The following is a 71,656-nucleotide window of genomic DNA, read 5'->3' as shown; positions in this document are numbered from 1 at the left end:
TGAATAGATCTAGGGGTAGAGAAGGAACAGAGAAAAGAATTGTTTGGAAGCCTGTTTAAGAAACAGACCATTGGATCCCCTCCCAAATGGGTTGTTTAGCAACTGTCCCTCTCACACCTGGGAGGAAGTGGTGTAGTCAATATAAAGATACAATAAAGAGTATCTAGATGAGAATGGGGCTGGGCATTTGGCAGAGTTGAGGGCATGGATATTGTCCTGAAAAATGGGATGGAATGAAATGTCCAAAATGAGCACTGAAACCATGGGCCTAGCTTTCTTCCTGCATTTGGCAACCAAAATGGTGGCAGCCAGAGATACTCTCCAGGTGAGAGACTGGAGAAGCTTCTCTAGGGAATATGAGAAATCCAAGAGAGAAGGGAAAAAAAACCAGCCCAGGACACTGATATCAGGTATTCACTGAAACAGTCCAGTCAGAGCAAAATAGCGACAAGCCCCACCAATTTGCAGTTCTTTAATTTCCCATTCAAATATGAGCAAATAGCTAAGGACCAACAGACTTTAGAAGAAAACATTAACTATGAAAGGTAAAGACCAAAATGATCTGAGAGAATAAAGCCACCTGAAGGAAGCATGAAATGCAAATGGGAAAACATACATAAAACATTCTCAATATCTTCACAGAGATAAGAGAAACACTACATGCGTGAAACAAAAAGAGGATACTATTGAAAAAGGGACAATCAGAGAACAAAAAAGAGCTCTTGGAAATTATAATAGCAAAAATGAAAACTCAGTGGATGGGCTAAGGCAAAGAAATGGAATGCAGAAAAGAAAACCATAGAAATGTAACTTCCAAATACTTGAAATTCTAGAAAGAGGGCACACAAATAGTGATGTATACAATTTTCAAGGAAAAATTTAGTAGGATTTCTGGAAATAAAGGACATGAATTTCCAGATTGATGGGGAGCACCAAGCCCAGTGGGTGAAAGCAGACCCTGACTCTGGCACTGGGGCATATTAGAGTGAGAGTCAGGAGCAATCAAGATAGGAGAAGATCCTATAGACTCCCAGAGAGGGAAACATGATTGCTGTAAAGGGTCAGGAGTCAGAGTGGCATCAGGTTCATTTATAGTAATGATGCAAGCTATAAGAGAAGGGAGTTATGCCTCAAAATTTCCATTCTGGGGTTCTATATCCAGCCAGTATTAATTAAAGATGAACATGAAGTAAAGGTATTTTCAGATATGGAAATTCTCAAAAGTGTTATCTCCCATAGACCCTTTGTTAGAAAGATACTCTAAAATGAGAGAATTAATCAAAAAAGAGGAAGGCATAAAGATCCAGGCAACAGTGGGTCCAACATTGGAAAAAGGCAAAGTAAGTCCTAGGATGTCAGTGAAGAGAAATCCCAAGCTGTGCAGTCATCCCAGATTGGAGCAAGCCCAGAGCTCTAGAAGATGAAATTAGAGAATATCTAAGATATTTGAATGTACTGAGAAGTGGTTTATAAAATGATGGGCTAGGGAGGATGAAGGGAAGAAGGTCAATTTAGTGGTAAAACATCAAAAACTAAGCCAATAAAGATAATTATTAATTCTAGAGAAAATAAAATGTTGTTCACAGAATCAAAAATATTTACCATGTTAGCATAACGCCAACACTGAACATCAATCTAGCCAAATTTCTGCAAGGATGGGGGTGATTGGAATGTACCTGGCAATGGGGTAAGAGTGATGAAACAGGTTAGCCTCATCATCCCACAGAGAAACCAATGGGAGATTCAAAAATGAAAAACAACATAAGCATGTTGTTTAGACATGTAGAAGTAAATTCCACAATAACTGACTAAAAGAATCTAGAGAGTGTCTTTATTTGCTCTTCGTAGAACTATTTGACTATCTGTGTCCATAAAATTTTTGTGAAATTACCAATTTTGTAAAAATAAACCCCACATAATAGAAACGAATGAGATAAGGAGAAGGGAACTCTTTCCTATAAGCAGTCATCTGTTGTAGTTTACAGCAGTGGTTTTGGAAAATAGCAAAAAGATAAGGAAGGAAATAAAAAAGCACAAGAACCTCACTACTCAAAGATAATTGCTGTCAGAATTTCAGCTAAGATTCAGAGTATTTCCTATGAGCAGAGCATTTAACCTAGCACATTTATGTTTTACTCCAAGATTCAGTTGAATGGAACAAGCATGTGCATGCCAGGTATTGTGTTAGGTGCTAAGAAGATTGAGACAAAGATACGTCGTCCCTGTCCTTTAACTCTGTTACAGGTTAGACTTACTCTAACAGAGATAAAAGGAGTATGGAGTTTTCATTACCTGGAGAAGTCCTCTGCTTCCATTTCTTATTAACAAACCAACACTGAATTTTACTAAACTTAATCTCTGTAGCTGCAAAAGTTATAAAAGGAGAAGAAACTCTGCCAAGGCCAGTAATAAAATGAAACACACTACAGGCTAATCAGGAATTAACCAAATTTAATTCCTGTATACTCACTGCATGCTCAGTTGCATCTGACTCTTTGTGACCCCCTATACTGTAGCGCATCAGGCTTTTCTGTCCGTGGGTTTCCCAGGCAAGGATACTGGAGTGGGTTGCCATTTCCTCCTCCAAGGGATCCTTCCAACCCAGGAATCGAACCTGCATCTCCTGCATTGGTAGGGCGATTCTTACCACTGAGTTACCATGGAAACCCTATATACTCACTATCAGCACAAAATGTCAAGTATAGTAAGTGCTTACAGCCCTTACTTTGGCTGATGTAACTGAGAGTAAACACTTATCTTCACTGTTTTGTCACTGGTAAAGCCTATTAACAATTCCTGCAAAAGTAAGAAAGAATCTGGGTAATAAAATCTAACCTTTTCTTTTTTCTTTTCCTTTGAGTCTGTCTTGTTTCACCTGCTCATATGGTGTCAATTGCAGAAGTCTTGCAGCAGGCACTTCAGACCCAAGTTATTCATGTGGAATGGCTGTGACTGACACCTCAGCTCTGTGGACCATGTGGAGAAGAGCTGCACATGACCCTGCAAATCAAGACGGCAGCTGTGTGCAGAGATGCTGCCCCCAGCACTGTGATCTAGAGCCTCAGCCCAGCTGCACTGCTCTATGGAAACTCCGCCCACTCCCTGCTGCTGTTGTTCTTGTTCAGTTGCTAAATCATGTCTCTCTTTGCGACCCCATGGACTGCAATGCACCGGGCTTCCCTGTCCTTCACTATCTTCTGTAGTTTGCTCAAACTTATGTCCATGGATTCGGTGATGCCACCCAACCATCACATCCTCTGTCGCTCCCTTCTCCTGCCCTCAATCTTTCCCAGCATCAGGGTCTTTTCCAGTGAGTTGGCTCTTCGCTTCAGGTGACCATATTATTGGAGCTTCAGTTTAAGCATCAGTCCTTCCAATGAATATTCAGGGTTGATTTCTTTTAGCATTGATTGGTTTGATCTCCTTGCTGTCCAAGGGACTGTCAAGAGTCTTCTCCAGCACCATAGTTTGAAGTGCTCAGCCTTCTTTATGGTCCAACTCTCACATCCGTACATGACTACTGACTGCTGAGAACCCTATAAAGCAGTTTTGCTCTTGGCCTATAGAGGAGAATTCACTCTACAGTAAGGGCCTATACCTCTCTGTTCTCGATCAAAGAATTAAACTTTTCTTTGCTTCTGAACTGCACTGCCTCATTATATTGGCTCTAAAGACACTGAGCAGAAGGGCCTTTGTTGTGCCAACTGAGGGTCACTTAACAGCTTTGCTACAAAGCTGGGCAGGGCAGTGGCCTGGTGACCAGGCCTGGTGTTTATTTCTCCCAGCTTTATACTTTTAATAAGAAAATTAAATTCTGCACCCTTTAAGCCCAATTCATGTCAAAGCCATAACTTCTCTTATCCCAACTTGATGAAGGAAAAAAAAAAAACCAAGGCAAACAGGTAAGAAAATGTTTTGCACCAGAACTATTTGTTGGTGCTGGGCTCCAGCCTCTTTAGTCTGCTTTCTCTGCAGTTGCAATACTATCTGAAGACAGGGATGGGCAGCATCCCACATGTCTCTAGAGTCTGATTGAAACCCTGTTCTCCTCCCACTTGGCTCCTCATCTATAGAATGGGCCTGTTCATAATGTCAACTTTTGTTATTGTTCAGTCCCTAAGTCATGTTCAACTCTTTGTGACCCCATGGACTGCAGCATGCCAGGCTTCTCTGTTCTCCTCTGTCTCCCAGAGTTGCTCAAATTCATGTTCACTGAGTTGGTGTTGCTATCTAACCATCTCATCCTCTACCACCCTCTTCCCTGATCTTTCTCAGCATCAGGTTTGTTTTTTTTTTCCCAGTGTGTCAACTCTTTTCATCAGGTGGCCAAAATATTGGAGCTTCAACTTTAGCATCAGTCCTTCCAATGAATACTCAGGGTTAATTTCCTTTGGTACTGACTGGTTTGATCTCCTTGTAGTCCAAGGGACTCTCAAGAGTCTTCTTCACCACCACAATTTAAAAGCATCAATTCTTTGTATTTGTAAGGCACATAGACCAGTGTCTGGCACCTAATAGGTACTATGTAAGCATTTCCTGTTTAATGGAAATAAATCCTGTGTCATTGGGGTCAAAAGTCTGTGCCCCAGTGGGGGAAGAAGAGGGTGTGATGAATTGAGACAGTAGCCTTGAAACATACGCGTTACCATATGTAAAACAGATGGTGGGAAGTTGCTGTATAACATAGAGAGCTCTACCAGTCCTCTATGACAACCTAGAAGGGTGGCTGGGAGGGAGGTTCAACAGGGTATTCATGAGAAATAAGCTACTCCACAATTATTAAATTATAAAAATATCTTACTATATGTCAGATGTAATTTTAATCATTTTGTGTACACCATCTCATTTAATCTTTACAACAATTCATTTTAGAGATAAGGAAACCAAGGGACAGAGAAATGAAGTTGCTTGCCCAAGGTTACACAGTTGGCAAATGTTGGAGCCAAGATTCAGTCCTAAACAAGCTGGCTGCAGGGACCATGTGTTTCACATGACAATAAGCTACACCTCAAAGAGCATGCTCTGTTAGGAATAACATACAACTTTAAATGCTACTGATCTTTGTTTTGTCTCCACTGTGAATAGAAGCCAGTTATTCCCAAAGCCTCAACAAAACTCATCAGTTCCCCATTTTCATTTGCCACAAAGCACCAACTTCTTCCCTATCTGAACTTTTCTTTCCACTTTCATAAAAATTAGTCTTATTCCACTGAAAGATCAGAACCTACTGATTTTGAATTCTACATTCACCAGATTCATAGCCAAAGTAAAGCTAAAGAAAAGTCAGCAGGAGGTTACTTGGCCATTTGCCTCAGGCTGAACTCTACTAGTGGGCTCTGATGGTAAATGGTCCCTCAGCTAATTCTGTATTTTAGCTTTGTTGGTCCTTACGTCTAATTCCAACCATTACTCAAGAAGATCAAACTTTGGTGGGAAAATGATCTACAAACCAAGAACCCCATTTACAGCAGAGACTGCTTCTGGGTATAAAAGCTATCTAGGGTATTTTCACAGGACTTAATTATTCTGGGTGAGACAAAGAACATCTGGAGTCCCTACTATTGATCAGAGAGTTGTTTATAGAGAGGACAGGTTTAGCACCAAACCAACAAATTAGTGAACTTCTCTCTCCACACTAGGACTTTGGGGTCCTGAGGATCAGCAGTAGCCCTTAGGGCCAGAACAGCCTCTCTCCTGGGTTAGGGCAGCAGACCATCTGGCATGGCCCTCCTCGTTGGCTCCCTTCTCCTGGGCTCCATGTTACCTATCACCCTCTGTCATAATCCTCCCATACCACACTTGTTGCAGTGTGAGCGCATGCATGTAATGTACACACATCACAGGTCCGTCTTGCCTTCTTGGGGAACTGTCTTGCCCAAATAAAACCGAGGAGTTTCTCATGACACTTCAGGGTGACACTAGCAAACCATTTCTTGGGTAGGGTTACTTCTAAAATGACTCACCCCACATTTAAAGAGGGACATTATTTCTAACTTTAATTCCAAATTCTGAGATCAGCTCCCTACACAGAGCTGACCTCTCACCAATTAAACATTTAAGGATTCAACATTTATAAGTGTTTATATGGATGCGTGCATTTACATATATATCTGTGTGTATATTTATATGATCATGTATTAAAGAGACAAGGAAAACTTCTGGGAAATTACCCAAAGTTCTATATTTGAGATGAAAAGTTGCCAGAAAGCTGAAATAACAAGAAGTTCCCATGCAATTAATTTTAGGCATATTTCTTATTTCTTACTCACAATGCACTTTGCTTCAAACTCAGAAAAAATTAATTTCATCATAAGGACTAGAAATAGTTTTAGCAGAGAATATCACTGTATTATAGGTATGCATATTAAAATCACAGATATCTTTGTACTAGTCCAAGAATTTAATTTACAAACTGTTGAATTAAGCATGATTGCTTACTTTTGAATTTATGTACTAATATTTACTAAAATTCACTTGCTACTTGTTCATTTATTTTTGTCTTGAATGTAGACACACACTAAGTAGCAAATATCAAAAGTTTTAGAAGGTTCCAAGTTAGACCATTCAGCAGAAGTAGAGTGATTTTGTGGGATTCAGATAATTTTGTAGCAAGTGTTATCCCCCCTTTCTGCAATGATCGCTCTTCAACTTGCTCTAGTGGCTATAGTGTGATGAGGGGGAAAAAATCAGCATTTTCAAAATAGCACTTGTTAAGGCCTCTGTGAAGTGATTGTATTGTTAAATGACAATTTATGAAAATTGTCATATTATATCTGGGGCACGTAAGTTAAACATTAGCCCACTATGGAAAAGTTTTACTATAAAACTGTCTTATGCTAGAAGCAATAAAGCCACGCATTGGTCATTCAAAAATTTATAAGTGAAGTGATAATACATGATTGTGGTGATTTGCAGAAGATGGGAGGAAGGAAGAAGGAAAGGAGGACTCTATGGTTGAACTTGTTGTTTAGTTGCTCGGTTGTGTCTGACTCTCTGTGACCCTATGTACTGTAGCTTTCCAGGCCCCTCGGTCCGTGACATTTCCCAGGCAAGAATACTGGAGTGGGTTGCCATTTCCTTCTCCAGGTGATCTTCCTGACCCAGGGATCGAACTCATGTCTTCTGCGTTGGCAGGCGGATTCTTTACCTGAGCCATCAGGGCAGCTCATATGGTTGAACTAAACCTGGTTAATTGCCAGTGATTATTTATTGCAGTAACTTTTAAACTTTGTACTTATCCTGTTTTATTTGCCTTTAAAAAAGTGTTATCTATTATCACAAGAATGATGGTAGAATTCTGACCTTTGAATCAGACAGATATAGATTTTACAGAATCCAAACAGATGTCATTTAAATACTGTAAGACTTGTAGCACGACAGATAGGAAGAATTTAAAAATCATTCAGCCTAGAATATAACTAGGTATGACTCATTGGATCCAAACAATTAGTGAAGCAATGTGGATGAGGATTGTAGGGTTAAATCATATGTGAAAATTAGGGCTCATACACTCTACTGCAAGGTCAGTGGTTTGTGTGAGATCCCCTTATCTGGCATAGGAACATTAAAGAGACTTCTAGTAAGACTAGTGCCCCATCATTGTGAGAAAACTCATCCTAGACGTTGTTGAAATAAACTTCTAGACTCAAGATGGAGCCACTCCTGTCCGGAGTGTTACATCAGCAAACTTTCGTGTTTCTGTAAATGTTTCATGTGACCAGAAACACGGTGTATCCAATCAGACTATTCCATATACTGGGCCAGCTGTGCACTCTGAACTCATTTCCTTGTTCCTTGATCTTTCTAGATAAGGTCAGATATACAATCCTAATCAACCATGCCTTCTTTCCACGTTGGAACTTATAAAGCTTTGCAAAACTCGTTACCCAAAATACCTCAGGAAAGGTGTTCTGCTGTTTGTGAGGTACTGTATGCCCCCAATCCATGGCTTGCTTTTCCCTGAATAAAGGGAATTAAACTCATCACTAAATTGTTTAATTTGTCATTTGACAATGTCTACCGTGATAAATATTCTTATCCCACCCAAAGTGTCAAGTCTACATACAACCTCAGCTATCAAACAGGGCAATGGAAAATTACTTGGGAGAAAATAATTTCCTCCTTCACGGGTAAATGTCTGAGGGGATTTAGAGTTAAGTATAGAGGTGGTAAAATTAACCTGACTCTGAGTTTTTACTATTTTGAGTTAAATTTGGAAATAGTCTATAGCTATCTAGTATTTTAAGTGCAGGCACAGCTCAGAGATACTTCAGCTTCGGTTCCAGACCACCACAACAAAGCGGATATTGCAGTAAAGCAAACATATGAATTTTTGGGTTTCCTAGTGCATAATGGCAGCCCACTCCAGTACTCTTGCCTGGAAAATCCATGGAGGGAGGAGCCTGGTAGGCTGCAGTCCATGGGGTTGCTAAGAGTCGGACACGACTGAGTGACTTAACTTTCAATTCTCACTTTCCTGCACTGGAGAAAGAAGTGGTAACCCACTCCAGTGTTCTTGCCTGGAGAATCCCAGGGACGGGGGAGCCTGGTGGGCTGCCGTCTATGGGGTCGCACAGAGTGGGACACGACTGAAGCGCCTTAGCAGCAGCAGCAGCAGTGCATATAAAAGTTACGTTTACACTATGCTGTAGTCTGTTAACTGTGCAATAGCATGAAGTCTATAAAACAATGTACATACCTTAATTTTAAAATAATTTATTGCTAAAAATTTATTGCTAACGATCATGTGAACCTTCAATAAGTGGTAGTAGTAACATCAAAGATCACTGCTCACAGATCACCATAACAAATACAATAGTAATAAAACTAAATAAATAATGTGACACATTACTTACGTGTCACATTAAGTGAGCAAATGCTGTTGGAAAATGGCGTTGATAGACTTGCTTGACACATGATGCCACAATCTCTTTTTTCCCCCAGCAAAGAGCTCAGCTTTTTGTTAAACGTGTTACTAGAAAGGTTTAATCAAATAGACCAAAGTCCTAGTGGGAAGCTGGTGTATACCACAGGGAGCTCAGCCCAGTGCTCTGTGATGATCTAGAGGGCTTGGATGGAGGCATGGGGGGTGGGAAGGAGGCTCAAGAGGAAGGCAATGTATATATACATATAGCTGATTCACGTTGTCGTACAGCAGAAAGCAACAACATTATGAAGCAATTATATTCCAATTAAAAATAAAAGACCAAGGCCCATGTCATCATCAGACTCTTCAGATTCTTCTCTCTTGGCTTCTACTTTTTTTTTTTAATTTTTCAAATTTAATTTTTAATTTTCTTAGTTATCAAATAGAGCACACTTACTAGAGCATGCACATAGCATGAATGTGCTGCTAAACAGTCTATCATCAAACATCCATGTAACCACCAGCCAGTCTGAGAAGTGGAATATTGCTTGGACCCTAGAAGTCACCCTCATTTTTCCTATGACTATCTTTCCCCCAAAGAATAACCATTACCCTGACTCCTATGATAACTATTCTTTGTATTTCATTATAGCTTTTCAGCTTATCCATGAATCCTTAAATACTGTAGATAGTTATGAAGACTCTTCAGTTATATTTCAGTGGAATTATACAGCATAGATTGTTTCATGCTCTGTATTCTGTCTGCGAGAGTCATCCATGTGGCAGTGTATAGCTGTGGTTTATTTATTTATTTTCAAGGAGTTGAATTGCCAGCTTATAGGGAAGGCCAGGCTGTTTCCCATAGTGCTTGTGGTCTAACTGTCCCCAGCAGTATATAAGAATTCCAGCTTTTGCACATCCTCATCTTCTCTGTGGAGAAGGCAATGGCGTCCCACTCCTGTACTCTTGCCTGGAGAATCCCAGGGACGGCGGAGCCAGGTGGGCTGCCGTCTATGGAGTCTCACAGAATCGGACACGACTGAAGCGACTTAGCAGCAGCAGTAGCAGCATCTTCTCTGAGTGTTTTCCATCTTTTTCACTTTACCTTTTCTGATGGGTGACTAGAATATCATATTGTGTCCACGTTGTATTTCCCTGATTAATGAGGCTTAAATTCTCTTATATGTTTATAAAAAACGGGGGCAACAGTGGTGGAGGGGGCAGGATCTCTGCTGGCATAGCATCAGCTGCTGGGGCAGGTCCACCAACCCTACATTGCAGGTGAGGCTCCCAACGCTGACACTGGCCCAGTGCTTTAATGAAGACAGTGATCTTATCATCATGGAGAGACAGATACCAAAGTGCAGGCAAGTGCTAGGTGGGGGCTGCCAGGTTCAGGGCTAGTTTGCTGGAGAGAGTGAGGGCCAATCCCAACATGTCCTTAGCTTCCTTGGAAGAAAGGACGGAGCACCTTAGCAGTATCTAAGGAAAGCACCACAGATCTTCAATGTGTAAAAAAACTTAGTGTCTGCAAGCTTCACTTTAAAGTGAAGCACAATAAAACAAGGTTTTCCTGTACTTAAAACAAGGAAGAGAATTTGGTATATTAAAGGACAAACAGACTAACAGATTTGCCTTATAATTACATTTTTTCCTCTCTCTATATATATTTTGATGTGGGCCATTTTTAAAGTCTTTGTTGAATTTGTTACAATATTGTTTCTGTTGTTTATGTCCTGGTCTTTTGGCTGAGAGGCATGGGGATCTTAGGTCCCCAACAAAGGTTTGAAACCACACCCCTGCATTGGAAGGTGAAGTCTTAACCACTGGACCATCAGGAAGGTACCTCAATTTTAAAATGCAAAATGAGTATTAGCTTTGTGATTTTAGATAAGAGAAAATTGTGCTAAATTCATAAACCATATTAGAAAGTTTAAGATAACTTGATTTTGCCATATTTGTATGTTGTTATTTGATTTATAAAGCTTATTATTTGAGGTTTATTTATCACACAATTGATGTATTTTCAAAGAAAATTAAATAGATTAAACTTACAAATGTACTTCAAATTTTTGAAGGGAGTTTAATTAGCAAACCAACTATTAACCCAGCCCCCTCTTGAAAACTGAAAACACTTGCTAAATTTTATCGATGCAAAAGATCTGTAAAATGAACCAGTTGGTAAAGAAAAAACCATGAACTATACAATCCATGGAATTCTCCAGACCAGAATACTGGAGTGGGTAGCCATTCCCTTCTCCAGGGAATCTTCCCAACCCAGGGATTGAACCCAGGTCTCCCCCATTGCAGGCAGATTCTTTGTCAGCTGAGCCACAAGGGAAGCCCAAGGACACTGGAGTGGGCAGACTATCCCTTCTCCAGGGGGTCCTTCTGACCCACGAATTGAACCAGGGTCTCCTGCATTGTAGGTGGATTCTTTATCAACTGTTCTATCAAGGAAGCCTATTCTTAGTTCCAACTTTAGTAAATTAAACATTAATTTTAATAATCAAAGTAGCCTCAGAAAATCTTTCCTCTCAGTAATGTCTTGCTCAAGGATACACACTTACTCACATGCACACACACAAAACCTAGTTTAATACTTATCATTACACAAAGGGCTTTGAGTCCCAGGAATCCTGCGTACTGACCTAATTCTCAAATGAAACAAGGCATTCAAATTGCTCTGGAAAAATAAGCAATAGATGAGAACCCTCACTTTAAAAAGGAGAAAGCATCAGTATACATATGAAAAGAAACTTAATCTCAGTGGTTAAAGACATGCCAAGTAAAACAAGAATGACTTTGCAATAATCTAGTGTTTTGTTTGTGCTTTCCAGGTGGCACTGAGGTAAATTCACCCATTCCAGTCCATTTTAGTTTGCTGATTCCTAAAATGTCAGTGTTCACTCTTGCCATCTCCTGTTTGACCACTTCCAATTTGCTTGATTCATGGACCTAACATTCCAGGTTCCTATGCAATATTGCTCTTTACAGCATCGGACTTTACTTCCATCACCAGTCACATCCACAACTGGGTGTTGTTTTTGCTTTGGCTCCATCTCTTCATTCTTTCTGGAGTTATTTCTCCACTGATCTCCAGTAGCATATTGGGCACCTACCGACCTGGGGAGTTCATCTTTCAGTGTCCTATCTTTTGCCTTTTCATACTGTTCATAGGGTTCTCAAGGCAAGAATACTGAAGTGGTTTGCCATTCCCTTCTCCAGTGGACCATATTTTGTCAGAACTCTCCACCATGACCCATCCATCTTGGGTGGCTCTACCCAACCTTGGGCATGGCTCATAGTTTCATTGACTTAGACAAGGCTGTGGTCCATGTGATCACATTGGTTAGTTTTCTGTGATTGTGGTTTTCAGTCTGTCTGCCCTCTGATGGAGAAGGATAAGAGCTTAAGGAAGCTTCCTGATGGGGGAGACTGACTGAGGGGGAAACTGGGTCCTGTTCTGGTGGGCAGGGCCATGCTCAATAAATCTTTAATCCAATTTTCTGTTGCTGGGTGGAGCTGTGTTCCCTTCCTGTTATTTCAGTTCACTTCAGTTCAGTCACTCAGTCGTGTCCGACTGTTTGCGACCCCATGAATTGCAGCACGCCAGGACTCCTTGTCCATCACCAACTCCCGGAGTTCACTCAGACTCACGTCATCGAGTCAGTGATGCCATCCTGCCATCTCATCCTCTGTCGGCCCCTTCTCCTCCTGCCCTCAATCCCTCCCATCATCAGAGTCTTTTCCAATGAGTCAAAACTTCGCACGAGGTGGCCAAAGTACTGGAGTTTCAGCTTTAGCATCATTCCCTCCAAAGAAATCCCAGGGCTGATCTCCTTCAGAATGGACTGGTTGGATCTCTTTGTAGACCAAGGAACTCTCAAGAGTCTTCTCCAACACCACAGATCAAAAGTATCAATTCTTCAGCACTCAGCATTCTTCCCAGTCCAACTCTCACATCCATACATGACCTCTGGAAAAACCATAGCCTTGACTAGACAGACCTTAGTCGGCAAAGTAGTGTCTCTGCCTTTTAATATGCTATCTAGGTTGTTCATAACTTTTCTTCCAAGGAGTAAACGTCTTTTAATTTCATGGCTGCAGTCACCATCTGCAGTGATTTTGGAGCCCAAAAATATAAAATCTGACACTGTTTCCACTGTTTCCCCGTCTATTTGCCATGAAGTGATGGGACTAGATGCCATGATCTTCATTTTCTGAATGTTGAGTTTTAAGCCAATTTTTTCACCCTCCTCTTTCACTTTCACCAAGAGGCTTTTTAGTTCCTCTTCACTTTCTGCCATAAGGGCGGTGTCATCTGTATATATGAGGTTATTGATATTTTTCCCGGCAATCTTGATTCCAGCTTGTGCTTCTTCCAGCCCAGCATTTCTCATGATGTCCTCTGCATAGACGTTAAATAAGCAGGGTGACAATATACAGCCTTGATGTGCTCTTTTTCCTATTTGGAACCAGTCTGTTGTTTCATGTCCAGTTCTAACTGTTGCTTCCTGACCTGCATACAGGTTTCTCAAGAGGCAGGTCAGGTGGTCTGGTATTCCCATCTCTTTCCGAATTTTCCACAGTTTATTGTGATCCACACAGTCAAAGGCTTTGGCATAGTCAATAAAGCAGAAATAGGTGTTTTTCTGGAATTCTCTTGCTTTTTCCATGATCCAGCGGATGTTGGCAATTTGATCTCTGGTTCCACTGCCTTTTCTAAAACGAGCTTGCACATCTGGAAGTTCATGGTTCACATATTGCTGAAGCCTGGCTTGAATAATTTTGAGTATTACTTTACTAGCATGTGAGATGAGTGCAACTGTGCAGTAGTTTGAGCATTCTTTGGCATTGGCTTTCTTTGGGATTGGAATGAAAACTGACCTTTTCCAGTTCTGAGGCCACTGCTGAGTTTCCCAAATTTGCTGGCATATTGAGTGCAACACTTTCACAGCATCATCTTTCAGGATTTGAAATAGCTCAACTGGAATTCCATCACCTCCACTAGCTTTGTTCGTAGTGATGCTTTCTAAGGCCCACTTGACTTCACATTCCAAGATGTCTGGCTCTAGGTGAGTGATCACACCATCGTTATTATCTGGGTCTTGAATATCCTTTTTGTACAGTTCTTCTGTGTATTCTTGCCACCTCTTCTTAATATCTTCTGCTTCTGTTAGGTCCAGACCATTTCTGTCCTTTATCGAGCCCATCTTTGCATGAAATGTTCCCTTGGTATCTCTAATTTTCTGAAGAGATCTCTAGTTTTGCCCATTCTATTGTTTTCTTCTATTTTTTTGATTTGATCACTGAAGAAGGCTTTCTTGTCTCTTCTTGCTATTCTTTGGGACTGTGCATTCAGATGCTTATGTCTTTCCATTTCTCCTTTGCTTTTCACTTCCTTTCTTTTCACAGCTATTTGTAAGGCCTCCCCAGACAGCCATTTGGCTTTTTTACATTTCTTTTCCATGGGGATGGTCTTGATACCTGTCTCCTGTACAATATCATGAACCTCATTCTATAGTTCATCAGGCACTCTATCGATCAGATCTAGTCCCTTAAATCTATTTCTCATTTTCACTGTATAATCATAAGGGATTTGATTTAGGTCATACCTGAATGGTCTAGTGGTTTTCCCTACTCTCTTTAATTTCAGTCTGAATTTGGCAATAAGGAGTTCATGATCTGAGCCACAGTCAGCTCCTGGTCTTGTTTTTGTTGACTGTATAGGGCTTCTCCATCTTTGGCTGCATAGAATATAATCAATCTGATTTCGGTGTTGACCATCTGGTGATGTCCATGTGTAGAGTCTTCTCTTGTGTTGTTGGAAGAGGGTGTTTGCTATGACCAGTGCATTTTCTTGGCAAAACTCTATTAGTCTTTGCCCTGCTTCATTCCGCATTCCAAGACCAAATATGCTTGTTACTCCAGTATTTCTTGACTTCCTACTTTTGCATTCCAGTCCCCTATAATGAAAAGGACATCTTTTTTGGGTGTTAATTCTAAAAGGTCTTGAAGGTCTTGATAGAACCGTTCAACTTCAGCTTCTTCAGCATTATTGGTTGGAGCATACTGTTGGATTACTGTGATATTGAATAGTTCGCCTTGGAAACGAACAGAGATCATTCTGTCATTTTTGAGATTGCATCCAAGTAGTGCATTTCGGACTCATTTGTTGACCATGATGGCTACTCCATTTCTTCTGAGGGATTCCTGCCCGCAGTAGAAGACATAATGGTAATCTGAGTTAAATTCACCCATTCCAGTCCATTTTAGTTCACTGATTCCTAGAATGTCGACGTTCACTCTTGCCATCCCTGAGACATTACTTTGCTGACTAAGGTCCGTCTAGTCAAGGCTATGGTTTTTCCTGTGGTCATGTATGGATGTGAGAGTTAGACTGTGAAGAAGGCTGAGTGCCAAGGAATTGATGCTTTTGAACTGTGGTGTTGGAGAAAACTCTTGAGAGTCCCTTGGACTGCAAGGAGATCCCACCAGTCCATTCTGAAGGAGATCAGCCCTAGGATTTCTTTGGAAGGAATGATTCTAAAGCTGAAACTCCAGTACTTTGGCCACCTCATGTGAAGAGTTGACTCATTGGAAAAGACCCTGATGCTGGGACAGATTGGGGGCAGGAGAAGGGGCTGACAGAGGATGAGATGGCTGGATGGCATCACTGACTCAATGGACGTGAGTCTGAGTGAACTCCAGGAGTTGGTGATGGACAGGGAGGCCTGGTGTGCTGCGATTCCTAGGGTCGCAAACAGTCGGACACGACTGAGTGACTGAACTGAACTGAACTGAACTGAACTGAATATGCCTTGATTCATGGACCTGACATTCCAGGTTCCTATAACTCAGCAGTGGCCACAGGACTGGAAAAGGTCAGTTTTCTTTCCAATTCCAAAAAAAGGCATTGCCAAAGAATGCTCAAACTACCGCACAATTGCACTCATCTCACATGCTAGTAAAGTAATGCTCAAAATTATCCAAGCCAGGCTTCAGCAATATGTGAACCGTGAACTCCCTGATGTTCAAGCTGGTTTTAGAAAAGGCAGAAGAACCAAAGATCAAATTGCCAACATCTGCTGGATCATGGAAAAAGCAAGAGAGTTCCAGAAAAAGATCTATTTCTGCTTTATTGACTATGCCAAAGCCTTTGACTGTGTGGATCACAATAAACTGTGGAAAATTCGGAAAGAGATGGGAATACCAGACCACCTGACCTGCCTCTTGAGAAACCTGTATGCAGGTCAGGAAGCAACAGTTAGAATTGGACATGGAAAACAGACTGGTTCCAAATAAGAAAAGGAGTACGTCTCTGCTGTATATTGTCACCCTGCTTATTTAACTTATATGCAGAGTACATCATGAGAAACGCTAACTGGAATCAAGATTGCCGGGAAAAATATCAATAACCTCAGATATGCAGATGACACCACCCTTAAGGCAGAAAGTGAAGAGGAGCTAAAAAGCCTCTTGATGAAAGTGAAAGAGGAGCGTGAAAAAGTTGGCTTAAAGCTCAACATTCAGAAAATGAAGATCATTGCACCTGGTCCCATCACTTCATGGAAAATAGATTGGGAAACAGTAGAAACAGTGTCAGACTTTATATTTTTGGGCTCCAAAATCACTGCAGATGGTGACTGCAGCCATGAAATTAAAAGACGCTTACTCCTGGAAGACAAATTATGATCAACCTAGATAGTATATTCAAAAGCAGAGACATTACTTTGCCAACTAAGGTCCATCTAGTCAAGGCTATGGTTTTTCCCGTAGTCATGTATGGATGTGAGAGTTGGACTGGGAAGAATGTTGAGCGCCAAAGAATTGATGCTTTTGAACTGTGGTGTTGGAGAAGACTCTTGAGAGTCCCTTGGACTGCAAGGAGATCCAACCAGTCCATTCTGAAGGAGATCAATCCTGGGATTTCTTTGGAGGGAATGATGCTGAAGCTGAAGCTCCAGTATGTTGGCCACCTCATGTGAAGTGTTGACTCATTGGAAAAGATTCTGATGCTGGGAGGTATTGGGGGCAGGAGGAGAAGGGGCCGACAGAGGATGAGATGGCTGGATGGCATCACGGACTTGATGGATGTGAGTCTGAGTGAACTCCGGGAGTTGGTGATGGACAGGGAGGCCTGGCATGCTGGGATTCATGGGGTCGCAGAGTCGGACACGACTGAGCGACTGAACTGAACTGATGCAATGTTGCTCTTTACAGCATCAGACCTCTCTTCTATTACCACTCACGTCCACCACTGGGCATTATTTTTGCTTGGCTCCATCTCTTTATTCTTTCTTGAGTTATTACTCCACTGATCTCCAGTAGCATCTTGGGCACCTAGCGACCTGGGGAGTTCCTCTTTCAGTATCCTATCATTTTGCCTTTTCATACTGTTCATGGGGCTCTCATGGCAAGAATACTGAAGTGGTTTGGCATTTCCTTCTCCAGTGGACCACATTCTATCAGACCTCTCCACCATGACCTGCCAGTCTTGGGTGGCCTCACGGGCATGGCTTAGTTTCATTGAGTTAGACAAGGCTGTGGTCCTAGTATAATTAGATTGACTAGTGTTCTGTGAGTATGGTTTCAGTGTGTCTGCCCTCTGATGCCCTCTTCCAACACCTACCATCTTACTTGGGTTTCTCTTACCTTGGACGTGTGGTATCTCTTCACGGCTGCTCCAGCAAAGCACAGCCACTGCTCCTTACCTTGGACGAGGGGTATCTCCTCACCGCTGCCCCTCGTGAACTTGAACGTGGAATAGCTCCTCTAGGCCCTCCTGCGCCTGCACAGCCACTACTCCTTGGACGTGGGGTAGCTCCTCCCTGCTGTTCCTGTGCCATTGCAGCCTGGCACTCTCAGCCGCTGTCCCTGACCTCGGAAGTGAGGTAACTCCTCTTAGCTTCCGCCCCTTGGACATGGGGTCCTCCTGGCTTCTGCCCCTGACCTTGGACTTGGGGTAGCTCCTTTTGGCTGCGCTAAGTGCGTGGGTCACAGCTGCCCGCCGTAAGTGCGCGGGTCACAGCCCTGTTATTTACCTGAGGCCAAATCATGGTGGATGTAATGAAGATTACCTTCCCTGGTGGCTCAGAGGTTAAAGCATCTGCTTCAAATGTGGGAAACCCAGGTTCGATACCTGGGTTGGGAAGATCCCCTGGAGAAGGAAATGGCAACCCACTCCAGTATTCTTGCTTGGAGAATTCCATGGACGGAGAAGCTTGGTGGGCCACAGTCCACGGGGTCACAGAGTCGGACACGACTGAGTGACTTCACTTTCACTTTACTAATGAAGATATTGGTGACCTCCTTCAAAAGGTCCCATGCCAGGAGCCAGCGTGAGGAACTCTGACCATGGCAAAGGTCATGAGGAAGGAGGCTCGGCATACGCAAAGGTGGGATTGAGCCTCAGGAGACCCCCTGTTCCCGGGCATCTACCCCCAAAATCAGAGTCTGCCTACTTTACTGCTCTATGCTCTCACCTACACCTGACTTTACGGGGGTTCTATCCCCAACCACCTCTCTCTGTAAAGGAGTTAACTTAGGACTCCAGATAATAAATCTCCTGGATGTGACAAGGGTGTCTCAGGTCAAACCTCTCTGCTGGCAGACTAGCTTGTATGACAGGATTATCCACACTCCTGCCACAAAGCACATGATTGTTTACTACCTCTCAACCATAAACAGCACAGAGAGTTTGGAGTATTTTGAAAGTCTTAATTCAGTTCAGTTCAGTCACTCAGTTGTGTCCAACTCTTTGCAACTCCATGAATTGCAGCATGCCAGGCCTCCCTGTCCATCACCATCTCCTGGAGTTCACTCAGACTCACGTCCATCGAGTCAGTGATGCTATCCAGCCATCTCATCCTCGGTTGGCCCCTTCTCCTCCTGCCCCCAATCCCTCCCAGCATCAGAGTCTTTTCCAAAAAGTCAACTTTTCGCATGAGGTGGCCAAAGTACTGGAGTTTCAGCTTTAGCATCATTCCTTCCAAAGAAATCCCAGGGCTGATCTCCTTCAGAATGGACTGGCTGGATCTCCTTGCAGTCCAAGGGACTCTCAAGAGTCTTCTCCAACACCACAATTCAAAAGCATCATAGAACTTTTCTCATTGGTGAGTCAATGATTGCTGCCAGGCCTCCATATCCTTAGGCACCTGGGAGTATGTTAATCAATGTAATTGGAATGTAGAAAAGGAAATATAGTAGTTTTGATGTCAACAATACTAGACTTTTTGAGTTAATGAATTTTCTCTTTTGTTATAGATCACTGTACTGCTCTTTCTTTGTTATAAATCACTGTGTCCTTGCTATGTAAAAATGCAACTATCTTAAGACTAAATAGATCTTAAGGGGAAGAAGTTTTCTGATCGATTAACCTTTATCAATAGAAAGAAAGGTGGGGCCATAAAATGTTGATTTGTCTCCAGAGCAGAAGATATCGTAAACAAATGTAAGACCCTTGTAAGAACAAAGATATGCTGATAAGGGTCAGAGCAGCTGACCCTGCATGACTCTGTTTCTTGCATTTATCTCTATGTATAACTAAAAGTATAAAAGTGGACCTGGAAAATAAAGAAACGGGACCAGTTCCTGGAAAGACTGGTTTCCCCCGTGTGATCTTTTCTCGTTCTCTTCTTTTCTGGCTGAATTCCCATCTGGAGCGTGGAGGCTCGCCATGTCTACTTACTTGCCCTGGCTTCTAAGACCCACGCGAGAGGGAGCCCAAGGCGGGTCACCCTCTGCTATTCAAGCGGGTGCCAGTGGCCTACATAGATTGTGCAAACTCCTTGTCTTGGAGTTTTATTGGTTTTCCACGTAAACCAAGTTATTCAGCCTCTTTTTCTCTACTTATTTTCATACTACACTGTTTCTTTCTAATCTCCCTCCACATCTTTAATTAAGCTATTAATTCCTCAGACACTGACGCCATCTCTGCTTCAAATTCCCTGGATCCACTGGAGCTGGACCCCAGAAGTTCCATGCATTTACTGCTACACTGAGTGCCTCCAACCCTGCAACAGGCCACTGCTGACCCACGTGTCCACCGGAAACTCCTGGACACTCATGGGCAAATCTGGGTCAGTCTCTTATGGGGTCACTGCTCCTTTCTCCTGGGTCCTGGTGTGCACAAGCTTCTGTTTGTGCCCTCCAAGAGTCTGTCTCCCCAGTCCTGTGTAAGTTCTGGTGGCTCTATGGTGAGGTTAATGGCAACCTCCTCCAAGAGGACCTCCTCCATCATACCTACTACTGTGGGCAGAAATCCCTAGAAGAAATGTAGTAGCCATTATAGGTTTCATCTCTCCTTTACAAAGTTTTTTCTATACATTACACCATGTAAGCTTTGCTGAAACTTTTGAGGGGAGGCATTATTATTCCCATGTGACTGGGAAAGACAATTAGATGACTTACCTAAGGTCACACAGAGTGGAGAATTTTATCACAGGTATTTCACATGCTAGCAAGTTAATGGGAGAAGGCAATGGCAACCCACTCCAGTACTCTTGCCTGGAAAATCCCATGGATGGAGGAGCCTGGTAGGCTGCAGTCCATGGGGTTGCAAAGAGCTGGACACGACTGAGCGACTTCACTTTCACTTTTCACTTTCATGCATTGGAGAAGGAAATGGCAACCCACTCCAGTGTTCTTGCCTGGAGAATTTCAGGGATGGGGGAGCCTGGTGGGCTGCCATTTATGGGGTCGCACAGAGTCGGACATGACTGAAGCGCCTTAGCAGCAGTAAGTTAATGCTCAAAATCCTTCAAGTTAGGCTTCAACAGTATGTGAACTAAGAAATTCCATATATACCAGCTTGATTTAGAAAAGGCAGAGGTATCAGAGATCAAATTGCCAACATCAATTGGATCATAGAAAAAGCAGGAGAATTCCAGAAAAACATCTACTTCTGCTTCATTGACTACACTAAAGCCTTTGATTGTGTGCACCACAACAAACTGTGGAAAATTCTTAAAGAGATGGGAATACCAGACCATCTTACCTGAGAAACATTCATGCAGGTCAAGAAGCGAGTGTTAGAACTGGACATGGAACAATGGGAAAGCAGTACATCAAGGCTGTATATTGTCATCCTGTTTATTTAACTGACATGCAGAGTACATCATATGAAATGCTGGGCTAGATGAATCATAAGCTGGAATCAAAGTTGCTGGGAGGAATATCTACCACCTAGATATGCAGATGATTCCACTCTCATGGCAGAAAGCAAAGAGGAACTGAGGAGCCTCTTGATGAGGGTGAAAGAGGATAGTGAAAACACTGGCTTAAAACTCAACATTCAAAAAACTAAAATCAGGGCATCCTGTCCCATGACTTCATGGCAAACATATGGGGGAAAATTGCAAACAGTGACAGTTTTTATTTTCTTGGGCTCCAAAATCACTGTGGATGGTGACTACAGCCATGAAATTAAAAGACACTTGCTCCTTGAAGGAAAAGTTATGACAAACCTAGACAGCATAACTTTGCTGACAAATTCAGAGCTATGGTTTTCCCAGTAGTTATGTATAGATGTGAGAGTTGGACCATAAAGAAGACTGAGGGCTGAAGAATTGATGCTTTTGAACTGTGGTGCTAGAGAAGACTCTTGAGAGTCCCTTGGACTGCAAGGAGATCCAACCAGTCAATCTTAAAGGAAATCAATCCTGAACATTCATTGGACTGACTGATGGTGAAGCTCAAGCTCCACTGGCCACCTGAAGCAAAGAGCTGACGCATTGGAAAAGACTGATGCTGGAAAGGACTGAGGGCAGGAGAAGAAGGGAGAGACAGAGGATGAGATGATTGGATGGCATCACTGACTCAATGGACATGAGTATGAGTAAACTCTGGGAGATAGTGAAAGACAGGGAAGCCTGGAGTACTGCTGTGGGTTGCTTACTCGGACACAACTGAGTGACTGAACAACAACAACAATCTAGACTTCAACTCTCACGTCTCATTGCACCAGCATGTGCAGGAACAATGAGCAATGACCTCTGCTATGGGTCTTCCTTTTGAAACCAAAGATCTTTAAACTGGACATGGAGTAGTGTATACACAAGAATTTTGTGAAATTGTGAAGTGTTATACAAAGATAACTCGTTATTAGTTTGCACTTATTTGAAGTGTGTTTGGATGACTTTGGCCACATGCCATGGAGCATGACTAAGTAGAATCAGCTACTGTCTTGGACGCATATGATTGTTCTTCTCTCTCAAAGTAAATAATTGAGTACATTTTATAGCTTGATAGTATCTCTCTCTTTAGTGGGCTGGTGTCATCTCATGGGACCAGTGCTTGGAATAAGAGGACATCTAGATTAAAAGAAGTATATCTAAGTCGTGGGCTTCCTAAGTGGTGTTAGAGGTAAAGAACCTGTCTCCAAATGCAGGAGATGTAAGAGAAAGAGGTTTGATCCCTGGGTCGGGAAGATCCCCTAGAGGAGATCATGGCAACCCACTCCAGTATTCTGACCTGGAGAATCCCATGGACAGAGGAGTCTCTCAGGCTACAGTCCATAGGGTCACAAAAAGTCAGACACAATTGAGGCGACTTAGCAGGTTGCGCACACATATCTAAGTCATACCTCTGTCCTCCACACACTCCATTACCCACTGGGCGGCTGCAGCAATGCTGTCTTGGTGACATCCAGGATCACTGTCTCCAGACTGTCTGATGCTTGGCTCCTCAGCTGCTGGACTCCCTTGCCCATCAGACAGCCAACCAGCACCTTCAGGCCTCACAGGTCCACCTTCCTGGCCAGCAGGTTCACAAAGCCTACATCACATTGTTATCTTATGGTGAATGATGTCAGATTCGTGATCTCTGAAGAAGGTTTAGCTTCAGGACCAGGGACCAGGCTTGATTACTCAAGAGATTTGGTGTAGCAGAGTTTTATTCAAGTGAAAGGGGACAGAGAAAGCTTCTGACACAGACATCAGAGGGGGGATGGAGAGTGCCCCCCTCACTTAGCAAGGGAGCTATATACCTTTTTAATTGGTTATTACAGTAAATCAAAAGAATGTCTCAAGGTTGTAAAAGTCTTACCAGATCCACTCCCACAATATACATTTTAAGATAACATGATTAGTCAGAAGGTTCTCAAGGAGAAACATGTCCTCAAGCAGGATACATTGTTGTTATATAGCCCTTATTACAAACTTTAAGCTGAGTTGTTTTTTGTGTAATCATCAGCTCTGGGCTTAAAGGAAAAAACATTTTATGTGACTAAAACTAAGGAATGTAGGAAAAAGTTTATCCTTTTCGCCTCCTTGAGAACTCCAGACACCTATCTCCTTGAGAGCCCCAGATCCCTTCTTCCTTGAAGACCCTGGACTCCTTATGAACTTACCTAAAGATTAGTTCTCTCAACCTGTCACAATTGAGTCATAGTTGTCTTGGAGGTGGCTCACCCATCACTGGCCTCTCAGATACCAGTGCAGAAGATGAGAGAACCACCCAGGGGAGTTCTTTCTCCTCCTTTGGCAGAAGGAAATTCAGATCTCTCTTTTCCTGGCAACCTTGGAAGAACTGGCATTTCTCTCCTTACCTACAAAGCCCTCTGAAATGTTTCCTATGTGGGGTTTCAGTTCTGCCTTTGAAAATTTATAGTTGCAGTTCATATTCATCTCCTAGTTGAAACTTGTCCCTATTTAAACAAACACGCACAATTAAAAAAAAAATCTTACTCCTCCTGTTCTCCTGTAAGAAATTCCAAAAGTAACATTTTGATTTTGTTTCAAGTTTGGCATTAAAATTCTCATTCTTCAATGGTAGCAAAATTGATCTTCTTTAAAACTATGTAGCCTCAGAATGAATCTATTGTGTCTATTTGGAGCAGTTTCTCGGAGTTATCTGGGGTGCTGTCTCCTGGGCTGCAGTCTCATTTTGCCCCAAATAAAATTTTACTCACAATGCTTATGTTGTGCATTATTTTAAGTCAACAGTGAGGTCAGCCAGAGTCTCACAGGCCTAAACACAATGCAGCTGGGACTCTTGAGTCTTGCTACCTCCCCATCATACTTCCAGAAAGTGAACCCTGCTCCCTCCTGCTCTGGAAGCTTCAAATCTCACTTCTTTCCACATCAGATTTCACCAGAGTGAATCTTCCAGTCTTAGGGGAAAGGCTCAGCTTCTCTGAGGCATGGTATAAACTCTTGTTGACTTTAAAAATAGTCACAACCTGAAAGTTGAGAGTTTGAGAGCTTCATGGCTGCCAGACCACAGGTATTGTTTTCTTTCCTGGTTGCTCTTAGGGTTTAGAAGTTCACGTTTGGAGGGCCAAAAATCAGTGATGACTGTGACATCCTTGTTTATTGATATGGCAGGAATATTCCATTTCTCACCCACAAGATGCATTCCCTGTTGCTGCTTTCTCTAAGTTCTGTAATTTCTTTAACGATATTAAGGTTGGCGGATACTAAATCTTGAGAAAGTACAAGAAATGTATTTGATTTATGCCATTAAATATCTCACCCTAGGTAAAGGTGTACGAAATTGGCTCCTTACTTGAGTGTGGAAGGGGGAAATGAGAAACCAAGGAGCAATGAAAATCTAGAAATTAATATCTCAGACTATTACCTAGCTATAGGTAGTATGGCCAATCCCCCTCATAAATTTTTGTGTCTTCAACAAGAAAATTTATTTTTGACCTAGATTTAACCCTCTTAATAGTATGGAGTCTGAGGTTTGAATTTTCCAAGGTGATAGGCACTGTGACTGTTCTGTCTCATGACTAATCTAAACAATTTGTAGCAAGTTAGCCCGTTGTCTCCTTTGCTTTTTGCTTCTCTTCTTTTCACAGCTATTTGTAAGGCTTCCCCAGGCAGCCATTTTCCTTTTTTGCATTTCTTTTCCATGGGGATGGTCTTGATCCCTGTCTTCTGTACAATGTCATGAACCTCATTCCATAGTTCATCAGGCACTCTATCGATCAGATTTAGGCCCTTAAATCTATTTCTCATTTTCACTGTATAATCATAAGGGATTTGATTGAGGTCATACCTGAATGGTCTAGCGGTTTTCCCTACTTTCTTCAATTTCAGTCTGAATTTGGCAATAAGGAGTTCATGATCTGAGCCACAGTCAGCTCCTGGTCTTGTTTTTGTTGACTGTATAGGGCTTCCCCATCTTTGGCTGCATAGAATATAATCAATCTGATTTCGGTGTTGACCATCTGGTGATGTCCATGTGTAGAGTATTCTCTTGTGTTGTGTTTGCTATGACCAGTGCATTTTCTTGGCAAAACTCTACAGTCTTTGCCCTGCTTCATTCTGCATTCAAAGGCCAAATTTGCCTGTTACTCCAGGTGTTTCTTGACTTCCTACTTTTGCATTCCAGTCCCCTATAATGAAAAGGACATCTTTTTTGGGTGTTAGTTCTAAAAGGTCTTGTAGGTCTCGATAGAACCATTCAACTTCAGCTTCTTCAGCATTATTGGTTGGGGCATAGACTTGGATTACCGTGATATTGAATGGTTTGCCTTGGAGATGAACAAAGATCATTCTGTCGTTTCTGAGATTGCATCCAAGTAGTGCATTTCGGACTCATTTGTTGACCATGATGGCTACTCCATTTCTTCTGAGGGATTCCTGCCCACAGTAGTAGATATAATGGTCATCTAAGTTAAATTCACCCATTCCAGTCCATTTTAGTTCGCTGATTCCTAGAATGTCGACATTCACTCTTGCCATCTCTTGTTTGACCACTTCCAATTTGCCTTGATTCATGGACCTGACATTCCAGGTTCCTATGCAATATTGCTCTTTATAGCATCGGACCTTGCTTCTATCACCAGTCACATCCACAGCTGGGTATTGTTTTTGCTTTGGCTCCATCCCGTCATTCTTTCTATAGTTATTTCCCCACTGATCTCCAGTAGCATATTGGGCACCTACTGACCTGGGAGTTCTCTTTCAGTATCCTATCATTTCAAGAAGAGATAAGAAAGCCTTCTTCAGCGATCAATGCAAAGAAATAGAAGAAAACAACAGAATGGGAAAGACTAGAGATCTCTTCAAGAAAATTGGAGATACCAAGGGAACATTTCATGCAAATATGGGCTCCATAAAGGACAGAAATGGTATGGACCTAACAGAAGCAGAAGATATTAAGAAGAGGTGGCAAGAATACATAGAAGAACTGTACAAAAAAATCTTCACAACCCAGATAATCACGATGGTGTGATCACTCATCTAGAGCCAGACATCCTAGAATGTGAAGTCAAGTGGGCCTTAGAAAGCATCACTACAAACAAAGCTAGTGGAGGTGATGGAATTCCAGTTGAGCTATTTCAGATCCTGAAAGATGATGCTGTGAAAGTGCTGCACTCAATATGCCAGCAAATGTGGAAAACTCAGCAGTGGCCACAGGACTGGAAAAGGTCAGTTTTCATTCCAGTCCCAAAGAACGCTCAAACTACCACACAATTGCACTCATCTCACACGCTAGTAAAGTAATGCTCAAAATTCTCCAAGCCAGGCTTCAGCAATACGTGATGGTGACTGCAGCCATGAAATTAAAAGACGCTTACTCCTTGGAAGAAAAGTTATGACCAACCTAGATAGTATATTCAAAAGCAGAGACATTACTTTGCCAACTAAGGTCTGTCTAGTCAAGGCTATGGTTTTTCCTGTGGTCATGTATGGATGAGAGTTGGACTGTGAAGAAGGCTGAGAGTCGAAGAATTGATGCGTTTAAACTGTGGTGTTGGAGAAGACTCTTGAAGGTCCCTTGGACTGCAAGAAGATCCAACCAGTCCATTCTGAAGGAGATCAACCATGGGATTTCTTTGGAAGGAATGATGCTAAAGCTGAAGCTCCAGTACTTTGGCCACCTCATGTGAAGAGTTGACTCATTGGAAAAGACTCTGATGCTGGGAGAGACTGGGGGCAGGAGGAGAAGGGGACGACCAAGGATGAGATGGCTGGATGGCATCACGGACTCGATGGACCTGAGTCTGAGTGAACTCCAGGAGATGGTGATGGACAGGGAGGCCTGGCGTGCTGCGATTCACGGGGTCGCAAAGAGTCGGACACGATTGAGCAACTGAACTGAACTGAACTGTATCCTTCCAGCTCCTACACAGTGCTAGTCTGTAGCAGGCCCTCAATAAATATTTGAAGAATTAATCCATGGTAATTAAATAAATGTTATTTTATGAGTCCCAATCACCTATGGATACAGAAATCCATAAAAGAGAGAGAAAATACTATGATAAATTTTATGTGATATAATCTTGCACTTTGTGTCTGACCTAATACATACTTTAAATAAAGGGCTATGTAAATAAGGCTAATGCATATTTAGAGACACAAGAGGAAAGTGGTTGGGTTTTCCTTCGGCTACAGTATCCCACAACGTTTCCCAGTGGCGGTGATAACTGAGGGAGGCTCATGATTCAGCAGGAGCTAGTTTTCCTTTCCCTGACTCTTCCAGGTCAAGAAAAGTCATATCCTGACTGGGAAATAGATGTTCTTGGAGCCATGCTATAGGTCTTTAAGCAATTTTTTTTTTAAATTTTACTTTTTGGCCACATTGTGTGGCATGTGGGATCTTAGCTCCCTGACCAGGGATCAAACCTGCACCCCCTGCATTGAAAGTGCAGTTTTAACCACCAGGGAGTCCTCATGCTATATAGCTCTTTGAACCTGCAAAGGCCACCTCAAGTTTCTGTGGGCCCCAGTGAGTGAGAAGAGGCATGTATCTTCCGTTAGAAGTTACCCATAAATTTGCCAGCAGCAGGCAGGGTGTCAGCTAAGCAAAGTGCCCCCAGAACATCTGATCCCTCTTCTTGTGACCTGATGGTGGCTTCTCTCACCCCCTCCCCTACACTCCACTGATCACCCCCTGAGCTTCTCCAGCTTAGACACTGTCTGCTGGCCTTGGAAGGTACCGGCTCAGGATGAAATCTGTCACAGGGGTGGGAAACTTAGCCAAGGGGAGGTACAGGAGTTTGGCATCCAGGCCAGGGTTGTAACGGATGCGAGGGCTCCGGGAAACAATGGCGTGCTCCATGCTGTTGGTGACTTCGCTGATCCTTGGCTCTGCTAACTGCATTGTGCTCTTTAAGTTGTCAGTATCTGTTTGAGGGTACAAGACAGGGAAAGAACCAAAGGCTCTATTATTCTTTATCAAAGATCATGTCTTCTGAATTCCATCCAAGCTCCTTTTCCATCAGATTACAGATCTAACATTTCAGGCAGATCTCACAAGCTCTAGGCTGTTCCTTAAACAAACTATAAATAATCTTATTTCCCTTCCCCAATTCAGTAATTATGAATTGAATTCCTACTATTGTGTTAGACTAGCAATGAGAAGACGGAGAAGGCAATGGCACCCCACTCCAGTGGAAATCCCATGGATGGAGGAGCCTGGTAGGCTGCAGTCCATGAAGTCCCTAAGAGTCAGACACAACTGAGCGACTTCACTTTCACTTTTCACTTTCATACATTGGAGAAGGAAATGGCAACCCACTCCAGTGTTCTTGCCTGGAGAATCTCAGAGACAGAGGAGCCTGGTGGGCTTCCATCTGTGGGGTCGCACAGAGTTGGACATGACTGACGTGATTTAGCAGCAGCAATGAGAAGAACTGTGCCCAGTTCTGCCACTTTTTAGCTGTGTGACCTTGAGCTTAAACTGTTATCATTTGTAAAATGGGGATGATAATACCCTGCCCTAGAAAATAATAAAGATGACTAATAGCAGGGTAGACAGTAGAGAAGAAGAGGATAGAAAATGGGTGAATATAAGTGCACAGAAAAATTCGAAGGAAATAAGGAAAAACATGGTCTGGTGAAATTCCTAGTCACTAGAGGGTTTTTTTTTTCCCTCCTATGAAAACTTCCTGGAGTTTCCAAATTTTCTACAAAAGCCTGCAGGGGAAAAAGAAAGACGTTATTAAAAAATAGTAACACTGCCTTTGCTTTGGTCATAAGGTCATTATGGGGCTCTGATGAGCTAAGGCACTAACGAATGTGAGGGCCATTCTGTTAGCCTGCTGCACATGGATGTGGAGATGGTCCAAGTCCACCGTACTAACAATACACACAGGAGGCAAGCCACATGATAAGCTTATGTAGCCCTGATCTGCACCCTCACCTGAGGGTGAGACAGGAACAGCTCAATGGGGCTCATACTTCACTGAGTGCCCCAAGAACTCAGGAGGAAGTGATGCCTGAGAGCCAGGATTCATGATAAGGACTTAGAACTTGAAAACAAAGAGAGACCAAAAGCTGTCCTGATTTTGGGCATAGTCCAGGATGCTGGTGGGTGGTTGATAAGGGCAGAACAGAGTTGTTCAAGTATACTTCACCCCCCACCCCAACTCCAAGGAACTCCCTGTCTCTTTCCTAGGGAGAAAACTGCAGTGAAAAAAGGCAAACTACATTTTGAAAGTGAAAGTCCGTCAGCTTTGCCACCCCATTCTCTAGGCAAGAATATTGGAGTGGGTTGTGATTCCCTTCTCCAGGGGATCTTCCCGATACAGGGATTGAACTGGAACAATGGGGTCACCTGCATTGCAGACAGATTCTCTACAATCTGAGCTAAGCCCAAATGGAGTCCCCCAAAAGAGCCATGCTGACTTAAAGCCAGAAGGTCTATGGTGAGATAATGTCCTAGGAATCCAACACTCTGTGCTCTGTCCATGGGTCTGACACAGAGTCCATCACAAACAGGGCCCAGGTGGGCAGGTGAGTGTCAAAGGCCTCATCCAAGAAGCTCATGGTCATGGCTCCCTCAAAGGCAGGGAAGGCTATGCTGTCATCAGGGGAGGCATGCTGGTGGGATGAGATGGCTTTGGAACCAGGTTCTGAAGGAAGGGAGGACCCACAGAAGCAGCGGGGTAGAAGAAGCTATCTGAGACCTGGAAATAGTCTATGGCACATTCTTTCCTTGTTCTCTCAAATATTTACTGTGCTCCTGCTTTGTGCTCAGCATCTACCTTAACACAGATTGGAAGGGAGACAGAGGTACCCTTTAGCCCCTGTCAGTCTCCTGGACAGTGAGAAAGAACATGAGCTTTGCACTCAGACTTCCAGGAAACGTTTATGCTATTGTGAGAATTAAGCAAAAATAGTCTATAAAGGGGCTTCCCAGGTGGTGCTAATGGTAAAGAACCAGACTGCCAGTGCAGGAGACGTAAGAGACTGGTTGGGAAGACTGGTTGAGCCCTGGGTCGGGAAGATCCCCTTGAGGAGGGCATGGCAATCCACTCCAGTACTCTTGCCTGGAGAATCCCATGGACAGAGGAGCCTGGCAGGTTATAGTCCATATGGTTGCCAACAGTCAGACATGACTGAAGGACAGAGGAGCCTGGCAGGTTATAGTCCATATGGTTGCAAAGAGTCAGACATGACTGAAGCAACTTGGCACACACGCAAAATCTATAAAATAGCAGAGATGAGGCTTTGGCACTTAGTATGGACCCAACAGTCCTTCCCTCCCTAGGAAGAAAGAGGACTAAAAGGGCAGTTTTGGCTGGCTTCCCCGGCAGAGTTGAGATAAAGAAACTTGGCAGGTGGCTATGTTGTTCTGAAGCATGCTAAACAAGCCAGGCTGTGGCTCAGTTCCAGGCCCGTGAGGACCAGAAAACTGTGTCCTGTTCACATGACTATTCTAGAGATTCTGTGCTGGTTCTCAGGAATGTGCCTAGGTTAGATTGCAATTAACTGCCATTTCCAATATAGTTCTATTTGGGGTATGGCTAATGGTGATAGTGGTAAAGAATCCACCTGCCAATGCAGGAAATGCAAGAGATACGGGTTCAACCCTTGGGTCTAAGATTCCCTGGAGAAGAAAATGGCAACCTGCTCCAGGATTCTTGCCTGGAACATTCCATGGACAGAGGAGCCTGACCAGCTCCAGCCCATGGGGTTGCAAAGACTGAGTGGGTGCATGCGCATACACACACACGCACACACACAAATCACTCCAAGATACCTGGCCTGATCCTGGGATTCACAAGCCAGGAGGCTATTTGGTTGGCCATAATAACCAATAGCTGTGAGGGCCCTTCTCCACTCTCCAAAGAGACCTGAGAGCTCTCTTTGAAGGAGAGAGAGGGAGAAGAGAGGGAGAAGAGAGGGAGAAACAGAGCTGCCGAGAGTGCCTTCCTTGTAAATACTGGGTGCTTTTTTCCTTTACTGACCTAACAAGCACTTAATGCGTGTGAGATACATCATAGATATCAGTCCTCACAGAAGCCCTGGGAAGTGGGCACTATCATTAACTCCATTCTCTAAATGAGAAAATCGAGGCTTACGATGACTAGGTAGCATTCCCCAAATCTTCTAGCTGGGAAGCGGCAAAGCCGGGATTCAAACCCAGGCAATCTGGCCCAAGCAGCTGCGCTCTTAATAACTTCTCTGTACCCAGGACAGATTCACCTGCACCTGATTCACCAGCATAGGGATGTTTGGTGCGGGGGTGGGGGGTGGGGTGGTGATGGAGGGCGGGCGCCGCGGGGAGAGGCCGAGGTGGGATCTCTCCTAACAACCCCACCTCTCTGCAGCTATGGTTCTGGTACTCCCAGCAGTTCTCAAACCCCAGCTCTGCCGCCAGCGGTGTGGCCTGAGGCTCATAACCGCTCTGAACCTCCATCCCAGTATCTGGAAAATGAAATCGGGTCGGTGACTCCCAAGCCCTCTCCACCCCTCTCAGAGACCCCTTTCCCTGCTGGGGAGCTCACAGATCCGGAAGTACTCCTCTCCATAGCTCTCGCGGGTTTCCGGAGGCAGACGCTCCCACAGCTTGCGCATGCGCTTCTCCAGGCCCTCCTTGCCCAGAATGGCTGTCCGGTAGTTCCCCGGCTCGATGATGCTGACTTTCACCCCGAAGTAGTGGAGCTCACGCCTCGGAAAGAAGAGCTTGGACTCAGTCTGGGACCCCACGATGACCAAGAGTCATCAGAGAGAATCACCTCTGACACCTCCAGAGGAGCTGATCTCCCCGGGAGATCAGGAACCTGGGGGTGCGACCCCCACTCCTGCCCCAGGCCCAGCGCTGCTTTCATGCAAATAAGCCCTTTCCCAAGCCAGCCTCTGGGCAATTCACATTAGGCCAGCCCAGCCCTGAAGAATCTAGACCACGCCTCGCTCCCACCAGGTCCCTCCCACTCGGCCCCACCCCCAACACCCAGGTGGCAAAGAAATGCAGGGTCTATACAAGGCTTGCATTATCCTTGGAAGGTTGCCCGCAGTGCATCTGCCTCCAGGCCTCTCTGTCTCTTTGGGGGACTCTCCCTCCTACTCACACAGGCCCAAAGTAGTCCAAGGGAAGGCTGCCCATCACCACCCCACCTCTTTTCATCCCTTTTTTTCTAGGTCCCTGGGGAAGGCCCCTGGTGGGCTAGTGTTCTTCTTGCTACTGTTATAACATCTTCCCTCCATAACGGCCCCAACCAAGCTCTCTTTTCCTGCGGTGAAACCCCCCGGAACTCCCACCCCGAGTGGTTTGGTACTTGGGCCCAGTCACCTGATGCTGTCAGAGAAAGCCTCAACACCAAACTTGGAGACGCAGTAGCCTCCACCAATGACAGCCACACGGCCCCCACAGCTGGACATGTTGACAACCCTGCCCCGGGCTTTCTTGACCATGGGCAGCATATGGAGGGTCACTTCAATCAGTCCCACCAGGTTCACGTTGATCACCTTCACAAAATCCTCCTTGGTCAGCCATTCATTGGGACCACTGGGCAGGCCCACACCAGCATTGTTCACCAGGGCCCAGAGGCCTGGGGATAAGATGGAGGGAGAGAGAACCAGACAGAAATCAGCAGTGTCTCTGGAATATCACCAGGGTCCACTACCCACCAGCTCTGGGCTGCTGAGGATGGTTAAGCATGTTCATAAAGCATAGGACAGCCAGACTGGGGGTGTGGGGTGGGGAGCTATGACAGCTCAGAGGAACATATACCTAGAGGGGCACTTTTGCTGATGCACACAGTCTACCAGCTTAGCTGTGCCCTGTACCAGCTATGATCCAGGCTTAATAGGATCTAAGCTATTAGCTCAGGGGGAAAGAGATCTCATTTTCATACCAATGAATTAATGTTTCAATTCCTTCCCCCATCATACTTTCCCCTCTCTATTCATCTGAGTATAAGAAACCAATTCTACTTCACACATTACCAAAATTGCTCCATTCATTCATCCATTCACATATCCATTCATTTCATGCATCTGTCAGTTATAGAGGAAGGTGCTAGAGGCACAAATTGAACAAAACAGGGTCTTATTTTTCTAGGAGTTCACAAGCCAGAAAAGAAATAAGATTTATAAACAAATATATAAAACATTTAAATAATTTTGGAAAAATATGAAAAGAGCCATCTTTGAAATATTTAAATAAGTTGGTATTAATATAAATGGAGAGAAATAATGCTAGGTATTATCATTTAGCTCTGAAAGGGCCAGACTTGAAGAGTCTCAAGTTCTAGTGCTGGTTCTAACTCCAGCCTTGAAATCGCTTCCTTTCCCTGGGCCTCAGGTTCACTGCTGGCTGGATTAGGACAGTCATTTCTAGCCTGTGGTTTGCAATCCTGAGAGCTTTCAGGCTGAATCCCATAACGTGCTAAGGAAGGGAGATGCAGCAGAACCTCAGTTTTCATTTGTTTTACATACTGAGGTTCCAAGTAAATTCCACCTGGGGAGGGGCTTGGGGTTCCTTCCCTTCCCCTCCCCCTGTCTCACTACCCCACTTGGGCTATGTAGCCTCAAGAAAGTCTTCCACACACACGGGCCTGTCTGGATGTACACACCAATCCTGGTTCACCCCTTCCTCTAGGGCAGGGGTCCCCACACAATCTGTGTCCCCACCCTCTCTTTCTACTTTCCTCCAAGTAGAGACCACAGGAGACCCTTGGCTGGCAGGACTCAGAACTTCCCAGCTAGAGGAGACTCTCTTGCCTTAGAGTGAATGACATGAGCCCCTGAGACCCAAAGACTGTAAAACCCGAGCGGTTCTGGTAAAAAGCTCTGCCTGCTGGTAAACCAGGACAGCCTTAAACTTTTTTTTTTTTCTCTGCAAAGAGGTCTAGAGAACTTTCATAACTCTGTGAACAACTTCAGGGTCAGGTCAACTTGTCATGTCCAGAGACTCTAAGGGGCAACAAGAAAGTGTATGAGGACCCCTTCCCCCCATTTCCCAGTGCTGCTTAGACCTTGTACTAATTCCGGGAAGCTGTGTAAGGTGGATTACATGGGAAAGAATAATTAAAGTAGCAGATGAGATTTAACTCAACTGACCTTAAAATGGGGAATATATTCTGGACTAGCCTGCTCAGCCCAATATAATCACAAAGGTCCTTCTAAATGGAAGAGGGAGCCAGAAGACAGAGAACCAGGGAGATGGCAGCATGAAAGGGACTGCGCCCAACCTTGCTGGCCTTGGTGATGAAGAGGTCATGAGCCAGGTTGTTCAGGTAGCCTCTAAAGCTGGAAAAGGCAATGAAAGCAGTCCTCCCTAAAGCGCTGTTAACACGTTGATTTTAGCCTGGGGAGACCCATTTTGGACTTCTGACTTCTGGAACTATAAGATAGTAAGTATGTGCTCCCTTAAGACTCTAAGTTTGTGTGTGTTTATTACAGCATTTATTACGTGTGCTCAGTTGCTTCAGGTTGTGTCCAACTCTTTGTGACCTCATGAACTACAGCCCAGGCTCCTCTGACCTTGGGATTATCCCAGCAAGAATACTGGAGTGGGGTGCCATTTCTTTCTCCAGGGGATCTTCCTGACCCAGAGATCGAACCCTCTGCATTTCTGCATTGCAGGCAGATTCTTACCACTGAGTTTCCTGGGAAACCATATGAAACTAATATTACCTGGTGAATTATTAACACAAGGGGCTCAAAGCCGAATGTAGGGCACTGGGGGGAGGCAGCATGGTGAAGAAAGAAACTCATTCTTGCTGAATTATTCATTACTTAGTTCTTTTCACAAGTATTTACTGAGCACCTTACTAGATGCCAGACACAAGTAAGTACTCAGGATATATAATAAATAAAAGGAACAACACCTTCCCAACACACACACCAACCCCAGAAGTTTTATTCTAGCAGGAGAAATAGATAAGTAGGAAAACTAAGTAAAACATTGAGTGTTGAATAGTGGTAAATGCCAGAGAAAGAACTCAAGCAAGAGTCACTGTCTGCCCCTCCTGGGCCCAAGAGTTCTCTGCTCTGACTCATGTGCACAGTCCCCAGTTTAGTTCCCTCAGGAGGCAGGACTTCCCCCAGACTGCTGCTTCTACAACTGGGCCACGCTTTCCTCCCGTTCCTACACCCACATCCTGTACGTGGGACACTGCCTGGGCTGGTCCCCATGCAGTCCTACTCTAGCCCTAGCCCACAGACTCCTTTCCCAATAAGAGCAGCCCTCCTGACATACACACTTAGCCTCAGGTCAACCCAGTATCTGTCATGATATGAGAAAGAGGACAGGTCTCGCTCCTCACCCTGCAATCTAGCCCGATATAGTCAAGGAGAACAAATGCCCTGACTCAGGGAGTCCAACCTCATGTTCCCTCTCCCCTCCCTCCAGCCTGATCCCAACAAGAAACGTGCTCACATTTCTACAGGAGCTGTTGATTAGAACAACCGAAGTCCCAGGGAGACATTTAAAGGTTTGGACATTCAGAACACATGTTCCCTCCCTGATCTCCTAGTGCAGCTACCCACCAAACCCTGCCACCCCTCTGAGTTTCTGGGAGAGAAAAAACTTCCTTGGAAAATCATCTCTTCATGTGGACAGTCCAGTGCGCTTCTCCGGTGGTGCTAGTGGTAAAGAACCCCCCTGCTGATGCAGAAGACACAAGAGATGTGGGTTTGATACTTGAGTCTCCAGGGAAGATCCCCTGGAGAGGGGCATGGCGACGCACTCCAGTATTCTTGTCTGGAGAATCCCATGGACAGAGGAGCCTATCTCCAGGGCTACAGTCCATAGGGTCTCAGAGAATCAGGCACTACTGAGACGACTTAGCATGCATGCATGTGGATAGTCCAAACCACGCAGCAGTTCCCAGTCCCACTAAGCTACAGCCTCAGTCCCTTTCTCTCCAACACTACCTGAACAGGGTCCCTGCTAACTGTCAGATGCCTGTGGGAGACAGAGAGAAAAAGAAGGATACACTGAGAAAACCAAAGAATGCAATTTGTCCCACCTTGTTCACCCACTTGGTCCCTCACCCACTGGGCTGCTGCTTTGATGCTCTCAGTCTTGGTGACATCCAATAGGGTGGTCTGCAGCCGATAGGAAGTGTCTTGCTGAAGCTTCTGGGCCCCCTCCTCAGTGAAGCAAGCAGCCAGCACCCGCATGCCCCGATCAACCAGCTGCCTGGCCAGGAGGTTCCCGAAGCCCGAGTCACAGCCTGTGATGAAGACGTACTTGTCTGAGAGGTTGCGGACCAGATTGCAGTTCTTGAACCAGCGGTACATGAAGGAGAGGTCCGAGACAGCTGCCATGGTGTGTATGGGGGCGCCGGTGATGAGAGGTGATGGCCAAGAAGAATCGGGGTCAGGGGACAGCAGGAGAGGCGTGCCCTCTGAGCCAACACCTGCTGGAGCCTGCTGAGAAGAGCTCTACTCCCTTCGGTTGCCAGCAACAGATGCACAGCCCCTGCATGAGCCACTCTGTAATTTGTATAGGTGGATGCATCACCACACTAATTAGCCAGAGGCAAGAAATTCAAGTTCAACCTGAAGCTTTGTTACTTCAGACTGCCCTGGTGGCCGCCTCTCTCTCCTCCAGCCCTAATGGGAGAGGGTGCCAGGGATGGGACAAACCACAGTGGTGATGCTGGTGCTGAAAGGTGGCTCACGTGGGTGGCCTGAGCAGGGGAGGGAGTAAGAAGGACTAAGCCCAGAGGACCCATCCTGCCAATCCCCCACCTCCAGCCCAGGGATCAAAATCATTTGTTATGAATGCAGGCATGTAAAGAAATGTAATTGTTATTTTGAGTAGAAAGATGAAGATGAATCTGTTAATACAAAACAAACAAAACTGGTTTTGTGCCCTTCAAACCCCAATGGAAATGAGTTCCAGTGTATCAGCTCTTTGGAATTCTCTGTTCTTAGGTGGGTCTCCCCTGATGAGAGAGGATGAGAAATAAAGGGTCTGCTACAGGGTGGATGCGCCTCCATTGTTTTGAGGTCAGAGGCAGCAGGGCCTCCTTAAGGGAAACTGGTTATGTGAGACCCCCAACTCCTAGAAAGCAGAAACTCCTGAGGGGCTCAGGGCCTGGACCCTTGGGAGATGATGCTTGAGTCACCAATGAGGAGTCCCCACTTCACTCCAAGTGAGCCCAGCACCCCCCCAGCAACTGGACAAGCAGAGGTCTTCAAGGATCGAGGACACATCAACTCCCCCAGCCAGGGCCCCCAGTGGGCATTTTCTTCTACCTCCAGGTCCAGGCAGCTGGTAGGCTGGGCTGAGGATCCTGAAGCGGGGGCGATGTCAGGGGAAGCAAGGGACGATAAAGAGGAAGCAAAGGACTATAAAGTCAGCTGACACAATGCTTAATGGAAAGTGCAGAGGGAAGGGAGGCCAGGAGCCAAAATGATTGTAGGGCATGAGGCTGATAACAGGTCCAGCCACAGGTGGCAAGAAAAGTTAGGAGGAGACTCTTGGGGCACAGGGAGGGGAGGCAGGAGAACAGAGAGTTCTGAGAGAAGCATCATTGAGATCGAGGCTCAGCCAGATGAGGAGGAGGGGTGCCCTGGGCAGTTGTAGGAAGGACCTGGGGCCAGATCCTTGGCTCTGAGAGGGGGTGATGTAGGAAGAACTGAGGATGCAGGTCAGGGACTTGGGAAACTCTCTGTGTCAGGTCTTTGAGGGAATGGAGAGATTCCAGGCCATGGGGCAAAGAACTCACAGAGAGGGAGAAGGGAAGCCAGTAAAGCAAAGGAAACAAGGAAATGAGACAGAGGTGTGAGTAATCCCTCACCCAGGATTGCAAAAATATGGGGACACAATGATGCTGGAGTCTGTACAGGTCCTCTGGACAAACCTCTAGGGTCGTCATTCCTCAGAACTATCCTGGTGACCAGCCTGAAGGACCCGGGACCAACTGCCTACACCTTCCCTGTCTAGAGGTTCTGACATAAAAATGAGGCCATGAAGTCCTCTAGAGTGAAGGACAAGGATGCTGGTATGCTGCACTCTCTACTAAGGTTAGTTAGCTCTAGAATCAGACAAAGCAGGTGTCATCTTGGGAAACTGCAGGGAGTTTGGCATTCTATACCAAGAGTGCTGGGATTTGGTGCGGGGGGTGGGGGGAGGGGGCTGGTTGTGTGTGTGTGACAGTTCATGGACCCAGTCCTGGGGAGTAGACCCAGAGCCTGTAGGACATTATGGAGATGGGAGATGGGAGGTGGAGGCGAACCTCACTTACTTCCTATCCACCCCAAGGCACCGCCTACAACTGATGTGGGAGGCATCTCAGAATTCTGTCTGCCTCCTTGGTGAGTGAACAAGTATGTTTTGGCTCAGGGAAGTCAGACAATGTCACTCAAGGGCTGAGCAGGCCCAGGAATGTCCCAGTTCTTGAGTTAGCCCCAGATGGTGAAATCCAGGGGTTTGTCTCTAAACCTGAAAAAGAATGAGTTGGAACTGCCCCAACAGAGGCCTGGGCCTGACTTACCATCTCCCGGGCTTGTCTGCTGATTGCCAGGACACACAGCGGTTCCCTGGACTCAAACTTCCAACATCGGAAAAGGCAGGTTGTGGAATGGGAGGTTGGGGGGCTGGAGGACAACACAGAGAGCTCTTCTCCCAGGACTGAGAATGCTGCCCCCTCTGATGACCGGCCCTCCTACTCAGATGAGGCTGCTGGGTGCCCTGTGCATCCTTGACTCCTGCGCACAGGTATTTTCAGTGGAGACAGGACACTTTACCTACTCCAGGCCATTTCCATCCCATGGGACGGGGAAACCAAGGCACACCCTGAGGAGGTGACTAGAGACAGAGCACGTGGGGCTGAGCCCCTTCCCAGAGGCTCACACCCTCCAGGCAGTGCAGATTCCTCAGCGTGGCAAGAGGGCCGCGGGGCTGAGAGCTTTGAGATGCTGCCCAAGAAACAGGGCATAGATGTGTGCTATTGGATCCCTGTTTCTCAGCCACAAAACTTTGTCCTTCCTTCCCAATATCCCAGAGCCTCAGGAGAAGCCTGGGGCAGAGATGAGGAGGAGGATGAGCTACCTGACCTTAGAAATGGAGAGCTTGCCCTTCTACCTTCTCTCCTTCCTCTTGAAGCATCGTCCCTCACACAGCACCCAACTAGACCCCTGTGGCCCCCAGTCTTGTCTTGATAGGGCCCTGGCCCTTGGGGAGCTCCGGTAGACCGTGGCATCCAACAGGAAGGAGGGCGGGTAGCTCATAAGAAGTAGACAAGCTTGGCATCCCAGTCAGGTGAGTATTGGGTATGTGGGTGGCAGGCAGTCAGGGTGTGTCCATGCAGTTCATGACCAAGCACAGAGATTCAGCTTGCATTCTTCCCAAATATTTTCGGTTATTTTGATGTCTGTTCAGGATGAGAAAGTTTCTGTATGTGTGTGTGTATGTGTATGTGTGTGTGTATATATATATATATATATATGGAAAGTTTCCACATCCCTCCATCCCTCCATTCCAACTCATGACTCTAACACAGGGAGAAAATTTCTAAAAATTCACACCCTTCCCTCCCCTGGAAACCCATGCCCCAGATTAATCATTCAAATTCCCCAAGAAGTACCCAAACTCTTACCCCAGGAATAACTGTTCCACACTAAGCAACCTCTGGCTCTATTCCTGAGAATATCCAATACATAAATTGGATATTTCTATAAACACTAGAGTGGGCTTCTTTGGTGGCTCACTGGTAAAGAATCTGCCTGCCAATGCACAAGACTTGGGTTTGATCCCTGGGTGGAGAAGATCCCCTGGAGGAGGACATGGCAACCCACTTCAGTATTCTTGCCTGGAAAATCCCATGGACAGAGGAGCCTGGAGGGCTACAGTCCATGGAGTCACAAAGAGTTGGACACAACTTGGTGACTAAACAACAATAAACGCTGAAATCTAAGCGCATGAAAACCATCTGCTCTAATGTCAGTTCATCTTGAGTCCACAAGTCTCTGTCCTCCCTAGATTCAGTTTCTTCCCCAAACAATAAGGGATTCAGATGAGACAGTGTTCCCCCGGTCTACCAAGCCTGAATCCTTTCCTTACGTCACCAATTGACCACATGGGACCCTGAGGTTAGAGCTAATGTCCTCACTGTGTGGATGACTCAGAGCCTGGAGGATGGACCTAAGACTAGAGGAGGTGCTAATGATGGACCCAGGCTTCCAGACAAGGGTTTGCTTCTCACCCCAAGGTCCACAGCTCACTCACCTGATGCCAGGAATGGCTCCCCACAGAGTTCTTTGACCTATGGAATTGCCCAAACCCATGCCTCCCTGTGGCTTCCCTGGTGGCTCAGAGGTTAAAGCGTCTGCCCGCAATGCGGGAGACGTGGGTTCGATCCCTGGGTTGGGAAGATCCCCTGGAGAAGGAAATGGCAACCCACTCCAGTATTCTTGCCTGGAGAACCCATGGACGGAGGAGCCTGGTGGGCTACAGTCCACCGGGTCACAAAGTGTTGGACACGACTGAGCAACTTCACTTTCACTTTCATGCCTCCCGGAAGCCCCCATCCAGAACCTCAGGATTATTCATGCTGGTCTTGAAATAGCTATGCTTGATCCTAGCCACGTTTACCCCAAAGGTGGTAGGAGAGTTCCCTGCTTGAGGCCAAGAGGCAGAGAGGCAAGGCATTCAGAAACTCAGAAACAGAAAACAATACAATCTCAGTTCAGAGTGGAGTGGGATAAACTTGAAAGTTTGAGGGGTTGTGAAGTATAGCAGCCAGGGAGAGGAAACTTATGATAATGGTACTGTTTTTGTATAGAGCTTGAATAATTTTCGAAATAGTTTATTTATATGGGCCTATCAACTCCGGGTGTGTATGTTAGTTGCTCAGTCATGTCTGACCCTTTGCGATTCCATGGACTGTAGCCCACCAAGATCCTCTGAACATGGAATTCTCCAGGCAAGAATACTGGAGTGGGTTGCCATTCTCTTCTCCGGGGGATCTTTCTGACCCAGGGATGGAACCTGGGTCTCCTACATTTCAGGTGGATTCTTTATGGGCTGAGCCACCAGGGAAGTCCCTTATCAACTGTAAATCCTGCCATCAGTGGTGCAAGGCACCACTTATAAGCTATCTCCTCCTATTCTCTGCACATGTATTCAATTATCAGAGTTTGCCCATATCACCTCCTTCATACTCCTCAGTTCTCTCTCTCGCCTCTCCTGCTCTAGCTAACAACCTGGCCGTCTGTCCAGTTATCATATTGGGTTATCGTAACTGTCCTCTAAGGAACCCCTCCCTGCCTGTGGTCTTGGCTCCCTCTCATTCAAAGCCACCCCTTGCTCTAGAGGCTGATTTGACTATTTTAACTCCCCTGATTAAATCTCTTCTGTGGGGTTCCATTGCCATTACAAAGATGGTCTCCAACCTTTCCAAGGCCTACATCTTTCTACAAGTCCACCCATGCCTATCTGTCCCTGGTGAATCCCACAGCTGAGGCCGTCCACAGTCACTCATGGAGCTGGGCATAGGCTGACACCATTCTCATATGCTGAAGCCTTCCTGCCCTACTTTGCCTGGTTGCCAGTGTCTCAAGTTCACTTCTTCAGTCCTTAGTTCAGACCCTTATCTTCTGAACCCTCACCTCATTTCACTGGCTACCAAGGCTACCTACCTCCGCTAATGTAGTCACAAGCAGCAAAAATGATGATAATGGCATTACTGTATCTCTTTTTCCTTTCTCAGCTGTCAGACACTTTAGGTAAAGGACCAAATTTTCTTGAACCAGGGACACTTTTTGAGGACTCACAGAAGTGCCCAAGAAGTATCTGTTGATTCAGGTTAAGTGTTCCATGCCCCCTCTTCGAGGGCTTCCTGAAGCTGAATATTGCAAGTGTTATGAACATGGGCTCCACAGCCAAGTAGTCCAGATTCCAATTATGCTTCAGATACTTTCTGAATGTGGGCCCACATCAAAGGTGGGGAGTGGTTGAAGTGGACTCTATAGTCCTGAAACCCATTCTGACACCTGAAACTTAAAAAGGTGCTTCCCAATGAGAGACCTACACAGAGCAAGAGAGAGGGGTTGGAAAGTCTGTGAAGAAAGGAAACCCCAATTAAAGTTGGCCCCCACCCAGAGGCACAGAAGTAAGAGGAACAAGGGAGGGTCTCCGTGCCAAGCCAATACCTGAGGGAGTCTGAGAAGGCCTCCATGTTGTACTTGAACGTGGAGGAGCCTCCAGCCAAAAGGCTCAACCAGTCCATGATGCTGGAGGCATTGACCACATGGCCCCCTGCCTTCTCCACCAGGGGCAGCAGGCTCAGGTTCACCTTGATCACCCCCAAGACGTTCACCTCTAGCAACTACACAAAGCCCTATTTGGTCAGCCATTCACTGGATGTGGTGGGTGTGAGAATGCTGGTGTTATTCACCAGACCTCAGAGTCCTGGGAAGAGTGAGGGCAAGAGGGCAACACTGTGCTGGGCCCAGGAAAGAGGACTCAGCCATGGTGCCAGGTAATCTTCCAACTGAGTTTTTTAATTGAGTCAACAACAATGTGCCATGAAGTAGAAGGGAAAAGAGTTCAGGAGAGGAAAAGAGGGTGTGGTGGCTGCAGGGCTTTCAGGGTTTGGATATTCTTTGAGTTATTGGAAGGCAGGTATGGTCCTATTCATTTTTCTGCCCATCAGTAGGCAATAAGCCCCTTTATTAAGATCAAAGACAGAGTTTGGGAAAATAGAGTGATGCTCACAAATATCAGAGGAGAGAGACAGAGACTGGGAGAGAGGAATGGTAAGAAACAGAAATGAAGGGGAAGCAAGAGAAGAGAAAAGAAAAAGGAAATGAATGAAAAAAGAAATGCTGAAAAGAAAAGAAAAAAAACCATGAATAATCACTTTCTGCAAGCTGGTTGGGAAAGATGCACTTGAAAACCCCATAGGAGAATTTAGAGAACAGGCCTGCATTGCGCATCAGGAGACAAGCTTTGAAAAAACCTGCACCAATTCCTAGGCAATATCAAAGCTTTGAAAATTGAAACACCTTGGGGATCTTCCCAGGAAATGAACAAACACAAAGAAATGTGGGTGGTATCTCTGTCCCCCACATGCTCCTTCACCCACTGGGTGATCACAGTCATGCTCTCTGTCTTGGTGATCCCCAAGATCACCGTCTCCAGCCTGTCTGATGTCTGGTTCCTTAGCTGCTCAGCTCCTGCTCCCTCAGACACGCATCCAGAACCCTCAAGCATCGCAGGTCCAGTTTCTGGGCCAGGAGGTTCTTGAAGCCCAAGTCACACCCCATGATGAAGATGAACTTGGCCTGGATGTGGCTCACCACCTGCCTCTCCCGTACCAGCGCAGGAGGTAGTGCAGGCCCACAGGACTGCCAGGTACAAGGCTTTGCAGGGGACATTGCCTAAAGGCTGCAGCTGAACTAGAGTTCCAGCACTCTCTGCCATGGAGCACTCAGATAGCCTCCTGTTCATACTGGAGTCCCTTCTGATCTAGATCTTATAGTTCAAACTGTCAGGTCCACTCAGCAAATGTTCACTTCTGTTACATTCCAAACGATTCAATAAGTCAGTACATCTTTTAAAAAAAAGTATGTATTTATTTATTTGGCTGTGTCAGGTCTTAGTTGCAGCATGCAGGATCTTCGTTGCACTGTGTGAGGTCTTTCAGTGGGAACACGGACCTGTGGATGTGTCATGTGGCCTTCAGTAGCTGAGGCCCTCAGGCTTAGTTGGTCCACTGCGTGTGGGATCTTAGTTCCCCAACCAGGGATGGAACCCACAACCCCTGCATTGCAAGGCATATTATTAACCACTGGAACACCAGGGAAATCTGAAGTCAAGGCTTTTTTAAGGTATGTAATATTAAAACATACTATTCGATGGCATAAAATCCCTCAAAGTCTCCATAACCTAATTTTTATAATCAGGAAGGTGAACTAAGATGACTGGGAGATACCTCCCACTTCAGTTTGCACTCAGTCAAGAAATCTGTATGACTTCATACAAATGCCTTCTCCACTGAGTCCATACTCAGACCATCATAGGAAGAGAGGACACACAGAGAGTCAGGGTCTCTGGAAGCACTGGGACATCAGGGGAATTCCTGCCTTGATCACAGTAGGTGCTCAGTAAGTGTTAGCAGAAAACGTAAGACTGGGCTCCAGAAGTGACTCCCACTCACCTCCATTGGAGGGTGGGAGAAGGGAATCTGGGCTGGGGGACCCGGCAGTTGGCAAAGGATGGAGCATAGTGACTCTACAGGAGGATACCCAGGGAGGACCGCAGGGAGGTTTCTGGTGAGGGAGATGCTACATGTCCCCAGGGAAGGGTTTGGGCCCTGCCTATCCCTTACAGACCTTTCTTGTTTGTTCATCCTGTGCTAATCCTGGGACCCCAGGTCACACGATAATCCCCAGAAAGACACATTAGCCCCTCGCTTCTGCAGACAAAGGGATGACCTCACTTTCGTCTTCAAATCCTCCTCAGGTGTTCCCACTCACCCCTACACCTCCGTGAGGTCACCTGACTCTTCCTTTCATAGACACACACACATTGCTGCCCAAGGCTGTGTTCAAAATCACTGGGCCTGGGAAAATGTCTCAATTTTCTTTTAAGGGAATATAATCAATGGAAATTTAAGATTTCAAGACAAAAGAAGAATTGGTTTCTGTGTTCTCTGTCAGGACCTCCAATGATGACACCACTTTCCAGCCAAGATTGGCTGAGTTAGCACCTAGGCTGATGTATCAGGCTGGTGGTCACCCTTCACACACATCCCTGACTACAGGTATCTTTAGGGAAGAAGAGTTCTTATCTCCCATGTGCATTGCAGTGGGAGGGGGACACTGGCCAGGGCCAAGGCACACCTGGAAGAGGTGGACAGGGGCCGATGATGGAGGGGGGCCTGGACCTTCCCAGCTGCTCAACCCTCCCTTTAAGTATGGATTCCTCAGGGTGGCAGGAGGGCCCTAAGGCTCAGAGCCTTGAGAGGCTGATGAAGGAACAGGACACAGACATGCATCCTCTCCCCACTCTGTACGCATCTCCCCCCTACAATGCACCCCAGTCTTGGGTTACAGGGCCTTAGCAGGCTGGGGGTTACTCCAGTACACCATGAGATCCACCAGGAAGCTGGGCAGGTAGCTCATGGGGAGGTAGATGAACTTGGCATCCCAGCCAGGTGAGTATCGGGTGCGGGGGTGGCAGGCGGTCAGGGCGTGCTCCATGCAGTTGGTCACCAAGGACAGGTCCTGGCAGCAGGTTGTCTCCAACAAGTTGACGGATTTCATGACTGTCCAGAAGGAGAAAGAATCCAGATAAATTTCGACCTCTATCCATTCTGACTTAGGGATCAACTTATGGAGCAATGTTCTTAAGAATCCCTAGACCACCTAACTTGAATCAACCTACATTCTCAAATGAGTGCCCCAATTCTTTCAGCAGGAGCAATGGTTCCACACAAAGTAACCTCCAATTCTTTTCCTGAGAATATCAAGACTACATAAACTGCAGGTGTCTACAAACAATAAATCTGAGGACATGAAAACCAGCTGTTCTAATGCCAGCTTGCTGTGACTACACAGGGTCTTCCCTCTCTGGCTTGTTTCCTCCCAAAATAAAAAGGGGTTCAAGGAGACAGTGGTCCCCATGTCTACCAAGCCTGGAGACTTTCCCTAGATCACCAGGTGATTACATGGAACCCTGGGGACAGAGCCCATGTCCCCACTGTGTGGGTGACTCAGAGCCTGGAGGATGGACACAATACTGAAGGAAGTGCTAATGACTGACCCAGGCTTCCAGACAAGGGTTTACCTCTCTCCCCAAGGTCCACAGCTCACTCACAGTTAGCCATGAACTTCTCTCCATAGAGTTCCTTGATCTCTGGGCTGGTCTGATTCCATGATGCCTGGAGGCCCTGAGAAAGTGCCTTAGGGCTGGTCACATTGGTGCTGAAATAACCAGGCTCGATCATAACCACCTTCACCCCAAAGTAGGAGAGCTCCCTCCTGCAAGGCAAACAGGCAGAGGGGCAAGGACTTCAGAGGTCTTCCAACATAAACACAAAAACACACCAAAAATTAGTAAGATGCCAAGAAAAACTGCAGCGGGATAAGCAGAAAACACTGGGAGGTTGTGAAGTACAGAAAGCCAAAGGGAGAAATCTAATGATGCTGTTATTCTGAATAGAGTTTGAATATTTTTCCTAATATTTTGTACACATGTGCCTACACCTCTGAATCCTACCAGCTGTGTTCCAAGGTACCGCTTAAGTACAATCTCCTCATATTCCCCTCACATCCAATTGATCACCAAACTTTCTATATTTTATCTACTCCATACTCCTCAATTTCCTCTCTTCCTCTCCTAACTGATCTACTTCCTGGCCATCTATCAACTGGACTGTTCTAACTATCCCCTAAATATCATCTCTTCACCTGAGTACACCCTTCCTCCACATTGGAGCTATCTTCAGCCCAGCATAAGGTAGGGTCTCCACTGCTGATATGGTTAATTAGTTCCCTTGATTAATTGCTTCCATGAGGTTACACTGCCTACAAGGTTCCCCCTACCTAATATTATAGCAACAATAAGTGTGGAACATGCTGTAACCAGTTATATCAGTGACAATTCTGCCTCACTTTCAGACAGTGGGACATCATCCAGGTAAAGTAAGTTCATTCAAACTCTACAGTCATGGAGCCCATCCTGTCATCAAGAACTTAGGTAGAAGCCTCCCAAGGAATGCCTGGTAAAGTAAGAGAGACAATTACAGAAAAAAAGAGCTCCAGTCAATGATGAAAGGAACACTGTGAAAGGCTCCCCCAGAAGCACAGAAGCAGGAGGACCAAGGTGGGCAGTCTGTCCCAGGCCATTACCTGAGGGAGTCTGAGAAGGCCTCCACACCATACTTGGACATGCAATAGCCTCCACCAAAGAGGGCCACCCGGCCCATGATGCTGGAGACGTTGACCACACGGCCCCTTGCCTTCCGCACCAGGGGCAGCACACTCAGGGTGACATCAATCACCCCCAACAGGTTCACATCCAGAATCTTCATGAAGTCCTGTTTGGTCAGCCACTCATTGGGTGCAGTGGGTGTGGAGATGCCGGCATTATTCACCAGACCCCAGAGTCCTGGGAAGAGTGAAGGCAAGAGGGCAACACTGTGCTGAGTCCAGCAGTGTGGACCCTGTCATGGTGCCAAGTCACCTTCTGACCGGGCGGACTTTAGGCTGCAGTGGGAGTGGCTAGAGCAGAGACTACCATGCTCCTGGGGGTTTGGGGAGACCAGACCCAGTGGACAGTGGGAGGAGAGAAGGCAAGCCTCCCTCCTGACTCAGTCTTCACAACCCACACACTGCCTGGTGACAAGGAACCTGGTGACGAGGAACCAGAGTTGATGAACGCAGGTACTGGGGTTCAAGAGATCTAGTGTGTCTATAGTCCGGAATCTGAGGATGAAATTTTGAGTTTTCACAATCCATATTGCTTTTGCAGACATTATAAATATTCCTCTGACTTTTCAGATTTTCTAACTGAGTACTCAACAGCTAGTATGAAGGAAAGAGAGGAAAACAGAGAGAAATAATGAAGAATGGAGGGAAAGAGTGGAAGGAAGGAGAAAACAGATAAAAGACAAAAATAAAAGGATGATTGAAGGTTAAAGGCAGATTGGTTGAGGAAAAGAGATCTGAAGTCCCAGGTTTGGGGGAACTGGTTAGAGGCGTGGTATTGACCTGTAGGGCCTGGCCTTGAAGCACTTGCATCAATATTGAGCTATATTCCCACAAAAACTTTGGAATTCAGTGGGTAGGCTTTCAGGAGAAGCCATGCTTCCCCAAATTGGAATTACATGTTTTCCCAGAAAAATCTACCCTCTTCCTCCCATCAGAGGCCACTCCGGCCCCAGTTCCCTCAGATCACAGGTTGCCCAGCTTCATAGAAACCTGTCTGTGAGACACAAAGACACATCAAGAACTTAAAGACTTATCGACTAACAGAACTCAGGACAGAACAGAAGGGTCAGGGCAGTTGGGAACAGGGTGTCAGAATGAACACACAGAATTAGTCCCTCCACTGCTCAGCACCAAGCCGGCCCTTGTAGAAATGGATATTCCTCATTATTTGACCAAAGATCAGATTAATACCTGTGCTTAGAGCTTAGGGAATTGGGTAGAAAGAAGTTTACCTAGACATCATTTATGCTCAATGCAATGAATAAAATATGGGAGCCAATTACATTTATACCATGAGATAATTTTCATGAAGTAGAGCTATTCTAAAGAATATAATATTCTCAATCATTATTTATTAACTTTTTGAACATATTTTTGTTACCTGTAAAATTGTTCACCTTCTTTCACTGGAACATTAGGAAAGAGACTATATCTAAACTGTAATATCATGTATGTCAAAATGTTATCAGCACTTATCTATGGGTGGTAGGATTTGGGGGGATTTGGTTCTCATCCACATACTTTTCCCACTGTCCACCATGTCATGTTTTAAATCTGTCTTTAGATAAACTAAAGTTCTTTCCTTCTCCCATAAAACACAGGTACAACTGTAGTACCACAAAGAGACACATCACACATAGGGAACAATAAACAAACAAAAAAAGAGAATGTGACCCCACTGTAGTTTTCAGGCCTTCCTTAGACAACTCCTGAGAGTTCAGTGTCAGCACCGAAAATGGGTGACATTAAACCTCTAGTAGCCTGGCTATGGGTCACCAGCAAGACCATATTCAGGTGCTGAGAACACAACCCAGCTCCAGCCACCCATGCAGCCTTCCAGCCAGAGTCCCCCTCTCCACCCCTCCTCCAGAAATTCCACCCTGATTACCCTGCTCACACAACCGTAAGAAAGCCAGACTTTCGCTGAGACAGGAGGGGACACAAGACAGGTAGTCTGCAAGGACACAGTCTCATCAGCGAAATCTCTCCCCCAAACTATAGAAGCTAGGTCAGGAGGTGGGGGTATGGGGTGGCAGAGGTTTGGCTGGTCAGCTCCGTGAGGTGAAGAAGGCAGGTGGGACTTCAAGTCATAGAAACAGCTTGGAATGTTCCCCAGGGAGCTGACAACCAGTGTCCCCGCACACAGAGAGAAGAAATAAACAAACAAGAAATCTGGTTGGTACCTCTGTCCCCTACATGCTCCTTCACCCACTTGGTTGCCGCAGCAACACTATCTGTCTTGGTGACGTCCAGGATCACCGTCTGCAGCCTGTCTGATGTCTGGTTCCTCAGCTGTTCAGCCCCTTGCTCTGTCAGACACGCAGCCAGGACTCTCAAGCCTCTCAGGTCCAGCTGCCTGGCCAGCAGGTTCCCGAAGCCGGAGTCACAGCCCGTGATGAAGACGAACTTGTCCTGGAGGTGGCTCACCATCTGCCTCTCCCGGTACCAGCGCAGGAGGTAGTACAGGACCACGAGGACCGCCAGGTACAGCCACATGGCCTTTTACGGGACAGGCACACACAGCCTGGGGTGAAATAGAGTCTGGCTAGTGATCAGACAGGAGAAATTAAGAACACACAGGATTATTGTTGGCAAACCAGGGTCCAAGCTCTCTCGCTTGGAGTTCTCAAGATTGTTCTGCTCACCTTCTTCAGTGAGTATGACTGACTCTAGCCCCAATGTGTGCTTTTTGGTACATTTAACCCATTTCTAATAGATGTCAACGACATCAGTCTCTTAGGGATGACAATAGGTTTCCCAACCACCTCTGTCCTGTCCTCTCACTCCTCCCTGTTTGCCTCTGCCCTCCTCTCCCCTCCCCACCCCCACACCCACACATTGGAACCTGCACATGGCATGGTTCCGTGGCTCATGACTATCTTCTTCTCGTTGTCCCTTCCAAGTCTGTTACCTGAGTTTCCCAGATCTAAAGAATATTTTTTGAAGGGATATACTTAGATTCATGAAACACATGGCTTCAATACCCAGTTTGTCTGCCAACTAGCTGTGTGACCTTGGGCAAATGGCTGAGACTCTGACCTGGTTTCCTCCTCTGGCTCTGCTCACAGAATTCCCTCCTAAAAGACTAAGTACCCTCAGCTTCTCTAGGATTAGAAGGAGAAGGCAAAAGAGAATAAGGTCTCACCTGGTTCCCTGGACCAGAAATTGTTCAGAAGAGCAGTGGGGGTGTCTGAGGCACTATGAGGAAACAGGAAGGGAATGAGGGGGCACAGGCAATGGTGAGACTTCTCCCAGATGCTGGGACGGGTCTTGGAAGGACTCATACAAAGCTGCTCTAACAGTTGTTCCCCTTTTACTCTGTGAAGATGCCCTGCCCACAGCCCTGGTTGCCCGGCTCCATTGGCTTCTCCCTTCTGTGCCCTCGCCCAACCCAGCACCACACCCAGAATCCTGACCAATCAGACACTGAGAAGAGACTGATCTGAATCTTGGCAAGCATTAACTGGAGTTCTAACTCTCGCAAGCAGGGAGATCTATAAATCACAATGATGGAAAGGAATAATTGCAGTTTGTATTAGGGTGACAGTGGAGAGGAGGAGGGAGCTGACCCCTCAGGAGACTAAAGAAAGGACCTGAGGCTGGACCTCAGAACAGCTGTGCACGGAGGATACCATGCAGTAACAGGGGTGGACCACCAGGGTCGTGGGGCTGGAAAGGACAGGGACAGAAGGACCCGGGGTCAGTGCCCTGGACATCGCCTCACCGTCCATTTATCACACCCATAACTCCAAGTAAGGAAAGAAAATGGACGCTGGGAGGAAGGAGAGGCTTCCCCAAGGACACGGAGGCTCAGATGCTCCTGGAACCCACCCCAGCAGACAACAAACACAGAGGAGATGACATATTAGCCTTTACTGGTCATGGCCACCTTCAGGGAGCTGACTGTCATCCTGAAAGGAGTTGTCCCTCAGGTGGGAGTCGGCAGCAGTAATGAAAAGGATAGTCCTGCAGAAACCAGCCTGTGCGTGCTTCCTGGGTCACCAGCAGGACCCTCCTACAGGGCTCCCCAAAGGGTGAGGCTGAAGAAGGCCAGGATGTAGGATGGTGCCCTGGAAACTGTCAGGAAGTTGGGAGGACATGCAAGTCTTATACAAACACTAGCTCTGCTAAGGGAGAAGGTTGTGATTTCTTTATTGAAAGAAATGAGATTTTTTTTTTTCTCAATAACCACAAATCCCACCACCATAACTTCCCAAGGGGCCATTCAGCGGACACAATCCAGCCTTCACCCCATCTGCTTCTTTTTTGTGAATCTGAGTGTAATGTGATGACTCGCTGGGGTCTCAGGAACTTCAGACAACATTCTGGGTAGGAACAGCCACAGGAAAGTCAAGAGAGAGGAAACAAGGAGTTTGGGTGACACTCACTTGAGAACTGTAAGGGGAAGAACAAGAAATCTCTGAGACGTGAACCATACTGGGAGACTCACTGACATAAATCTCTGCAGGAAGTCCTACAAGGGACAGCTGTACTGTGTACTAAGGCAGCACATGTCTGAGCTTCCTGTTAATTGGATAGACGAGGCTCGCCCCCTGGTGACGCCCTGAAGGGTGTCATGAGATGCACTTGTTAAGAGTCAGGGCCACACACAATTCCTCCATCCACCCAGGAAGGGTCCTGTGAAGAGGGGAAGGCATCCGTAACAACGGGAGGTGGTAGGACTGGCGTGAGAGTTAATTGTGCAATTAATTTCCAGCCCCACATGGATGCAGTCCCACCCACTACCTGGAGCCATAACACTGCCTTCCAGCGCTGAATTTCTGCAGTTAAGGACTGGGAGTGGGAAGTTACTGACCACATTCAACTCACAGTGGGCCAGGATGGCCTGATTAAAAAGTGACCACAGCTTCCTATGGCATTATTGTGGATGTCCATAGCATGGGTTCCAGCCCCTGCACACGCCCATTAGACCAGACCCACTTCCCTCCCCAAGGAAGGCAGCCAGGAAAGAGGAGGAACAGGGCTCTGCTGAGGGTCCAGGCTGAGGATGTGCACTGGTGTTCATTGCATTTCCTTTTAATGAACCTGTTGCTCTGCCTTGTCTAAACTGGGGCCCTTAAGTCACAGTCCACTCTGTCCACCATGACATCCATCTCACTGCAGTCATTGCCCTCCCCCCCCCGCCCACCCCCACCACCCCCTGCCAACCCTTGTGTAGGCTCAGCAAGGAGGTTCATGAGGTTTAACATCTCAAGCTCTCTATGATCTGAAGAGGATTCCTGAGGGTTAGTCCCAAGGTCCTGAACACATACCTTCAAGTTATAAAGTGAATCAATGATTATTTTATTTCAGTTGGTCTGATATGTCTGGCATTCTGTGTGTGTGTGTAAATAACAATATGAAAATCTGGAGTCTTCAGATCAAGCATGAAGTTCTAGGCCTGCATCTGAGTAGGGGACATGGAGTGACGTGAGGGCCTGGCACCATAGCCTTGAAGGACTCAGAGACTCTTGAGAATCCTCCTGGTCATGCCAACTCATCAGCATTCCCCTGTCTGACACCAAGCACTCAGAACTCAGACACTTCAAACCTATCCTCTCTCTTCTCTCCTCCTCTAGTAATGCCCTGGCCATCTCTCCTCTAGGAACATCCCTCTGCCTGTGGACACAACTCTCACACATTTAGAAGCGACCTCTCACTGCAGCCCTTGGAGTCTCTCACCCACAGCTGTGATGCAGTAGCTCCCCTGATTGGTTACTTCATGGGGACATCCCCCCAACAGGGCTCCTGGAACCTATATATGTAGCAGTTAACCACATGGAAGGACTGCACGCTCAAATCATTTCAGTTCCAATTCTGCCTCCAAAGCTGTGTGACTGTGGGCCCTCATACAGGCAGTAATATGTTTAATCAAACTCCTTAGTCCTAGACCCAACTGGACACCAAACAGATAAAAAGTTTCTTCCCAGTGAAAGACCTACACAGAATAAGAGAGAGAGACTTGGAAGGAACAGTTTCCAGAGAGAGGAAACCCCTGAAAAAGTGCCCTGCAAGCACAGAAGCAGGAGGACAGAGAGGACATCTATTCAGGCTGTTACCTGAGGGAGTCTGAGAAGGTCTCCACACTGTACTTGGACGTGAAGTAGCCTCCAAAGTTCACCCATCCCATGACACTGGAGACATTGACCACACGGCCCCCTCACCTTCCACACCAGGGGCAGCAGACTCAGGGTCACCTCCATCACCCCCTAATAGGTTTATGTACAGAATCTTCATGAAGTATCAGCCACTCATTCAGTGGGGGTGGACGTGGAGATGCTGGCATCATTCACCAGACCCCAGAGTCCTGGGAAGATTGAGGGTGAGAGGGCAACAGTGTGCTGGGCCCAGCAACGAGGACCCAGCTGTGATGCCAAATTCCTTCCAACCCAGGGAGGACTTTAGGAGACAGGTTGCAGGGGGAATGGCTGGAACAGAGACCACCATGATTCAGCTGGTTTGGGGAGATTAGACCCTGGACCCTGTGGCAGTGGGAGGACAGAAGCTGTGCCACCCTCCTGACTCAGTCTTTGCAGCACAGCCCACTGCCTGGTGACAAGAAACTAGCACCCCAGAGTTGATGAAAGCAAGGATGGACAAAAATGAAATAAGATGGGTCCATAGTCAGGAAGTCGGTGTGAGAAACTTCATAGTCTCCGTTGTCTTCCTGGACATTATAAATATCCCGTTACATATTCAGATTCTCAACAGCTTCAGGATGATGCTCAACAGCTAGGAAGAGGGAAAGAGAGGAAAACATAGAGAGATAATAAGGTAAGAGGGGATGAGAGAAAGAATATTGAATAAAAGGGAAAAAAAAGGTGAGTAAAGTCTGGGTGCAGGTTGGTTCAGTAAAATACACCTGAAATCCAGGTTTGGGGGAACATGTTGACAAGCCTGGTATTGACTTCTTGGACCTGGGCTTGAAACACTCTCATCAACACTAAACTACATTCCTGAAGGAATCTGAGGAATTCCTTCAACGGGAGTGTTTCAGAGGGAGGAAGACATGCCTGTATTAACCACCATCACCCAAACTGGAATTTACACTTTGTGCTAGGAAAATCCACCCTCCCTCCAACCATAGGAAGCCACTCAGGCCCCAGTTCCCTCCCTCAAGTGCTGATCAGTCCCCTCCAATCACAGGTGGCCCAGCTTCATGGAAACCTGTCTAGGAGAAACAAAGATGAATACCAAGAATTTAAAGATGTACCAACAGAACTCAGGGCAGAAGAGCAGGGTCAGGGCATTTGGGTACAGGGTGTTGGAATTGTTAACACACTAAATTAGACCCTCCCCTGCTCAGCAACAAGTCTGCCCTTGTAGGAATTTTCATCTTCCAGCCATATTTGACCAAATATTAATTTAATATACATGACTAGAGAGTAAGGAATTGGGTAGAAAGAAGTTTACCAAGACATCATTTATGTTGAATACAGTGAATAAAATGTGGGAAGCTGTAATATTCACACCATGAGTACTTTTTACTAAGTAGTGCTGTTCTAAAGAATACATTATTTTCCATTTATAGGAGAGCTAATGCCTATCCCTCTAAAACTCTTTCAAAAAATTGCAGAGGAAGGAACACTTCCAAACTCCTTCTATGAGGCCACCACCACCCTGACACCAAAACTAGACAAGATAACAATAATAAAAAAGAAAACTACAGGCCAATGTCAATGATGAACATAGATGAAAATATCAACAAAATTTTAGCAAACAGAATTCAGCAACACATCAAAAAGCTCATACACCATGATCAAGTTGGGTTTATTCCAGGGAATTAAGAATTCTTCAATATGTGCAAATTAATCAATGTGATACACTATATTAACAAATTGAAAGATAATGTTATAGCCACTAGTTCCAGGAAACAAACTCACTCAGAAGGACAATGCAGATAGTGGAGTGCAGTTTATTGCACCAGAGGGCCCAAGGCAGAGTCTCCTCTTAGCCAAGGACCTGGATTAGTTTCTGTGAAAACCTTATATACCCTAAGGGTACATGCTCAAACCCACCTCCCCGAATTCTCTGAAACTAGTCTGAACAAAGGAAAAGAAAGATACAATCAAAGTTAACCCGTGATTCATATGCCTTAAGCCTAGGTAGTTAACAGTGGACAATTATCAATAGGCCTGTGGTCATACCCCAATAAGCATAATATAATTTACGATTCTATTTGGTTACACAGATAATTAGGGTATTCTTTTAGGCGACGGAGAGTCTAGGTATGAGCCCTGGGACTCTTCCATGGGGGTTGGGTCTGGTTTTCCAGTTGGTATGTCGTTTCCATAGGTACTGGGCATATAGCTCAAAGTCCACAGTCTGGCCCAAGATGGAGTCCTGCTTTCAAGATGGACCCTGTTCTGTCTCTTTCCTCCTCATTCCCCTCTCCTGATGCTCTTAACTCATAGTATGAGCATCACTCATAGGGATATATTGCACCCTGGCTCTCTGACTGCCAGTTGGGAGAACGACACCAACCTTTGGGTTACAAAGTTCATAATACATTGTAAAATGCAGGGTCCACAAAGCATAACTATAACTATCAAGGCAACTGTAACAATGGTAAATATAGTTTCTTGCCAATTACCCTTCACCCAAGATATGACTGAAGTCCAGAAAGGAATGTTTTCATTTGACATTGCTTTTAGCTGGTTTTTCATGTCATCTAAAGCAGTTGATACATTGCCAGATTAATCAGGAATATATACACAACATTCAACTTCAATTATAGCACAGGTCCCTCCTCGAGCAGCTGTGAGCATGTCCAAAGCCATTCTATTTTGAATTACTGCTTTTCTCATTTGTATTTGCTCTTCATTTAAGGCTTGGATGGCTTTAGCACAATCTAGGAGGGCCTGTTTTGTGAAACTAGTCAAGGCCTCTACTTTATTTTATTTATTTATTTTTTAATGTTAATTAGAGGCTAATTACTTTACAATGTTGTGATGCTTTCCACCATACATTCACATGAATCAGCCATGGGTGTACATGTGTTCCCCATCCAGACCCTCCCTCCCACCTCCTTCCCCATCCCATCTCTCAGGGTCATCCCAGTGCACCAGCCCTGAGCACTGTGCCTCATGCATCGAACCTGGACTGGCAATCTATTTCACATATGATAATATACGTGATTCAATGCTATTCTCTCAAATCATCCCACCCTTGCCTTCTCCCACAGAGTCCAACAGCCTGTTCTTTACATCTGTGTTTCTTTTGCTGTCTTTCATATAGGGTCATCATTACCATCTTTCTAAATCCCATATATATGCGTTAGTATACTGTATTGCTGTTTTTCTTTCTGACTTACTTCACTCTGTCTAATAGGCTCCAATTTCATCCACCTCATTAGAACTGATTCAAATGCATTCTTTTCAATAGCTGAGTAATATTCCATTGTGTATATGTACCACAGCTTTCTTATCCATTCATCTGCCAATGAACATCTAAGTTGCTTCCATGTCCTGGCTATTGTAAACAGTGCTGCGATGAACATTGGGGTACATGTGTCTCTTTCAATTCTGGTTTCCTCGGTGTGTATGCCCAGCAGTGGGATTGCTGAGTCATAAGGCAGTTTTTAAGGAATCTCCACACTGTTCTCCATAGTAGCTGTACTAGTTTGCATTCCCACCAACAGTGTAAGAGGGTTCCCTTTTCTCCACACCCTCTCCAGCATTTATTGCTTGTAGACTTTTGGATCTCCTAGGCTCCATGTTACCTATCACCCTCTGTCATAATCCTCCCATACCACACTTGTTGCAGTGTGAGCGCATGCATGTAATGTACACACATCACAGGTCTGTCTTGCCTTCTTGGGGAACGGTCTTGTCCAAATAAAACTGAGGAGTTTCTCATGACACTTCAGGGTGACACTAGCAAACCATTTCTTGGGTAGGGTTACTTCTAAAATGACTCACCCCACATTTAAAGAGGGACATTATTTCTAACTTTAATTCCAAATTCTGAGATCAGCTCCCTACACAGAGCCGACCTCTCACCAATTAAACATTTAGGGATTCAACATTTATAAGTGTTTATATGGATGCGTGCATTTACATATATATCTGTGTGTATATGTATATGATCGTGTATTAAAGAGACAAGGAAAACTTCTGGGAAATTACCCCAAGTTCTATATTTGAGATGAAAAGTTGCCAGAAAACTGAAATAACAAGAAGCTCCCATGTAATTAATTTTAGTCCAGTATTTCTTACTTCTCACTCACAATGTACTTTGTTTCAAACCCAGAAAAAATTAATTTCATCATAAGGACTAGAACGGAGAAGGTAATGGCACCCCACTCCAGTACTCTTGCCTGGAAAATCCCATGGATGTAGGAGCCTGGTGGGCTTCAGTCCATGGGGTCGCTAAAGTTGGACACGACTGAGCGACTTCACTTTATTGTGCTTTCATGCATTGGAGAAGGAAATGGCAACCCACTCCAGTCTTCTTGCCTGGAGAATCCCAGGGACAGGAGAGCCTGGCAGGCTGCCGTCTATGGGGTTGCACAGAGTCGGACATGACTGAAGCGACTTAGCAGCAACAGCAAGGGCTAGAAATAGTTTTAGCAGAGAATATCACTGTATTATAGGTATGCATATTAAAATCACAGATATCTTTGTACTAGTCCAAGAATTTAATTTACAAACTGTTGAATTAAGCATGATTGCTTACTTTTGAATTTATGTACTAATATTTACTAAAATTCACTTGCTACTTGTTCATTTATTTTTGTCTTGAATGTAGACACACACTAAGTAGCAAATATCAAAAGTTTTAGAAGGTTCCAAGTTAGACCATTCAGCAGAAGTAGAGTGATTTTGTGGGATTCAGATAATTTTGTAGCAAGTGTTATCCCTCCTTTCTGCAATGATTGCTCTTCAACTCACTCTAGTGGCTATAGTGTGATGAGGGGGAAAAAATCAGCATTTTCAAAATAGCACTTGTTAAGGCCTCTGTGAAGTGATTGTATTGTTAAATGACAATTTATGAAAATTGTCATATTATATCTGGGGCACGTAAGTTAAACATTAGCCCACTATGGAAAAGTTTTACTATAAAACTGTCTTATGCTAGAAGCAATAAAGCCACGCATTGGTCATTCAAAAATTTATAAGTGAAGTGATAATACATGATTGTGGTGATTTGCAGAAGATGGGAGGAAGGAAGAAGGAAAGGAGGACTCTATGGTTGAACTTGTTGTTTAGTTGCTCGGTTGTGTCTGACTCTCTGTGACCCTATGTACTATAGCTTTCCAGGCCCCTTGGTCCATGACATTTCCCAGGCAAGAATACTGGAGTGGGTTGCCATTTCCTTCTCCAGGTGATCTTCCTGACCCAGGGATCGAACTCACGTCTTCTGCATTGGCAGGCGGATTCTTTACCTGAGCCATCAGGGCAGCTCATATGGTTGAACTAAACCTGGTTAATTGCCAGTGATTATTTATTGCAGTAACTTTTAAACTTTGTACTTATCCCGTTTTATTTGCCTTTAAAAAAGTGTTATCTATTATCACAAGAATGATGGTAGAATTCTGACCTTTGAATCAGACAGATATAGATTTTACAGAATCCAAATAGATGTCATTTAAATACTGTAAGACTTGTAGCACGACAGATAGGAAGAATATAAAAATCATTCAACCTAGAATATAACTAGGTATGACTCATTGGATCCAAACAATTAGTGAAGCAATGTGGATGAGGAGTGTAGGGTTAAATCATATGTGAAAATTAGGGCTCATACACTCTAATGCAAGGTCAATGGTTTGTGTGAGATCCCCTTATCTGGCATAGGAACATTAAAGAGACTTCTAGTAAGACTAGTGCCCCATCATTGTGAGAAAACTCATCCTAGACGTTGTTGAAATAAACTTCCAGACTCAAGATGGAGCCACTCCTGTCCGGAGTGTTACATCAGCAAACTTTCGTGTTTCTGTAAATGTTTCATGTGACCAGAAACACGGTGTATCCAATCAGACTATTCCATATATTGGGCCAGCTGTGCACTCTGGACTCATTTCCTTGTTCCTTGATCTTTCTAGATAAGGTCAGATATACAATCCTAATCAACCATGCCTTCTTTCCACGTTGGAACTTATAAAGTTTTGCAAAACTCGTTACCCAAAATACCTCAGGAAAGGTGTTCTGCTGTTTGTGAGGTACTGTATGCCCCCAATCCATGGCTTGATTTTCCCTGAATAAAGGGAATTAAACTCATCACTAAATTGTTTAATTTGTCATTTGACAATGTCTACCATGATAAATATTCTTATCCCACCCAAAGTGTCAAGTCTACATACAACCTCAGCTATCAAACAGGGCAATGGAAAATTACTTGGGAGGAAATAATTTCCTCCTTCACGGGTAAATGTCTGAGGGGATTTAGAGTTAAGTATAGAGGTGGTAAAATTAACCTGACTCTGAGTTTTTTCTATTTTGAGTTAAATTTGGAAATAGTCTATAGCTATCTAGTATTTTAAGTGCAGGCACAGCTCAGAGATACTTCAGCTTCGGTTCCAGACCACCACAACAAAGCGGGTATTGCAGTAAAGCAAACATATGAATTTTGGGGTTTCCTAGTGCATAATGGCACCCCACTCCAGTACTCTTGCCTGGAAAATCCCATGGACGAAGGAGCCTGTTAGGTTGCAGTCCATGGGGTTGCTAAGAGTCGGACACGACTGAGTGACTTAACTTTCACTTCTCACTTTCCTGCACTGGAGAAGGAAGTGGCAGCCCACTCCAGTGTTCTTGCCTGGAGAATCCCAGGGACGGGGGAGCCTGGTGGGCTGCCGTCTATGGGGTCGCACAGAGTCGGACACGACTGAAGTGCCTTAGCAGCAGCAGCAGTGCATATAAAAGTTAAGTTTACACTATGCTGTAGTCTGTTAACTGTGCAATAGCATGAAGTCTATAAAACAATGTACATACCTTAATTTTAAAATAATTTACTGCTAACGATCATGTGAACCTTCAATAAGTGGTAGTAGTAACATCAAAGATCACTGCTCACAGATCACCATAACAAATACAATAGTAATAAAACTAAATAAATAATGTGACACATTACTTACGTGTCACATTAAGTGAGCAAATGCTGTTGGAAAATGGCGTTGATAGACTTGCTTGACACATGATGCCACAATCTTTTCTTTCCCCCAGAAAAGAGCTCAGCTTTTGTTAAAAATGTTACTAGAAATGTTTAATCAAACAGACGGAAGTCCTAGTGGGAAGCTGCTGTATACCACAGGGAGCTCAGCCCAGTGCTCTGTGATGACCTAGAGGGCTTGGATGGAGGCTTGGGGGGTGGGAAGGAGGCTCAAGAGGAAGGCAATGTATATATACATATAGCTGATTCACGTTGTCGTACAGCAGAAAGCAACAACATTATGAAGCAATTATATTCCAATTAAAAATAAAAGACCAAGGCCCATGTCATCATCAGACTCTTCAGATTCTTCTCTCTTGGCTTCTACTTTTTTTTTAATTTTTCAAATTTAATTTTTAATTTTCTTAGTTATCAAATAGAGCACACTTACTAGAGCATGCACATAGCATGAATGTGCTGCTAAACAGTTTATCATCAAACATCCATGTAACCACCAGCCAGTCTGAGAAGTGGAATATTGCTTGGACCCTAGAAGTCACCCTCATTTCTCCTATGACTATCTTTCCCCCAAAGAATAACCATTACCCTGACTCCTATGATAACTATTCTTTGTATTTCATTATAGCTTTTCAGCTTATTTATGAATCCTTAAATACCGTAGATAGTTATGAAGACTCTTTTCAGATATATTTAAGTGGAATTATACAGCATAGATTTTTTCATGCTCTGTATTCTGTCTGCGAGAGTCATCCTTGTGGCAGTGTATAGCTGTGGTTTATTTATTTATTTTCAAGGAGTTGAATTGCCAGCTTAGAGGGAAGGCAAGGCTGTTTCCCACAGTGCTTGTGGTCTATCTGTCCCCAGCAGTATATAAGAATTCCAGCTTTTGCACATCCTCATCTTCTCTGCGGAGAAGGCAATGGCATCCCACTCCTGTACTCTTGCCTGGAGAATCCCAGGGACGGCGGTGCCAGGTGGGCTGCCGTCTATGGAGTCTCACAGAATCGGACACGACTGAAGCGACTTAGCAGCAGCAGTAGCAGCATCTTCTCTGAGTGTTTTCCATCTTTTTCACTTTACCTTTTCTGATGGGTGACTAGAATATCATATTGTGTCCACGTTGTATTCCCCTGATTAATGAGGCTTAAATTCTCTTATATGTTTATAAAAAACGGGGGCAACAGTGGTGGAGGGGGCAGGATCTCTGCTGGCGTAGCATCAGCTGCTGGGGCAGGTCCACCAACCCTACATTGCAGGTGAGGCTCCCAACGCTGACATTGGCCCAGTGCTTTAATGAAGACAGTGATCTTATCATCATGGAGAGACAGATACCAAAGTGCAGGCGAGTGCTAGGTGGGGGCTGCCAGGTTCAGGGCTAGTTTGCTGGAGAGAGTGAGGGCCAATCCCAACATGTCCTTAGCTTCCTTGGAAGAAAGGACGGAGCACCTTAGCAGTATCTAAGGAAAGCACCACAAATCTTCAATGTGTAAAAAAACTTAGTGTCTGCAAGCTTCACTTTAAAGTGAAGCACAATAAAACAAGGTTTTCCTGTACTTAAAACAAGGAAGAGAATTTGGTATATTAAGGGACAAATAGACTAACAGATTTGCCTTATAATTACATTTTTTCCTCTCTCTATATATATTTTGATGTGGGCCATTTTTAAAGTCTTTCTTGAATTTGTTACAATATTGTTTCTGTTGTTTATGTCCTGGTCTTTTGGCTGAGAGGCATGGGGATCTTAGGTCCCCAACAAAGGTTTGAAACCACACCCCCTGCATTGGAAGGTGAAGTCTTAACCACTGGACCATCAGGAAGGTACCTCGATTTTAAAATGCAAAATGAGTATTAGCTTTGTGATTTTAGATAAGAGAAAATTGTGCTAAATTCATAAACCATATTAGAAAGTTTAAGATAACTTGATTTTGCCATATTTGTATGTTGTTATTTGATTTATAAAGCTTATTATTTGAGGTTTATTTATCACACAATTGATGTATTTTCAAAGAAAATTAAATACATTAAACTTACAAATGTACTTCAAATTTTTGAAGGGAGTTTAATTAGCAAACCAACTATTAACCCAGCCTCCCCTTGAAAACTGAAAACACTTGCTAAATTTTATCGATGCAAAAGATCTGTAAAATGAACCAGTTGGTAAAGAAAAAACCATGAACTATACAATCCATGGAATTCTCCAGACCAGAATACTGGAGTGGGTAGCCATTCCCTTCTCCAGGGAATCTTCCCAACCCAGGGATTGAACCCAGGTTTCCCCCATTGCAGGCAGATTCTTTGTCAGCTGAGCCACAAGGGAAGCCCAAGGATACTGGAGTGGGCAGACTATCCCTTCTCCAGGGGGTCCTTCTGACCCACGAATTGAACCAGGGTCTCCTGCATTGTAGGTGGATTCTTTATCAACTGATCTATCAAGGAAGCCTATTCTTAGTTACAACTTCAGTAAATTAAATATTAATTTTAATAATCAAAGTAGCCTCAGAAAATCTTTCCTCTCAGTAATGTCTTGCTCAAGGATACACACTTACTCACATGCACACACACAAAACCTAGTTTAGTACTTATCATTACACAAAGGGCTTTGAGTCCCAGGAATCCTGCGTACTGACCTAATTCTCAAATGAAACAAGGCATTCAAATTGCTCTAGAAAAATAAGCAATAGATGAGAACCCTCACTTTAAAAAGGAGAAAGCATCAGTATACATATGAAAAGAGACTTAATCTCAGTGGTTAAAGACATGCCAAGTAAAACAAGAATGACTTTGCAATAATCTAGTGTTTTGTTTGCGCTTTCCAGGTGGCACTGAGGTAAATTCACCCATTCCAGTCCATTTTAGTTTGCTGATTCCTAAAATGTCAATGTTCACTCTTGCCATCTCCTGTTTGACCACTTCCAATTTGCTTGATTCATGGACCTAACATTCCAGGTTCCTATGCAATATTGCTCTTTACAGCATCGGACTTTACTTCCATCACCAGTCACATCCACAACTGGGTGTTGTTTTTGCTTTGGCTCCATCTCTTCATTCTTTCTGGAGTTATTTCTCCACTGATCTCCAGTAGCATACTGGGCACCTACCGACCTGGGGAGTTCATCTTTCAGTGTCCTATCTTTTGCCTTTTCATACTGTTCATAGGGTTCTCAAGGCAAGAATACTGAAGTGGTTTGCCATTCCCTTCTCCAGTGGACCATATTTTGTCAGAACTCTCCACCATGACCCATCCATCTTGGGGGGCCATACCCAACCTTGGGCATGGCTCATAGTTTCATTGACTTAGACAAGGCTGTGGTCCATGTGATCACATTGGTTAGTTTTCTGTGATTGTGGTTTTCAGTCTGTCTGCCCTCTGATGGAGAAGGATAAGAGCTTAAGGAAGCTTCCTGATGGGGGAGACTGACTGAGGGGGAAACTGGGTCCTGTTCTGGTGGGCAGGGCCATGCTCAATAAATCTTTAATCCAATTTTCTGTTCCTGGGTGGGTCTGTGTTCCCTTCCTGTTATTTCAGTTCACTTCAGTTCAGTCCCTCAGTTGTGTCCGACTATTTGCGACCCCATGAATCACAGCACGCCAGGACTCCCTGTCCATCACCAACTCCCAGAGTTCACTCAGACTCACGTCCATTGAGTCAGTGATGCCATCCAGCAATCTCATCCTCTGTCGGCCCCTTCTCCTCATGCCCCCAATCCCTCCCAGGATCAGAGTCTTTTCCAATGAGTCAACTCTTTGCATGAGGTGGCCAAAGTACTAGAGCTTCAGCTTCAGCATCATTCCCTCCAAAGAAATCCCAGGGCTGATCTCCTTCAGAATGGACTGGTTGGATCTCCTTGCAGTCCAAGAGACTCTCAAGAGTCCTCTCCAACACCATAGTTCAAAATCATCAATTCTTCGGCGCTCAGCTTTCTTCACAGTCCAACTCTCACATCCATACATGACTACTGGAAAAACCATAGCCTTGAATAGATGGAACTTAGTCAGCAAAGTAATGTCTCTGCTTTTGAATATGCTATCTAGGTTGGTCGTAACTTTCCTTCCAAGGAGTAAGCACCTTTTAATTTCATGGCTGCAGTCACCATCTGCAGTGATTTTGGAGCTCAAAAATATAAACTCTGACACTGTTTCCACTGTTTCCCCATCTATTTCCCATGAAGTGATGGGACCAGATGCCATGATCTTCGTTTCTGTATGCTGAGCTTAAGCCACCTTTTTCACTCTCCTCTTTCACTTTCACCAAGAGGCTTCTAGTTCATCTTCACTTTCTGCCATAAGGGTGGTGTCATCTGCATATCTGAGGTGATTGATATTTCTCCTGGCAATCTTGATTCCAGCTTGTGTTTCTTCCAGTCCAGCGTTTCTCATGATGTACCTTACATAGACGTTAAATAACCAGGGTGACAATATACAGCCTTGGTGTGCTCTTTTACCTATTTGGAACCAGTATTTTGTTCCATGTCCAGTTCTAACTGTTGCTTCCTGACCTGCATACAGATTTCTCAAGAGGCAGGTCAGGTGGTCTGGTATTCCCATCTCTTGAACAATTTTCCACAGTTTATTGTGATACACACAGTCAAAGGCTGTGGCATAGTCAATAAAGCAGAAGTAGATGTTTTTCTGGAACTCTCTTGCTTTTTCCATGATCCAGCGGATGTTGGCAATTTGATCTCTGGTTCCTCTGCCTTTTCTAAAACCAGCTTGCACATCTGGAAGTTCATGGTTGATGTATTGCTGAAGCCTGGCTTGGAGAATTTTGAGTATTACTTTACTAGCGTGTGAGATGAGTGCAATTGTGTGGTAGTTTGAGCATTCTTTGGCATTGCCTTTCTTTGGGATTGGAATGAAAATTGACCTTTTCCAGTCCTGAGTTTCCCAAATTTGCTGGCATATTGAGTGCAGCACTTTCACAGCATCATCTTTCAGGATTTGAAACAGCTCAACTGGAATTCCATCACCTCCACTAGCTTTGCTCATAGTGATGCCTTCTAAGGCCCACTTGACTTCACATTCCAGGATGTCTGGCTCTAGGTGAGTGATCACACCATCGTTATTATCCGGGTCATGAAGATCCTTTTTGTACAGTTTTTCTGTGTATTCTTGCCACCTCTTCTTAATAGCTTCTGCTTCTGTTAGGTCCAGACCATTTCTGTCCTTTATTGAGCCCATCTTTGCATGAAATGTTCCCTTGGTATCTCAAATTTTCTTGAAGAGATCTCTAGTCTTTCCCATTCTGTTCTTTTCCTCTATTTCTTTGCATTGATCACTGAGGAAGGCTTTCTTATCTCTTCTTGCTATTCTTTGGAATTCTGCATTCAGATGCTTATGTCTTTCCTTTTTTCCTTTGCTTATCACTTCTCTTCTTTTCACAGCTATTTGTAAGGCCTCCCCAGACAGCCATTTTCCTTTTTTCATTTCTTTTCCATGGGGATGGTCTTGATACCTGTCTCCTGTACAATATCATGAACCTCAGTCATAGTTCATCAGGCACTCTATCTATCAGATCTAGTCCCTTAAATCTATTTCTCACTTCCACTGTATAATCATAAGGGATTTGATTTAGGTCATACCTGAATGGTCTAGTGGTTTTCCATACTTTCTTCAATTTAAGTCTGAATTTGGCAATAAGGAGTTCATGATCTGAGCCACAGTCAGCTCCTGGTCTTGTTTTTGTTGACTATATAGAGCTTCTCCATTTTGGCTGTAAAAAAAATAATCAATCTGATATCTGTGTTGACCGTCTGGTAATGTCCATGTGTAGAGTCTTCTCTTGTGTTGTTGGAAGAGGGTGTTTGCTATGACCAGTGCATTTTCTTGGCAAAACTCTATTAGTCTTTGCCTTGCTTCATTCCACATTCCAAGGCCAAATATGCTTGTTACTCCAGGTGTTTCTTGACTTCCTACTTTTGCATTCCAGTCCCCTATAATGAAAAGGACATCTTTTTTGGGTGTTAGTTCTAAAAGGTCTTGTAGGTCTTGATTGAACCGTTCAACTTCAGCTTCTTCAGCGTTATTGGTTGGGGCATAAACTTGGATTACTGTGATATTGAATAGTTCGCCTTGGAAACGAACAGAGATCATTCTGTTGTTTTTGAGATTGCATCCAAGTAGTACATTTCTGACTCTTTTGTTGACCATGATGGCTACTCCGTTTCTTCTGAGGGATTCCTGCCTGCAGTAGTAGATATAATGGTAATCTGAGTTAAATTCACCCATTCTAGTCCATTTTAGTTCGCTGATTCCTAGAATGTCGACGTTCACTCTTGCCATCTCTAGACATTACTTTGCCGACTAAGGTCCATCTAGTCAAGGCTATGGTTTTTCCTGTGGTCATGTATGGATGTGAGAGTTGGACTGTGAAGAAGGTTGAGCCCTGAAGAATTGATGCTTTTGAACTGTGGTGTTGGAGAAGACTCTTGAGAGTCCCTTGGACTGCAAGGAGATCCCACCAGTCCATTCTGAAGGAGATCAGCCCTGGGATTTCTTTGGAAGGAATTTGCTAAAGCTGAAACTCAAATACTTTTGCCACCTCATGCGAAGCGTTGACTCATTGGAAAAGACTCTGATGCTGGGAGGGACTGGAGGCAGGAGGAGAAGGGGACGACCAAGGATGAGATGGCTGGATGGCATCACGGACTCGATGGATGTGAGTCTGAGTGAACTCCGGGAGTTGGTGATGGACAGGGAGGCCTGGCGTGCTGCAATTCATGGGGTTGCAAAGAGTCGGACACAACTGAGTGACTGAACTGAACTGAACTGATGGGAAATAGATGGGGAAACAGTGCAAACAGTTGCAGACTTTATTTTGGGGGGCTCCAAAATCACTGCAGATGGTGACTGCAGCCATGAAATTAAAAGACTCCTTGGAAGGAAAGCTATGATCAACCTAGATACCATATTCAAAAGCAGAGACATTACTTTGCCGACTAAGGTCTGTCTAGTCAAGGCTATGTTTTTTCCAATAGTCATGTATGGATGTGAGAGTTGGACTGTGAAGAAGGCTGAGTGTCAAAGAATTGATGCTTTTGAACTGTGGTGTTGGAGAAGACTCATGAGAGTCCCTTGGACTGTAAGGAGATCTAACCAGTCCATTCTGAAGGAGATCAGCCCTCAGATTTCTTTGGAAGGAATGATGCTAAAGCTGAAACTCCAGTACTTTGACCACCTCATATGAAGAGCTGACTCATTGGAAAAGACTCTGATGCTGGGAGGGATTAGGGGCAGGAGGAGAATGGGACAACCGAGGATGAGATGGCTGGATGGAATCACTGACTCAATGGATGTGAGTCTGAGTGAACTCTGGGAGTTGGTGATGGACAGGGAGGCCTGGGGTGCTGCAATTCATGGGGTTGCAATGAGTCGGACACGACTGAGTGACTGAACTGAACTGAATGAATGCATTTCTGACTCTTTTGTTGACTATGAGGGCTACTCCATTTCTTCTAAAAGAGTTTTGCCCAATATAGTAGATACAATGATCATCTGAGTTAAATTCACTCATTCCAGTCCATTTTAGTTCATTGATTCCTAAAATGTGGATGTTTACTCTTGCCATCTCCTTTTGACCACTTTCAATTTACCTTGATTCATGGATCTAACATTCCAGGTTCCTATGCAATATTGTTCTTTACAGCATCAGACTTTACTTCCATCACCAGTCACATCCACAACTGGGTGTTGTTTTTGCTTTGGCTCTGTCTCTTCATTCTTTATGGAATTATTTCTGCACTCTTCTCCAGTAGTATACTGGGCACCTACTGAACTGGGGAGTTCATCTATCTTTTTGCCTTCTCATACTGTTTATGGGGTTCTCAAGGCGAGAATACTGAAGAGGTTTTCCATTCCCTTTCTTCAGTGGACCACATTTTGTCAGAAATCTCCAGCATGACCTGTCTGTCTGGGTGGCCCTACATGGGCATGCCTCATAGTTTCATCGTTAGAGAAGGTTGTGGCCCATGGGATCAGTTTGATTAGTTTTCTGTGATTGTGGTTTTCATTCTGTTTGCCCTCTTAGAGATGAAGATAAGAAGCTTATGGAAAAAAAAAAAAGAAGCTTATGGAAGCCTCCTGATGGGAGACTCTGACTGAGGGGGAACCTGGGTCTTGTTCTGATGGGTGGGGCCATGCCCAGTAAGTCTTTAATCCAATATTCTGTTGATGGGCGAGGCTCTGTTTCCTCCCTCTTGTTTGACTTGAGACCAAAGTATGGTGGAGGTAATGAAGTTAATGGCAACCTCCTTCAAAAGGTCCCATGCATGCACTGCTGCAGTCAGCGCCCCCGACCTTGCAGCATGCCACAGCCGACCTACACCTCTGCCACAGCCTCCTAGACACTTACAGACAAGTCTCGTTCAGCATCTTGTGGGCTCTCTGCTCTTTTCTCCTGGGTCCTTGTGTGCATAAGGTCTGTGTATGTTCTGGTGGCACTTTGTAATCATTAGCTCTGGGCTTAAAGAAAACAATTTTCATGTGACTAAGACAAAACACTGTAGAAAAAAAATGTTTGTCTTCTTTTCCTTCTTGAGAACCCTAGATTTCTTATCAACCCAGCTAAATATTAACTCTCTCACCATGATACTAAAGACATCGACCACACAGCCCCTCACCTTCTGCATGAAGGGCAAAAGACTCAGGGTCATGTCAATCATCCCCAACAGGTTCATGTCCAGAATCTTCACGAAGTCCCATTTGAACAGCCACTGGTTGGGTGCAGTTGGCGTGGAAATGCTGGTATTATTCAACAGATTCCAGAGTCTTGGGAAGAGTGAAGGATGAGAGGGCAACACTGTGCTGGGCCCAGGAGAGAGCACCCAGTCTTGGTGCAAAGTCACCTTCCAACCCAGAGAGGACTTTAGGAGAGAGGCTGAAGAGGGAGCAGCTAAAGCAGAGACCCTCAGGCTCCTGAGGGTTTGGGGAGAGCAGTCCCTGTGAGCAGTCGGAAGACAGAAGATGTGCCTCCCTCCTGACTCTGTCTTCAAGGCCCAGCCCACTGCCTGGTGACAAGGGGCAAGAACCCCAAATAGGATGAAAGTAGGGGATGAAGATGAGGAAATCTAGTGAGTCGATAATCTGACACTTAGAGGGTGATGTTCTGGCTTTTCACAGTTCATGTTGTCTTTGCAGTCCTGATAAATATTCCCTTGCATTTTCAGATTATCTGAAACCTTCAGGACTGAGTGCACAACATGTAATATGAGGGAAAGAGAGGAAAACAGAGAGAGACAATGAAGAAGGGAAAGAAAAGAAATCGTGGGTAAAAGACAGAAACAAAAAGATGAGTAAAGGCTGAGTGCAGATTGGTTTGGTAGAACATACCTGACATCTCAGGTTTGGGGAACTTGTTGATAGGTGTTATTCACCTCTAGGCCTGGCCTTGAAACCACCACATAAAAACTGGTCTTACTCCTATAGGAATCTGGGGATTTAAGCATAGTCTGTCAGGGGCACACACTTGCCTCTATTAACCTGCCTCCCCCAAAATTGATTTATACTTTGCCCTAGAAAAATCCACCCTCTCCTCCCACCCACAGAAGGCCACTCTGCCCCTTTACCCACAGTTCACAGGTCACCCAGATTCATGGAACCTGTTTGTGAGACACAAAGACAAATACCAAGAGCTTAAAGACCAATCAACTAACAGAATTCAGAGTCAAGAGCAGAGTCATGGGAGTTGGGTACAAGCTGTTTGAATTATTAGCACACAGATGTAGTCTGCCTGCTGCTCAGTTCCAACCCTGCACTTGAAGGAATGTATATAATGTATATCCTCCCACCATATTTGACCAAACACCAAGTTAATACCTGTGATTAAAGTGTAGGGAAGTGGTTAGAAAGTTTACCATGATATTATTTATGTTGAATACAGTGAATCTAGGAACCAATTACATTTATTGCATGACATACTTGTGACTAAGCAATGCTATTCTAAAGTGTATAATATTCTTAATCATTATTTACTTTGTTTTGAAGAAATTTTTGTGTGTGTAAAATGTTTACCTTCTCCGTGGAAAATTAGACTACACATTATAGGCAGAATGTAACATGAATGTGAAAAACGTTATCAGTTCATATCTGTCGTGGTGTGATTGGTGTGACTGTAGGTTTTAATCTGTGTACTTTTCCCATTTTCCACAATAATCATATTTTACATGTATTCTAGAATGAAAGAAATTATAGTTCTTTCTTACTCTCTTATGATATGTAAACACTGCAGTAAAACACAAACATATACACACAAAGAGAAAAACAAAAAGAGAGAAAGTGACCCCCTAGTAGTTTTCTGACCTTCTTTAATGAAGGCTTGAGAGCTGAATGTCATCACTGAAATTGGGTGACACTGAGCCCCAAGTAGGATGACTATGGGTCACCAGCAATATCATGATCAAGGGCTGAGAACACACCCCAGCTCCAGCCCTGCCCCCAGCCAGCCATGCACCTTCCAAATAGAATCTCCTCCAGGAAGTCTGCCCTGATCACCCTGCTGACACAGCTTCAAGAAACTCATACCTTCTGCTGAGAGGAGGGCATGCCAGACAGGAAGTCTGCAAGGCACGTTCTCATCACGGAAAACTCTCCCCCAGACTACAGCGCCTCCAGGGCAGAAGGTGGTGGTGGGGGATGGAAGAGGCCCCTCTGTTCAACTGAGTGAGGTGAAGAAGGCAGGTAGGACTTCACATCCTGCGAAACATCTTGGAATCTTCTCCCGCAAGCTGTCAAGTGGACTCCCCTTCACAGAGACAGGAACCATTTGTCCCCCACACACTCGTTCACCCACGGGGCTACTGCAGCATTGCTCTCTGTCTTTGTAATGTGGTAGATTCCTTTCTCTGGTCTGCCTGATGTCTGGTTCCTTAGCTGCTCGACCCCAGACTCCATCAGACATGCTGCCAGGATCCTCAAGCCTCGCAGGTCCAATGCCTGGCCAGCAGGTTCCTGAAGCCTGAGTCACAGCCCATGATGAAGACGAACTTGTCCTGGAATTGGCTCACCATCTGCCTCTCCTGGTACCAGGGCAGGTATCACAGGCCATCAACACCACCAGGTTCAGCCACATGGCTTTGCAGGGGTCAGACACCCAGAGACTGGGGTGAAACTAGAATCTGGCTAGTGTTCAGACAGGAGGCATTAAGAACACATATGATGTTGGTTGGCCAGTCAGGCTCCAGGCCATCTGGCATGGAGTCCTCAGGCTTATCCTGTTCATTCTCTTTGGTGACTACTATTAATATAAATTCTGGCCCCAACACATATTTTTTCTTTTTTAAATACACTTGACCCATTTCTACCAGATGACTTTGCACTTGCAAAACAACCCTTTAAGGATGACAGTAGTTTACCCAATCTCATTTTCCTGGTTTTCCTACACTCTCCTCCCCACCTCTACTCCCACACATATAGAACCTTTACATCCCATGTTTCATGGATCACAACCATCTTCTTACATTTCCTTTATTTACCTCTGGGACCTGGATCTCCTCATTCTTATAAAAGGAACACAGTGAAATCAAGTCACCTGACTTCAAACCCAGCTCTGCTACAAACTAGCTGTGGGACCTTGGGCAGCTGGCTTAGCCTCTGACCTGTTTTC

General features: G+C 44.9%; 2 protein-coding genes and 2 pseudogenes across 2 annotated transcripts; all 4 read right to left on the bottom strand.

The window, feature by feature from the left end:
- Positions 1–27,730: 27,730 nt before the first annotated feature.
- Positions 27,731–36,327, bottom strand: SDR9C7 (short chain dehydrogenase/reductase family 9C member 7). The gene is made up of 4 exons (XM_068970260.1): positions 36,027–36,327; positions 32,342–32,600; positions 31,557–31,720; positions 27,731–27,948 (listed from the first exon to the last, which is right to left on the bottom strand). Exons 1-4 carry the CDS (start codon positions 36,325–36,327, stop codon positions 27,731–27,733), a joined length of 942 nt encoding a protein of 313 aa, XP_068826361.1.
- A 4,189-nt stretch (positions 36,328–40,516) lies between these two features.
- Positions 40,517–44,238, bottom strand: LOC138078659 (retinol dehydrogenase 16-like; annotated as a pseudogene).
- Positions 43,613–49,443, bottom strand: LOC138077925 (retinol dehydrogenase 16-like). Its single transcript, XM_068970326.1, has 4 exons — positions 49,131–49,443; positions 46,867–47,125; positions 45,833–45,996; positions 43,613–45,281 (listed from the first exon to the last, which is right to left on the bottom strand). The coding sequence occupies exons 1-4, from the start codon at positions 49,441–49,443 to the stop codon at positions 45,064–45,066; spliced, it is 954 nt and encodes a 317-aa protein (XP_068826427.1). The 3' UTR covers positions 43,613–45,063.
- A 3,559-nt stretch (positions 49,444–53,002) lies between these two features.
- Positions 53,003–71,122, bottom strand: LOC138078658 (retinol dehydrogenase 16-like; annotated as a pseudogene).
- Positions 71,123–71,656: the final 534 nt, after the last annotated feature.

This window comes from Capricornis sumatraensis, chromosome 4, assembly GCF_032405125.1.
Source record: "Capricornis sumatraensis isolate serow.1 chromosome 4, serow.2, whole genome shotgun sequence".
Lineage (NCBI taxonomy): Eukaryota > Metazoa > Chordata > Mammalia > Artiodactyla > Bovidae > Capricornis > Capricornis sumatraensis.
This window is presented reverse-complemented; position numbering and strand designations above follow the sequence as displayed.

What these genes read in the sequence shown, in the direction of transcription:
- SDR9C7 (XM_068970260.1), bottom strand. Translation starts at nt 36,327, where the DNA reads ATGGCAGCTGTCTCGGACCTCTCCTTCATGTACCGCTGGTTCAAGAAC. An exon ending in GGACCAAGTGGGTGAACAAG is followed by an intron (nt 32,601 to 36,026) that starts GTGGGACAAATT and finishes TCTTATCCCCAG; the next exon opens with GCCTCTGGGCCCTGGTGAAC. An exon ending in AGAGGAGTACTTCCGGATCT is followed by an intron (nt 27,949 to 31,556) that starts GTGAGCTCCCCA and finishes ACCCTCAAACAG; the next exon opens with ATACTGACAACTTAAAGAGC.
- LOC138077925 (XM_068970326.1), bottom strand. Translation starts at nt 49,443, where the DNA reads ATGTGGCTGTACCTGGCGGTCCTCGTGGTCCTGTACTACCTCCTGCGC. An exon ending in GGAGCATGTAGGGGACAGAG is followed by an intron (nt 47,126 to 49,130) that starts GTACCAACCAGA and finishes CACTCTTCCCAG; the next exon opens with GACTCTGGGGTCTGGTGAAT. An exon ending in GCCTTCTCAGACTCCCTCAG is followed by an intron (nt 45,997 to 46,866) that starts GTAATGGCCTGG and finishes TTTGCCTTGCAG; the next exon opens with GAGGGAGCTCTCCTACTTTG.